Source organism: Amia ocellicauda, chromosome 14 (genome assembly GCF_036373705.1).
Source record: "Amia ocellicauda isolate fAmiCal2 chromosome 14, fAmiCal2.hap1, whole genome shotgun sequence".
In the NCBI taxonomy this organism is placed as follows: domain Eukaryota; kingdom Metazoa; phylum Chordata; class Actinopteri; order Amiiformes; family Amiidae; genus Amia; species Amia ocellicauda.
In genome coordinates this window covers 27,942,074-28,001,663 of record NC_089863.1, presented here as the reverse complement: position 1 = coordinate 28,001,663, position 59,590 = coordinate 27,942,074, and the positions used below count along the sequence as shown (strand labels likewise).

The 59,590-nt window shown below is 42.7% G+C and overlaps 3 protein-coding genes across 6 annotated transcripts; 1 reads left to right on the top strand and 2 right to left on the bottom strand.

Annotated features, from left to right (window-relative positions):
- Positions 1 to 9,017: 9,017 nt before the first annotated feature.
- On the bottom strand, positions 9,018 to 29,000 carry tlr18 (toll-like receptor 18). Of its 4 annotated transcripts, none has more exons than XM_066721473.1 (6): positions 27,214 to 29,000; positions 17,459 to 17,513; positions 15,273 to 16,272; positions 13,864 to 15,037; positions 12,025 to 12,542; positions 9,018 to 11,821 (listed from the first exon to the last, which is right to left on the bottom strand). In XM_066721473.1, the coding sequence occupies exons 3-5, from the start codon at positions 16,241 to 16,243 to the stop codon at positions 12,066 to 12,068; spliced, it is 2,622 nt and encodes an 873-aa protein (XP_066577570.1). In that variant the 5' UTR covers positions 16,244 to 16,272; positions 17,459 to 17,513; positions 27,214 to 29,000; the 3' UTR covers positions 9,018 to 11,821; positions 12,025 to 12,065. The 4 variants fall into 4 exon arrangements, with proteins under 4 accessions (XP_066577570.1, XP_066577571.1, XP_066577568.1 ...); XM_066721474.1 differs by having other exon boundaries at positions 12,261 to 12,542; XM_066721471.1 differs by having other exon boundaries at positions 9,018 to 12,542.
- A 144-nt stretch (positions 29,001 to 29,144) lies between these two features.
- On the bottom strand, positions 29,145 to 34,257 carry mrpl9 (mitochondrial ribosomal protein L9). Its single transcript, XM_066721475.1, has 7 exons — positions 34,004 to 34,257; positions 31,917 to 32,076; positions 31,230 to 31,354; positions 30,994 to 31,047; positions 30,797 to 30,898; positions 30,215 to 30,298; positions 29,145 to 29,517 (listed from the first exon to the last, which is right to left on the bottom strand). Exons 1-7 carry the CDS (start codon positions 34,100 to 34,102, stop codon positions 29,371 to 29,373), a joined length of 771 nt encoding a protein of 256 aa, XP_066577572.1. The 5' UTR covers positions 34,103 to 34,257; the 3' UTR covers positions 29,145 to 29,370.
- Positions 34,258 to 56,969: 22,712 nt separating this feature from the next.
- On the top strand, positions 56,970 to 59,086 carry LOC136767588 (zinc finger protein 436-like). Its single transcript, XM_066721470.1, has one exon. The coding sequence runs from the start codon at positions 57,204 to 57,206 to the stop codon at positions 58,248 to 58,250; it is 1,047 nt and encodes a 348-aa protein (XP_066577567.1). The 5' UTR covers positions 56,970 to 57,203; the 3' UTR covers positions 58,251 to 59,086.
- The last annotated feature ends 504 nt before the right edge of the window (positions 59,087 to 59,590 follow it).

Below are 59,590 nucleotides of genomic sequence, written 5' to 3'. Positions count from 1 at the left end.
CACATGGGGTAATTAAATGGACTCCAGTGGCAGGTACATCACATTTGAAGTTGCAAGGCAGTCTCTCAAGTTTCAGCACACACCAAATAAGCATAACTGCTACAAGACAACAAGCTACTCCTTGATATATCCTTAATATAGCATGCATTTGGTTTGGTTTGGTATTTACTCTCTTTCCAGTGTCTAAGTGGATGATACACAGCACGCTAGGTTTGTTTGGACAGGGATTGTGAGCAGAGCGCTTTTATTAATAAGCACTTCCCTGGGCAGGCATCCAAGTCGAGCTTAAATACAAAGTGCGTTTCCTATTAGCTTCAAACTGTGAGGCCTGTTTACACAGACTGCCCATCATGGGGCAACCAGATAGCCCTGGCACAGAGAGCCACAGTGTACTATGACAGCTCGCCCTGAAACCTTTGTCAAAGGGAAAATAGAAGAGATCATAACGTGAAGGAAAAAAGGCACTCAAGCTCACTTTCAGCTATCACTCACTGAGCCATGTGGTTCAGTTTTGAAGGGCAGCACAAGTAGGGCAGTGCTGTGTCTTGCCCACACCTACCACTCTAGGTGTACAGGAGAGATCTTTTACACCTGGGGCCCACTCAATTCCTGGACTTCGCTTACAGTTGGAAGGTGACAAAAGAAATTCTGATTATAATGGTCCCCTAAGCCTGTTTTAATAGAAGAAATAGACCCATCTTTGCAATAAAAGGAGTTGTTTTCCTGTTAAATTGTGCAAGTCATTCTGCAGTTACGCACGTACACGGTATTGATCGATTACAGGTGTTGTTTTGACTAGCCTTGACAGATATTCAAGTGTTTGAGGTTAACTGCCTCAAACAGAAACTCTCTCACAGGGGGGTATGATCTAGGGCAGACCTGGAGTAGCTAACAAACATCTAATCTTTTTCCTGAGTGTGTATATTAAAACCCTCTTCAACGCTGTGGGTGATGTTTTCAGCAGCTGATTTGTGTTGAAATGGTTTATGTGTCGTGGCTATGCAGGAATTCTGCTCATAAAAGAGACTGAAATTCCAGTTTATTTATTGCAGAGTACAGTCATATAAAGCACAGTATACAAGTACATGGGGTACAGCAAGTACCGCTCATTATCAATGGTGATTGTTATGCTACTGATGCGCTCAGAGACCCCTGCCTGTGTCAACTTTCCGGACTGGTCAGAAACTAGAATTGTGCAAGTACCAATCTCCCCAGATTTACAGACAGCAGAATCGCTACAACCAGGCAGTACATGATCTTTTTTAATCTGCTCTGTTCTACAAAACAAGGGACGAGATTAAAACTTATTTTATTTATATTATTTATTTATTGGCAGATTACCTTGTTCAGGGCAATTTACAGGTTACATGAGCAATACAGAAGTGCGTTAATACAATACAAAACTTGAATCAAGCATAATGCAATTACAGTTTACAAATTACAGAAGTATACAGATAATGTAAAATACAAGTCATGCATGCTAGTTCTAATAGGGAAGTGTGGACATGATGCGGTCCAGACCTTGCAGGTCATACAACACCGGTATGCGTCCCACTAGGACACAGCCATGATCTGGCACTATGTACTGGATTGTGAAGTCAAACTGAACAATTCGAAAGAGAATGCAGACCCTGGGAATTCAAACCCAGTCGGTTTTGGCTTTGTCTGCTTTCCCAGATACAGATATAAGCGGTCGGCTGACTTGTGCAAATGAATTTGGCTGACTGAAAAAGCTATGCAAATGGACAGCTGCAGAGGCCGCTTCCTTCTCACTGCTTCGCCCACTTTTCAGACAAGGTGTCAGGAGACGGCAGCATAAAGCCCGACAGATCCAGGCAAGGCGGGTTTGCATAATGTAAAACAACACACTCTCTGATGGGGAATCTACCAGCCCCTGAATTTCCCTGTCTCAAAACAAAATAAAAATAAAAAGGACTGCAACTGCCGGCCAATGCAGAAGTCTACAGCAGTATTTCTCAAACAGTTCTTGCCCCCACGAACTACTCGGCTAATGCTAACACTTCGGAGGACCACCCAGCCCCTCGCCCCTGGTAGAAAAACCATCAATAATTTTTTTTTTAAATTTAGTATAGTGCCCTTTGCAGGGTAGGTACAGATTTACAATAAACAGACAAATATACAAAGAAAACGAAACCATCAGGCATGGAGGAGAGAAAAACAGAAACAGATGGTTACAGGGGAAAATAAATATCTGGGGGTCCACGGCCCAGGACAAATGGTTGCCTCCCATCTAGGTAGTATGATTTTATGAGGCTGGTTAGCTGTGGTCTCCCTAGTGGGGGTGCCTCACCAGCCCTCTGGGGTGGGGAACGGGATACCTCGTCAGCCCCTCGCAGGGGGGCTATTACTTGAAGACGTAAAGAGACATGAATGAGATGACAGAATACATTATACATGGCATGTCCATGGCACACCGGCGGCACTGTATGTTATAAGAAAAACAAAGACTGAAAAGATGAGTCTTCTGCTTCAATCAGAGTTAAGTATAAGGAATTTACTTGTCATGCAGGATCGGATCTGAGTCCGGATCTGTTTGGCTCACACTTGGCAATACTGACATTAGGAACGATAGCAAAGAGCATCAAGGCGGGGAATGGGTTTGACCCATTTTGTATCCTACACAAGACACAGGTCTGATTTGCTTGGACAGGGCTGCAAGTGCGATGTGTTTTTAGTGCAAAAGAAACCACAAACAGAGCGCAATCTCTTTCACGGTCATTACGCACTAGGTGCCGTTTGCATTGCAAATCTGATACCGTGCCACAATGGTCCGGGAGGGCTATTCTTTATGCAAACAGCCGTGTGCTGATCGGAGCAAATGACCTCACCGCTGTGTGGGACACGATTACCTGGGCTCCTGCAGGAACAGGCTTGCTGGTGACCTGGTCTCAATATGCTACTAGTAGCTGCCAGGGACGATAAGACCAGAAAGGGCCTCTTGCCATTTGTTACCTTCCTTAAGTCGCATTCATACCACCCCCACGGGCTCACTTCAAGAGCTAAGGAAAGCTGAATATGGTTCGGTTGAGGACTGGAGGGATCACAGTAGCTAGGAGATTTAAGTTCAGATTCATACTGGATCCAGAGAAATCCCATATTAGCTCTAATTAACATCAATGTTTTAGCAGTTGCCTTTTGTAATCTACAGTTCTCAAAGCATTGCTGAAAATAGAGGCACTCATTATTATTATTATTATTATTATTATTATTATTATTATTAAACAGTAGAAGCAGGTGTAACCTTCACCTATTTTTTCCCAGCCCTGGTGACTCTCAATAAGAGTGTTATAATTCGTAAAGTTCTAAATATCAATTACTTCTCTTATTGTCAGTGCAAAACTGGAAGTGCTTATGTTAACTGCAGAAGTAATCTCCTGCTAAATCCTGTGTGTGTGTGTGTATTTGTTTCAGGCTTGTATCAGTTTGCCAATAATGTGAAGAAAGAGACACTAAAGAGCACAATTCGTGTTGAAAGCTATCAATCCCTGCGCCAGTGCGTCAGTATATTTCATTAATATTGATATTCAATCAAACCCCGGGCCTTCGGAAAAATCACTCATCCACTCTCCACCCCCTCCCCCGCAAGGGAAGACGGAAGATGGACTGGCTGAGCCGGGGGCAGTTCCGCAACATTTGTTTGGTTCGGGAAACCTGAAACCCCCGTGTCTAATTACTTGTACACAGCAGGAATCTGTATCACAAAATATGGTGAAGTATAGTGTTCCTTGGTAGAAAGATGGTAAAATTGATATGGTAAAGTGGACAAACACATTGGTTTTGAGATGCTGCTAAGAGGTTCTTTCCACTGAGCCCAAACGGTTCTTTACCCATATATGTAATCGGCCTTTGGAATATGAGTAGAAAAAAAAAAACACTGTAAAATTGTTCATATTAAACTTTAGTGGGATTTCTTTTTTGGGTAGTGGAATATGTTTTTGTTTTTTGTGTGTGTGCATATTTAATAATAGTTTTAACTTTACTAAAAATAAATACGGCACGCAAAACCAGAGCTGCCCTGTGCTGGACTGGTGTCCCACCCTGTGCCCTGCCTTGTGCCCTGTGCTGCTAGGTTGGGCTCACTGTACTGGAGGAAGCAGAGCTTTATAAACTGTATTTATTGTATTTATTTATTTATTGTTTTTCTCTTTATATAAATAACATTGATGATGCTCTAGACAGCTGTAAGATTAAGTGTACTGTATATGCAGATGACACTGTGTTGTACTCCATTGCTCCAACTGTTGTCCAAGTCTTGTTACAAATTTGACTTCTTGGCTCTGCAGAGAATACCTGTGCTTGTGCTAAATGCAAAACAAAACAACATTCATGCTTTGTTCAAGGTCACATAAGTTGGATTTAAATACTTACAGTATGAATTATTACTAGTTCAAACTGGTATGAAAATTGAATGAATTACTTCCTATAAATATCTTGGGATCTGGCTTGATGACAAGCTGTCTTTTAAAAACGCATGTAACTGAGTTGGTGAAGAAATTCATGATCAAGATTGGTTTCCTCTGTAGAAACAAAACCTGTTTAACTGGTGTAAACAGGAAGAAAAATTGTGAATGCTACCTTCATGCCCATTCGGGATTATGGTGATATTGTATGTATGCATGCCTCGTGTCCACACTAAAACCTTTGGATACTGTGTTCCATTGTGCACTTAGGTTTATCACTGGTCACAGGTACAAAACACACCATTGTATTCTGTATGAAGAGGTGGGATGGACCTCTTTGTATATTAGAAGGGAGCTGAACCCTCTAGCAATTATTTATAAAGCACTAATGCAAAAACTCCCATTATATTTGTCAATATTAATTCATTTTAGGTCTAATGGTTATAGAACTAGATCCCAGGTATTGTGTATTATGTATTGTGTTTATATTTTATCTGTTTTTAAATGTTTATATTTCTTATTTGCGATGCTTGTCTTGCAGGGCACACTTGAACATGAGACTTCGGCCTCAATATTCCTTTCCATATATATATATATATATATATATATACACACCGATCAGCCATAACATTATGACCAGTGACAGGTGAAGTGAATAACACTGATAATCTCGTTATCATGGCACCTGTCAGTGGGTGGGATATATTAGGCAGCAAGTGAACATTTTCTCCTCAAAGTTGATGTGTTAGAAGCATGAAAAACGGGCAAGCATAAGGATCTGTGCGACTTTGACAAGGGCCAAATTGTGATGGCTAGACGACTGGGTCAGAGCATCTCCAAAACTGCAGCTCTTGTGGGGTGTTCCCGGTCTGCAGTGGTCAGTACCTATCAAAAGTGGTCCAAGGAAGGAAAAGCGGTGAACCAGCGACAGGGTCATGGGCGGCCAAGGCTCATTGATGCACGTGGGGAGCGAAGGCTGGCTCGTGTGTCCGATCCAACAGACAAGCTACTGTAGCTCAAATTGCTGAAAAAGTGAATGCTGGTCCTGATAGAAAGGTGTCAGAACACACAGTGCATCGCAGTTTGTTGCGTATGGGGCTGCGTAGCCGCAGACCAGTCAGAGTACACATGCTGACCCCTGTCCACTGCCGAAAGTGCCTACAATGGGCACGTGAGCATGAGCAATGGACCACGGAGCAATGGAAGAAGGTGGCCTGGTCTGATGAATCACGTTTTCTTTTACATTACGTGGATGGCCGGGTGTGTGTGCATCGCTTACCTGGAGAACACATGGCACCAGGATGCACTATGGGAAGAAGGAGGCAGTATGATGCTTTGGGCAATGTTCTGCTGGGAAACCTTGGGTCCTGCCATTCATGTGGATGTTACTTTGACATGTACCACCTACCTAAGTATTGTTGTAGACCATGAACACCCTTTCATGGAAACGTTACTCCCTGATGGCATTGGCCTCTTTCAGCAGGATAATGCACCATGCCACAAAGCAAAAATGGTTCAGGAATGGTTTGAGGAACACAATAACGAGTTCAAGGTGTTGACTTGGCCTCCAAATTCCCCAGATCTCCATCAAATTGAGCATCTGTGGGATGTGCTGGACAAACAAGTCCGATCCATGGAGGCCCCACCTCGCAACTTACAGGACTTAAAGAATCTGCTGTTAATGTCTTGGTGCCAGATACCACAGCACACCTTCAGAGGTCTAGTGGAGTCCATGCCTCGACGGGTCAGGGCTGTTTTGGTGCCAAAAGGGGGACCTACACAATATTAGGCAGGTGGTTATAATGTTATGGCTGATCAGTGTACAGTAGGTACACATAACTATTTCTAAACTGTAGTGTCAATTGACATATCACAGATGCAAACCAACCAGCTGAGATAGTAACGCTACACTCTCACACAATCTCACTCTACTGCTGATCTAAATTATATTACTGTTTGAATAATACTGTCACATGCAGACAAAGTATCTTCTGAGACTTTTATTGTGTGTAGTACAATAATACAGTATCGTGCAGTCTACAGTATAGTACAGTACATTTCACAATCGTGTATTACAGTACAGCGGATCACGGTGCATTGCAGTGTCCGCTTTCTCTGGATGGATGACATTTTTCATTGCGTGTGACACTTTCCACCTGTCCTGTACCACACTTTGTCTGTCTTCACCTTATTGGGATCGAATTTGCATAATAAAGGGGTTATGGGGTCAAATTGGCTTCATTAGTTGAGCTTTTTATATAAGAGTGTAGTGTAATATGTGACAGTGCAGTGCAGTTCTGTAGTGTAATGTATTGCAGTGTAATACTGTATAGCCTAGTACAGTGTGGTATTATACACTCACCTAAAGGATTATTAGGAACACCTGTTCAATTTCTCATTAATGCAATTATCTAACCAACCAATCACATGGCAGTTGCTTCAATGCATTTAGGGGTGTGGTCCTGGTCAAGACAATCTCCTGAACTCCAAACTGAATGTCTGAATGGGAAAGAAAGGTGATTTAAGCAATTTTGAGCGTGGCATGGTTGTTGGTGCCAGACGGGCCGGTCTGAGTATTTCACAATCTGCTCAGTTACTGGGATTTTCACGCACAACCATTTCTAGGGTTTACAAAGAATGGTGTGAAAAGGGAAAAACATCCAGTATGCGGCAGTCCTGTGGGCGAAAATGCCTTGTTGATGCTAGAGGTCAGAGGAGAATGGGCCGACTGATTCAAGCTGATAGAAGAGCAACTTTGACTGAAATAACCACTCGTTACAACCGAGGTATGCAGCAAAGCATTTGTGAAGCCACAACACGTACAACCTTGAGGCGGATGGGCTACAACAGCAGAAGACCCCACCGGGTACCACTCATCTCCACTACAAATAGGAAAAAGAGGCTACAATTTGCACAAGCTCACCAAAATTGGACAGTTGAAGACTGGAAAAATGTTGCCTGGTCTGATGAGTCTCGATTTCTGTTGAGACATTCAGATGGTAGAGTCAGAATTTGGCGTAAACAGAATGAGAACATGGATCCATCATGCCTTGTTACCACTGTGCAGGCTGGTGGTGGTGGTGTAATGGTGTGGGGGATGTTTTCTTGGCACACTTTAGGCCCCTTAGTGCCAATTGGGCATCGTTTAAATGCCACGGCCTACCTGAGCATTGTTTCTGACCATGTCCATCCCTTTATGACCACCATGTACCCATCCTCTGATGGCTACTTCCAGCAGGATAATGCACCATGTCACAAAGGTCGAATCATTTCAAATTGGTTTCTTGAACATGACAATGAGTTCACTGTACTAAACTGGCCCCCACAGTCACCAGATCTCAACCCAATAGAGCATCTTTGGGATGTGGTGGAACGGGAGCTTCGTGCCCTGGATGTGCATCCCACGAATCTCCATCAACTGCAAGATGCTATCCTATCAATATGGGCCAACATTTCTAAAGAATGCTTTCAGCACCTTGTTGAATCAATGCCACGTAGAATTAAGGCAGTTCTGAAGGCGAAAGGGGGTCAAACACAGTATTAGTATGGTGTTCCTAATAATCCTTTAGGTGAGTGTACAATGTACTATACTATAGTGTAGTGTTGTTCTGTCTAAACATATTGTCGATGGGGTAGGGGTCAGGGATCAGGACTCTGGAGCAGAGCAGTGTGTGTTTAATACCCTCAAGATACCTAGATTGCTCCAGTACAAACACAGCTGTATAAATGGGTAACTGTATGCAATATATATAATATATATATATATATATATATATATATATATATAGTAACAATATATTGAAATTCTGCTAAATGTAAGGTTGTCTAGTTCTAAGTAAAAGTAAAAAAAAGTACACTCGCAAATGTTATATTTACAAAACCTGCTAAGATGGGAAAGGGTGACATCTACTGGTGAACAGTGTGAACTGCAGCCCCACTTTCTCCATACTTGAGGCATGGCGATTCAACAAGCTACCTGCTGGTAGAAATAGTAATATAGCATTTCAATGTCTAATACAGTAAATATGAGCAAATTAAAAATATACGCACTATTTTACTGTACAGAGAAAAAAAGTTTATATATTCATACTAATATTTACACTAATTGTGCATTTGATGTTGATTAAAGCACAATGTGGTCATCTACCACACTGACACAACTATGATGTAGTATGGTTGTAGCGCAGTATAGTACTGTTACATACATTATCATTGCTTCTGACCTTTGTTCAATCTGATAGGGTCTATTGGGAAAACTAAAAGGGATACACTGACGGACAGACCGGTGGGGAAAAAAGGAAACCGTTTAATCTGCCCGTTGTGATTAAATTAGCATCCTGAAAGATTTATGCGATGCTCTTACAACCTCATTGTGTTGTTTCCTAATTAGGAACAAAACAGCTGTAAACTTAGCACGCTGGTAAATATTTGATGATGGCACCCAATGACATCACAATACTTGGAGAGTGAAGAGGGATTCGCTGCATTACAAAATACACCTGTAATTCGACATTAAATACGCGATTGCTCTATACACAATACTAGAACAAATAGGGGAAATATTCAAAATTCAAAAAATGACAGCATCATACTGTCTTTTCTTCTTTTTTTTTTTTTTTTTTTTAAAGTGAAACAGTTCATACGAGGTATAAGTCAGGTGATCTGGCTGTGCTGTGCAGATCTGGGGTTGACTCAGGAATTTGGTCAATGCATGTCTTACACATACGTACTAGCTTTGTTAAACCAAGGGCTTAGATAAATACATACATACATACATGAATAAATGAAGCGTATAATGACATAAATATAAAAAGTTTAGGCATTTTTCCAATTTCATTGTATCATTCCAGCAATAGAGGCAAGAAAGTAATGAAGGAATAAAACCAGACACCCTGTACCAGACACTAGTACTAACATGAATCTCCCTCTCTCTCTCTCTCTTGTGATTCATTAAAATATCAACATGACGCCAATTTTGTGAAATGCATTTTTAGGGGCACTTTTGAAAATAAGAGTAGTCATACAATTAACAAACAAATAAGACGGGCAGAATTAATAAAATAACAGATCTAAAATCAATCATGGTCTACAGAAACTAAATTAAGTAGTAGGAACACAACACATACTTCAAACATTGAAAAACACTGCTAATTGGACCAGAAACTTAAATATCTAGAAACTAGTAAGTAAAAAGCCTAACTGAGCGCATGTAAGTGAGGCAAAGATCGTGACAGACAGTTACTGCAGTCTGTTTGAGAGTACTATAGGGTTGGAGTTGTACGTGTTCTGTGTCAACACCCCCCCAACACCGTGCCTTCTTGAAAATGTAAACATACATGTGTTTCTTCATGTAGTTTTATCTTTTGAGACATATACACACAGAAACACACTGAAATAGAGAACTGGCTTTGTTTGCAATTAGGCTCTGAAGCAATTGATTCATGAGCTAAAAACAGGTGAAGTGCATGACAAACCGCAAATTGCTAACCATTATTAAATTCACCACCACTTGTCCAGACTGTCTGATGTGTTGAGCTGGTGCTGTTAAAGTTTTTGCTGGCATTGGGGACTGAGCAATCCCACAGATAATGTGTGTGTAAGACAGCATCATCAACCTTAACCCACTGACTCTAAAACCAGGTCATTTAGCAGTACTGGGTAGATGGGTAGGGGTCCTTAAGAATTAAAGTGACAATGACACACATTGTAAAGGTGGTATATTAAAAATGAACACATATATGCAGTAACTTCAGGCTTCTGCAAGGAATACTGCCAAGGAATACTGTGGCACATGCGTTGGCAAAAGTATGTCTTCGCTGAGATTCACACTTAACACGGTCGCTGTAATGAATACAGAATCAAACTCCACACTTCCAGGAGCACCGAACTCCAGTCAATGGAAGGCACACAAGGACAACATTTTAAAATATGAGTCGGTACATCAGCAACAATGAAACACTTTCTAATATAAATACACAGGCTACTACACAGAGCTGCTTGGGATGTTGAAAGGGGTATCTGGGTTGGATTATCTCAGTGAGGGGTTGGAAAGATGGTGGAGGACAGCTGTCACCAGGGGTATCAGACTCCAGTCCTGGGGGACCACAGTGTCTGCTGGTTTTTGTTCCCCAATTACTTAATTAATGTAATTATTTACTCAGGTAGGCTTATCTAAATGTCCTTATTATTTGTATAGCAGATACCTTACAATTTGTTGATGCCTCAAAATATACCCAGAGAACATTTCAAAGTCTGAAGAGAAGTGTTCAATTAATCCAGGTAATTTCTCAATGAGACCAATTCAGGATCCAAGACCTGGGCAGGAAGAAAACCCAGCAGACCCTCCAGGACTGCAGTCTGACACCTCTGCTTTGGACCTTTACATTTTCAGCTCTGGCACAAGCCCACACACCATCTTTGAAATAAATGTTAAAAAGCACCACTCCTCCTTCATTTATGGGCTGCAGTCATTCCGCTTCTTCACAGGAGAATTGAGGCGTTTTCTCTCCTCGCCATGTCCGTCTGAATTCACGCAACCCTCCATCTGACTGGCAGAATAATCGCTTTGCTCGGCTGCGATTCCACAACACTGGATGTCTACGCAGTACATTCACAGTCTTGCTTTTGGGACGATACAAACAGAAATACAGATCTCTATACACACACAAACACACATATATAGATATATACTGTTGCATTTCCCTGGCCCTCACAGTTTGAGTTTTCAAGCTGCCGTTACTAGAATACTGTTTTTTTTTTCTCTAAGAGGAGGTGCAGGGGTGAAAATGAAACAAATAACATTTCTAAGATTAGATAATATGTTATCTTCTTGTACAAGTGCAATGCTGGGAGAGCTGGCACAATTCAAATCACACCCTCTCTTTTATGTCTTGTAAAAACCACATTGACAGGTTTGACGTCAGCCCCCTTGATTCCACACATTCCTCTGGATACGCACACACAGATCTGAAACACTGTTTCAGATCAATCTCCACAGAGGAAATCAGCTGTATTCGCGCTGCACAGAAACATCACCTAGCTGCTCCACAGGTCTGCCAGAGATAGGTAGCTTAAAACAGTCACAATAAATAAACCAATACAAAAAAAGTCCTCAATGAAAAACAGACAAAACAGTCTCTCCAAGAACAGGGCGAAACATCCCTCCTCCAAGGCAGCCCCTTCAGTTCTGTGGGTGGGTTAATTGCCTCCTTTTCAGTAGCCCCTTCTTTAATACATCGGCCGTTACCCGCCCACTCAGTGAGACATCCATCGGCCGTTTGCCCTTGGGATCCATGGCAACACCAAGCAGTTTTGCCGGGTTGTGATAACCAGTATTGACTTGGCCTTCAGATCGATGGGCTTGCCCAGGTTTACTGCGCAACTTGTAAGCAGAGGCCGATCTGCAGTGTATAGGAGGGGAAGAATAAGAAGAAACAAATTTTCACTCCATCACAGATGCCCAACCCTGCCTGACTTTTAGCGGTTTCAGCGGTTCTTGAAAATAAGAATAAATACAGTATTCTTCCTTCATCAGCGTCATCAACAATACAGCACAGGTCGGAACATGTCAAATGCTGGTTGAAAGTTTAAAATCCAGACCCACCTACTGGAAAACACAAATGCATCTTTGCAAAGCCTTCAACTCTATGCAACCTGCACGGGTGACTGTCCACATTCAATGTCTTCTACATTGCCGAGGGAGACTTGCTCGCCCTCCTGCTGGCATGCCGGCAGAGGCAGCACCCTCTCTGCTGAAGGAGGTTGTGTAGGAGTCCTCGTTTCCTCTAGGGGGAGCTCCACCACTGATGCCCTGCTCCTGCCACTTCCCCCGCAACTAACCTGCCTCTCGCCCCTGGCCATGGGTTTGCCCAGGACTCCCCGCAGCTGAGCCCAGAAGAAAGCTTGTCTGTTGGGCTCCTGGGGCCACTCCAGGTACGTCTTGGTGTTGAGCATCTTCTTCAGCTTGCAGAACTTGCTGGGCAGGGAGTCAGGGTCCAGAACCTCCTTGACCACCAGAACCACGTCTTGAAAGGTCTTGCCAATGGCTCTCTGGTGGGCGAAGTAGAGCTCGTAGTTACACCATTCGCTATTGACAAAGTGGCGCGACAGCACGAAGATGACCTAGGACAGAAACAAAGAACAGGATAGTTTCAAAACAACACTTTGAAACTAGGCCCAGAAAAGCCAGAGTCCTGCAGATAGGGTAGGTATCTTTCAATCAGCAATTGCTAAAAACCCAGAACAAACAGAAGTTCAGATTCCATTAAGCCAATCAATCAATTAAATGGTTAATTTATTAAAAAGTGTCAATGCTCCAAGCACCACGGTTGCCTGTCCATGGTTTAGAATGGGGTTGTCACAAGGCCAGGGCATTCTCCTTTGAGCCACAACAAGAGCCATGCTATGATCAAACAGGTTCAAAGGGCATCTGAACCAGCTCATTCTGGTTCTTTCTCCTCCAAAACATTATGATCTTGCATAATGTAACATGAAGGTAACAATCCAGTGTTTGCTACATAATACATCTAAAACACTTAAAACACAGTCTATCATGGCAGGTGGCCATCTGATCACATGACTTTTTAGTTTTGGTGTGAGTTGTGTGTTTTAGAGGACCCTGGAGGCCCTGAGGTGCAGGAACAGTGAAAGTTGTGTTTAGGCTTTCATGTGTAGCGGCTTTAGTTCAAGAGTGTTCAGAGTGTGATGATTGTGCTTTTAGAGAAAATTTATAATGTAATGTATTATAATTATTTTGGCAAATGTTTCTTCCAGGACACATACCTAGAACTTAAGTCACACAATATTTGTGGATTTTTATTTTGAATTTAGCAATATAGACCCATGTAACATCAAAGGAGATTGTGTGCATCGTGTTTTCATAATGAGTGCCATACAGGGTTAAAAAAAAACAAAAACAAAAACGATTGGATGCAAACCTCTAGGAATCATCCTCAAGGTATTGACTTTGGTCTTTGACTCTGTCTGCATGTCAGGACCTGTACAGCAGGTGTTGTTTGGCACTACGAAATTTCCCCGAAGGAGGTGATTTTCCAGGCTTCTTTGGTGCATGATTCACACAAACAGAACATCCATCTCTATAATTACCAGCTGAATAATTAGTCATTTAGCAGATGCCTCTTCCCAGAGACTGATAAAAATAGAAACTAGGGGCTGAAAAATACCTCAAAAGTTGAGGGAAAAACATGTTTTTTTAAGGCCAATTCCAAAAAAGGTAGAAGAAATTAGCTCAGGGAAGGGAACAAAAAGTGCAACACTGTAATCCTTCCCTATTTCATATTCTCTCACCTTGCTTTGGGAAGACTACTGAAACAAAATGCAATGGAGAAATGCAAACAATCTACCTTGGACCTGAAATTGTGGCACGTCTGCACGCACTGGCTGACTAGGGTTTATGGAGCGGGCCAAACCCAGAGAACCTCACCTTCTTGCTGTTCTCGATGTTTTCGATGATATTGTCTATGATCCACCTGCCTGGCATGAAGTCTCTCTCGTGGATACAGAGGCGATAGGGGGGCACGCTGCTCTCCAGGCAGGGCAGCAAATAGTCCCTGACCCACTCGGCATCTGAGTGGCTGTAGGAGATGAAAGCGTGGTAGATGTAGTCCCGCGAGAGGTCTCCCCCTTCTTGCCTGGCTCTGTACTTGGCCCTCAGGATCTGGTAGGTGGCCTTAGCATACCAAGTGACATTAAAGGCATAGCAGAGCAGCACTAGGACTATCACCACACAGGCAGTGGTGACCACCGAGATGGCCACCACAAGCCGGACATCGCAGGCCACCTTACCGGGGAGGAACTTGGCCACAAAGGTGTTGAGTAAAGCCTCTGGATGGTAGCAGACGTAGCCAGCTGGCCAGTCAGTGATGTTGACCTTGCCCTTGGAGGTGGTCTCCTCGATGAAGGCATGGAGGTCGCAGGTGCAGTGGTAGGGGTTGTTGCCCGCTTTTAGCCACAACAACTCAGGCATGTTTTGGAAAGAGCCTGTGCTAAGGAGCCCAAAGGCATTGCCGTCCACTGCCAGAGACTGAAGTCTGGGGCTCTTCCAGCCGGAGGGGATGAACTTGATCTTGTTGCCGCTAAGAAGGAGAACTTGGAGACGGCGGGCATTCTGGAAGTAGTCCATGTCCAGCTGCTCCAGGTTGGAGTAGGAGAGGTCCAGGTACTCCAGGGTGGTGGGCAGGCAGCCCAGGGAATGGTGCACGAAGTTGTTGTGGTGGAGGACCATCTTGGAGATGTTGTTCTTCCACTCGCAGCTCTCCTGCACTTCACCCAGCTGATTGTAGCTGAAGTCCAGCACCCGGAGCTGATGCCAGTGCTCCATGAGGGCGGCCATTTTTGCCAGGCTGGTGAGTTCGTTAGTGCTGGCGTTGAAGAGCTGGAGGACAGGCAAGGTGTCCCGGTAGATGCACTGAAGGTTGTAGATGAAGCTGTTTTGCAGGCGGTTGTTGGTGAGCATCATGACCTCCACCTTCTCCATCTCATTCCAGGCGTCGCATGGCACGAAGTTGAAGTTAACGTTCTTGATTGACAGCCGGCGGATGCCCCTGAACCAAGTGAAGCGCCAGTCAAAGCGCAGCACATCTGGATTGCTGATGTCCCTGCAAGAAACAAACAACAAAAGGCTTGTTGTTGTTGTTGTTGTTGTTGTTGTTGTTGTTTTGAGACCAATGGCAATTTCCTGCACTCAACAATCGTTGGACAGGGAGAGAGAGGGACAGGGATATGGAGAGGGAGAGAAAAAGGGAGAGAGGGGAGAGAGAGGGAGAGGGAGAGGGAAAGGGAGCATGAGAAAAGTAACTCTGAAAACACTTTAGAAACTTGAGAAGTACTGACCAGAGGGCCAGATCATCCAGGGAGAGGCTTGTCACACTGGAGCCCGCCCCGTCATCCATGAAATTGGGTGACCGGGCAAAATCGATGGACAGCAGCCCCAGGCCGCGGATGGAGGATTCCTGCATGTTGAGCAGCGCCATCCTCAGAAGGTTCTCATTGAACTTTCCCCGGTAGAAAATCAGCTGATAGATCCTGATGTCTCTGAGCCCCTGGAAGAGGTCTTGGGTGCCAGTGTAATATGTGAACTCAAAGACGTTCCTGAAACGGAGGAGGGCCAATCTCTTGCCAGCCAGATCGCACAGAATCTTGGGCAGGATGTCGGGCTGTTTATCCAAGGCCACGTCCAGCCACAGGTTTTTGGTATGGATGACAGTGAGAGTCCCCGGTTCGTAGCTGAGCAAGCTGGAGGCTGTCTTGATAGCAAACTTCTCCAGGGTGGTGTTGGCAAGAGCTTGGAAATCAACCCTGCTCAAGTTCAGGATGAGTGGACCTCCCATGGACAGCAGCTTGAGGCTGGTGAAGCTGGAGAAGATGGGCCCGAGGGTGGCGCGGTCGTAGAGGTTGTTGGACATCTCCAGGGATTCGAGTCTGGACAATGGGCGCAGGGCCTCATGGGGGATTGACCGCAGGGAGTTGTTGAAGATGTTCAGATTCTCCAGGAGTGGATTGTGCCAGAAGGCAGCATCCGCGATGTGAGAGATGTTGTTGAACTGCAGCTGGAGGACCCGCAGGTGTGAGAGCTTGGCAAAGTCCTCCTCCCGTATTGTGTCCAGCTTATTGTAGGACAAGTCCAGCACCTCCAGTGTGGGGGGCAGGTCGACAGGCACCTCGAGGAGGTTCATGCCTTTGCAGTTGGCAACCAAGCCATCGGAGGGGCAGGGAAAGTGGCTGGCAGAGAGAGCAGGGGCCAGGGTCACCAAAATACACAGTACCAGGTTCGCCAAGGATGTCACTTTTACTGGGCCCGACATCAGGTTCAGTGTTCATTGTTCTCCTGGATCTGCGAATTAAAAACAGAAAAGGGTTATTGAGAGGTGCCCAGAGGAGGGTTTTGTTTGGTTTATCATTCTGTATTCACATAACCCACAACCCTCCACTCCAGAGTCCAGAGTCCACTACTCCATACTGCTGCCCATTTAAGATGACCATATCTGTCTCTCCTCTTTCTATATGCTTTAGACTTAGACTTCTTACAATGTACAACGGTGTGCAGCATCCCCACATTTTAAACCAATGCAATCAGAGCAGACAGCAGTTGGACTAGTTTCAAGGAGGTAACTGCACCAAAAACTTTCTTTAAAATGTTCAACTGGACACCATGAACTTGATAACACTTGAACTCACCCCACTCACCCCTGATGTAATGAACTGGATTTCAAACCTTGATATGTGCCTTGACACAAGAAAGGTGAGCGGGGGAAGAGAAGGAGAGGGGGACGAGCAGACAGATGGCAAAAGAGAGAGAAAGCGAGAGAGAGTGATAGTGAAAAAGAATGAGGGAAAGTGGGAGAAAACAAAAAAATAGAGAGAAAGGGAGAAAGAAAGAGAGAAAAAGAGCATGAAAGTGAATGAAAAACAGTGAGAGAGAGAGAAAGATCTTCCACTGGTTACTGGCTCTGTATTTGCATACAAACACCTATCCAAGCCAGTGTTGCCAAATACCAGATTGTGAATGTCCAAGTTACAGTTATCATAACCAGAGTAAACAGAATCTTTAATGTTGATACTGCTGTAATTGAGGGCTGCATACAGAGTCCCTTTCACAGACAGGGTAGAGAAAAAACACATGCGTAGGTATACATGACATGCTGTAATGTTATCAGATCTTGGATGGTGGGGAGCCCAACAATACAATGTACAGTAATCACTTTGTAGTCATTTTTTTGTAGTTTATTCAGCTGTGCCTCTCTCTCTCTCTCTCTCTCTCTCTCTCTCTCTCTCTCTCTCTCTCTCTCTCGTGTGTGTGTGTGTGTGTGTGTGTGTGGTGCCATGAATTTGTTCAAGTTAAAGGTTTTAATAAGGCTAGTTATCTCATTATGTTGTGTTTTAATGTGTTTTATTATGCAATAAGGTTATAAGGTCCCTATCACCCCTATTTTCTCACTGTAACTCACTGTGTTTTCAGGAATTCAGGGTGCAACTGTATATAAATTCACACACAAATACACAAATTAACTTTGCCCTACCTGCCATCAAACTACAAACTCGAAGCCCTCCATAGTTTTCTTTTATCCTTGGAATCTGCGTATAACACAAAAACAGGAGGGGGCACAAGTTTGTATCAAGGGAAAGTCAAAGTTTCAATTCAGTTTTAAACTGGACAATGCACTAGTTAGAGCTAATCTGGATACTATGTATGTTCTGGGCTCCACATTTCAAGAAAGATATCACTGCTCTAGAGGCAGTTCAGAGGAGAGCAACCAGACTTATTCCAGGTCTGAAGGGAAAGTCCTACTGAGAGACTGAGGAACTGAACCTTTTCACCCTGGAACACAGGAGACTACGTGGGGACTTGATCCAAGTCTTCAAAATCATGAAAGGCATTGACCACATCAAACCAGAGGAGCTTTTCCAGATCAACAGGGACACACGGACCCAGGGACACAAATGGAAATTGGGCTTCAAGGCATTCAAGACAGAAAACAGGAGACACTTCTTCACACAGAGAGGCGTCACAATCTGAACAAACTCCCCAGCGATGTGGCTGAAGAGACAATTTGGGAACATTTAAAAATAGACTGGATAGGATCCTTGGATCACTTAGTTATTAGCGGACATCAAACGAGCAAGATGAGTCGAATGGCCTCCTCTCGATTGTAAACTTTCTTATGTTTCTTATGCAAAAGGACACAATTTCAGTTTCCTCCTTCAGTGGCTTCCCAGGTGTCTATGCGAGCAGTCTAATGAAATCAGTCTTAGAAAGTCCCTGGGGACAGGGAAGTAACTACACTCATTGGTACCAAGCTGGGGAGGGGGGCATAACTCATCAGCTTTCTTTAAACAGGTTTGTGTCTCTACTGTATAATTTCATAAGAATGGCAGCTTATAGGTACATAACATTGGGCTGGTGTGCCCAACCCCAACTTCAGTACAATGAGACCAAAAATGAAAATTTAAAATTGTGTGTAGCAGATGGAGAATTAAAATGGTAAAATTAGTAGAAATCCAAACTCACTTGCGCTGCTACAGATTGTATCATATTACATGGGTGCTTGTGTCATGGTTGTATTGTTCGTTGTAGTTTCCATGTCGCAATGACAGCTTATCTGCAAAACCATCAACGACACAACACACAATAATTCAAAAGTAAACCATGTCTTTGTGTTTGTCTTACACTTACAATCTCTAAATCTCTAAATGCATGCATAGCTCCCCTGAGTCATAGGCAGATTGGGCATCTGGCAATTCTGCCCTGGCAAAATATATACATTGTTTGCATACTTATTAGGCAAGTCGGCATTCTGACAGTTTTCTAACTCCAAACCATATCAACCTAAATAATGAGTTGGTTGAATAATTTTCAGGTGATATAATTGCTTCATGAAAGAGGGTGGGGCTTAAAGTGATAAATACCTCATATTCAGGTATGCATAATTATTAGGCAGTTTTTTCACCACAGGTAAAATGGGCAGAAAAAAGGATCTAACTGATACTGAAAAAAAAAAAAAAAAGTAAAATGTAAAATCAGAAGGATGCAAAACTCTTTTTTCTAAACTACTGAAGCGTGAACACCACACAATTAAATGCTTTTTAAGTAATAAATGTGCCAAATTAACAAACTTATTTTCAAAATGTTCTGGTTGTGCTGCTGCTGCTACAGAGAACAGCACAGTCAGTAGTAATCATGCAGGATGAGGTAGGGAGGGAGAAACCCCCATGCTGTTATAGTATTAATTGTTTCAGTTTTGTCTATGAAGCAATCATTTGTTTGTATTTACCCCTTCGTGGGACCTACTTTCATTGTTAGTTTTCATGCAAGAATGCTACAGAAATCTACCAAAGTAATTTCACCCTGCCTCCCCCTCAAGGTTACTTGTTTCTTGGATTGTATACAAAACAATTGTCTCCATGTTACTCTGCCTCTGCTTAAGGCTCACTGTTTCTTGAAGGTATAGGCCTACAGCTATTGTCTTTTGAATACCTGATCAACAACTGTATCAGTATTCATGGGGTGAATTGAACTCATACAGCTGGATTGAGCGGGATTTGCTGTAACCTATTGTCTACCAAAGATACAAAGCAGCTTCTTCCAGCTCACATCTCTAGTTCTGTTCCTCACTTCATGTATTTATGTTTTGTATAATAAACTTGTTACTTTTTCATTGGTGTTTCCTGGGATTTACTGAAACCACTATAGGATAATATGATTAAACTCAGTGTGGGACATAAATATCATGCAGGGTTCCTAGTTATTATTATTATTATATGCTGATCAGTAGACCTTAATGTGCACATCATACAACAGTTTTATTTGTTAAATGTTTAGGCACCGCAAAGTGAGACTATGAAACCAAATGTCCACCTTCCCCGGGATGCCACTCTCCAGACATTTGCTCCTGCACAAAACAAAAGGACTGAAAATATAACGGTCCCAATATAGGCCTACTATTTCCACACCGGACTGTCATATGGCCCTGGCCCAAGCAGCTGCCCTCACAAAGTAGAAGCAAGACTCTGCACTTGACCAACTCTAGTTATTTATGAGTTCAGGTCAGGAAAAAGTGTTCCGACGCTCCCTGCTGGGTTTACAAATGAATACACAAAGTCTTTCGCAACTCACGGCACGGTAGTGAGTGGGCAGTACTCATTCCCTTGCAGAATTGGTTTTGAGTGAGTGATATGTCATGCATCGTGAACACAGACCTCTCAGCTGACGAGGCAGGAGGAATGTGGCACTGACCCATGTAATGATTAGCTCTGTGGACTCAGGCGTTCCCAGAAGTGCAAGCTACACTTCATTGACCTTTTCTATTTTTTATTTTATGGGTGTCATTCAGTGCAACCATCCTGGAAAAACAAGTTCCTTTTAGTTTGTTGTATGTGTATCGGAGGACGCCCACGCAGCCCACTTCAGCTCTCTCAACAAGCCCCTCTGTGATCAATGGTCTTTCCATGAGGTCACACATCTAGAATAATACAAAAAAAGGAAGAAAACACTGCGTAGGGTTTGGAAATAACCCCTCCGATCCCTCTCTTCCCTATGACAAATATGCCTGGAAAGTCTGAATCTCTCCTCAAAGCTGGTCTGTGACCAGAGCAACAAAAAAGAGGGGGAGACGTAGAACTGTGTTCTTTGGATGAGGATACATAAACACACCAAAAGGTCAACAGATTGAGAAGGGGCAGACTCCAGGTTGGGTAAACGATGCATTATCTGCTGGTATAAACAAAATATACTTCCCTTATGGCACAATATACTTCCTTAGGACAATTTGAAGCGGCGGTGGTGGATCTGTGTGATTATACTCATGCGATTGTCACCAGGCAAAGGAACCCCCACCCCCTTTGAAGACTTGAATTTCAACCTTTTGTTAACAAAAGAAAAATAAATGAATAAATAGTTTGTCAATCAAATGCTATAAAAACAATCAAAGGAGACTCCCCAACACTAAAGACTGTCTATAATCAACCCAATCAGTCAGGCCAATCAATCAGACTTTCTGTGAACCGGGCTCTCTTCATTGGTTGACTTCCACTCTACTTATTAAACTAATCAGGCTTGCAGCCTATTAACACGATTATCAATCACATGAGAAACCAGCCAATCACAGAGCAGCATTTCCCCAAATTCCTATAACTCTTACCTTGTGTATATATGTATTCTCGTTCATGTCTTAATCAGTATTTAAAGATTCTTCTGTTATTTTGGGGCACTTCATGTGAATGGCGTGAGTTTCACAGGATGTACACTTGTTTTTAATAGTTACACTGTAGGTCAGTGACTGGACCAAAACATTTTTATATGGAGAGAGATTGTTACATTTTAACAAATAGTTTTTTCTACTGTAAAATGATTTGTGTGTCTACGCCATATATGTGTTTTTATAATAAGTTAATATGTTGTGTTTAGGGTGACTCTTATCGTATAAGTGATGTCTCAGCTTTGCCAAGAGATGACATCGCTTATACAATAAGAGACACTGTTTACACAACCTATTAACTTACAGGAAAGAAAAACTCTGTGTGTGTCTGTGTGTGTGTAAATGTGCACTGTGATATGCTGGATCCTCACACACTACTTGGTTTGTAATAGTGTTCATTTTCTTGGGAAGCAGATAGCATAGGTACCAAATAAACATATGACTTGACACACCCGAATGTTTGTACTGCTATAGTGTGTGACCCAAAAGACCAGCAGCTCCCCAAAATAAAACAAAACAAAACAAATAAGCAGTCTTTAGACTCTCTGCCAGTCTTTAAACAAAGGTACTATTGTTTCTGCTAATTTCCTTGTTTCTCTTGGGTCATAATGTCTCCTGTCAGGAACTCCATCTCCATTAGTTCCCTGGTGTGATGAAATATTCAGAAAATGTGGGGAATGTACATGCACACTGTTAGGAAAAATCCTTTTGCTTAGTTGCATGAAATCTGTATCTCAATGCATTTGTAGTTCAGACGCTTTATGTAAAGAGGTTTCACAGATTTCCCCTGACACAGTGTCCTGCTGTGCAATAACGTGGGAGCTCATATTTGAAGGACATGTTTGGGTTTGCTTCCAAAGCTCCAACAGAGACGTTGCCTTAATTGCCTTAATTAGATCTATGTTGTTTGTTTTCACTGCTTGGTTACCAGAATCCCCTGCTTTGGGAGGCCTAGGGGAGACTGGGGCTAGTTGTCCCACTTTTGACTTATTCTTATATTTCCTTGGCCCCATACATTGTATAAAATGGTTATCTATATAGAATGAAAGAATCCTGTCTAATGTACAAAATTGATATTGTCTAAATGTTCATTTCTCAATTCAAGATGGAGCCCCGTCCCAGGGAAAGATGTCACATGATATGGGGTTGGTTGTCATAATCCTATCTATTGCATTTGTATCGAACAATAACACAACAGATATATTATGAAAGCAATATTCATATACATTTCATCTGACATTTATAGAACATGCTTATTTCACAGCATTTAAAGGTACAATGTGTAATGCTGGTGGTCCACCCACTCCAGGAGTCTGACATAAACAGGCAACTTACACATTTGTGAGGTTTGATGAGGTAAGAAATCTATTATTAATAGCAAACTCTCTCTTTCTACAGAATCAAGGACTATTTCTTAAAGTTGACAATTTGAATCAGGAGAAATTGCAGGTGGCTCCTTCACATTGTTTTCAATCAAACTTGAATCAGAACATTACATTTAACAATCAAGAAATGGAAGTTTTCAAGTTTCATTTGGAGCCAGACCAAAGTAAATATCAGATGCCTTAAAAATGTATTCTAGCTGCCTCTCCAACTGATGCTGTTACAGGCTTACACTGGAGACAACTTACCCATGAGACAACTAGCCCTGGTCTTCCTTACCGTTTTTCCAAGACATTGAGCAAAGAGAACTCTATTCAGTGTCTCTCAGTTGATTCATAAACTGTTATTAGTCTGAAAGTTGTCTAAATCAGGGGTTCCCATCCCCAACCCAACCTTTTGTTCAATCACTTAATTAAACCCTTAATTTAACTAATATTTCCATTTCCTTCCAGATTTTCTAAGCGGTTTCGATCTAAGGCGAAATATCGTGTTGATTGAAATTGAGCCAACATTGGAAACTACAGAAAGCTGTGTACTTGAGTTTGAAGGACCAGGCCTCACTCGATCTAGGAAATATCCAAATCTCCCATAAAGGACTCTTTTTCTTTGGACATAAACTAGGTTTGCCTGGTTCCCAATCTTTGTCCTTTTTGCTTATTCCCACCTCACAGCATCAGTCCAAAAAAGGCACGAGCCGCACACACAGCCTTAACCTCTCCTATAAGATTCATTGCTATCTGTGGATTTGTCCGTGGGAGTCTGTTTAATCATGTGATGTATCTGTGTTTGTTTAACTTTTTTGGTCCCCAAACAAACCTCACTGTAGAGCAGCTGCAATATATTGCTTTTCTACAAGACCTAAGGTTTCACACAGGCCCCAATGGCCCAAGCTGAAAAGGGACAGGAATATACATATACATACATACAGTGAGGGAAAAAAGTATTTGATCCCCTGCTGATTTTGTACGTTTGCCCACTGACAAAGAAATGATCAGTCTATAATTTTAATGGTAGGTTTATTTTAACAGTGAGAGACAGAATATCAACAAAAAAGTTATACATTGATTTGCATGTTAATGAGGGAAATAAGTATTTGATCCCCTATCAATCAGCAAGATTTCTGGCTCCCAGGTGTCTTTTATACAGGTAACGAGCTGAGATTAGGAGCACTCCCTTTAAGGGAGTGCTCCTAATCTCAGCTCGTTACCTGTATAAAAGACACCTGTCCACAGAAGCAATCAATCAATCAGATTCCAAACTCTCCACCATGGCCAAAACCAAAGAGCTGTCCAAGGATGTCAGGGACAAGATTGTAGACCTACACAAGGCTGGAATGGGCTACAAGACCATCGCCAAGCAGCTTGGTGAGAAGGTGACAACAGTTGGTGCGATTATTCGCAAATGGAAGAAACACAAAATAACTGTCAGTCTCCCTCAGTCTGGGGCTCCATGCAAGATCTCACCTCGTGGAGTTTCAATGATCATGAGAACGGTGAGGAATCAGCCCAGAACTACAAAGGAGGATCTTGTTAATGATCTCAAGGCAGCTGGGACCATAGTCACCAAGAAAACAATTGAAAGCACATGTACAGGCCCGTCTGAAGTTTGCCAATGAACATCTGAATGATTCAGAGGAGAACTGGGTGAAAGTGTTGTGGTCAGATGAGACCAAAATCGAGCTCTTTGGCATCAACTCAACTCGCCGTGTTTGGAGGAGGAGGAATGACCCCAAGAACACCATCCCCACCGTCAAACATGGAGGTGGAAACATTATGCTTTGGGGGTGTTTTTCTGCTAAGGGGACAGTACAACTGCACCGCATCAAAGGGACGATGGACGGGGCCCATGTACCGACAAATCTTGGGTGAGAACCTCCTTCCCTCAGCCAGGGCATTGAAAATGGGTCGTGGATGGGTATTCCAGCATGACAATGACCCAAAACACACAGCCAAGGCAACAAAGGAGTGGCTCAAGAAGAAGCACATTAAGGTCCTGGAGTGGCCTAGCCAGTCTCCAGACCTTAATCCCATAGAAAATCTGTGGAGGGAGCTGAAGGTTCGAGTTGCCAAACGTCAGCATCGAAACCTTAATGACTTGGAGAGGATCTGCAAAGAGGAGTGGGACAAAATCCCTCCTGAGATGTGTGCAAACCTGGTGGCCAACTACAAGAAACGTCTGACCTCTGTGATTGCCAACAAGGGTTTTGCCACCAAGTACTAAGTCGAAGGGGTCAAATACTTATTTCCCTCATTAACATGCAAATCAATTTATAACTTTTTTGAAATGCGTTTTTCTGGATTTTGTTGTTGTTATTCTGTCTCTCACTGTTAAAATACACCTACCATTAAAATTATAGACTGATCATTTTTTTGTCAGTGGGCAAACGTATAAAATCAGCAGGGGATCAAATACTTTTTCCCCTCACTGTATATATATGCATGTGTATATATATATATATATATATATATATATATATATATATAGCCCTGAACTGCCCTACATCTTCCCGGAGAGGAAAATTACCGGGGGGACACCTGACCCACTGTTCCCTCCATGATTGGCTCCCCTCCTCGATAAAACTGGAAGTGACAGGCTTCCTGGTGTGGAGCATAGAGAGTTAGACAGTGACAGAGAGAGACAGTGAGTGAAACACTGGCAAAGAGAAGGAGACAGAGAGAGAGATCATGATGCAGAGAGAGAGCGAGGCGATTGCTTGACAGGAAAGGTCTATGAACTATGAACTTAGAATGTGCCTGGGGTCGTCAGTGGTATGCCTCGTTTTTATTCTTCTTGGTTACATGTATAGAGAGGGACCTGTTTGTGTAGTGTTATCTTAGGCTGGATATCTGTATAAGTGTTAGCTTAGGCCTCCACCTGTATATCTGTTTATTAGAGCACCTGAGCACTGTATTAAATAAAAGTATTTCTCTTGCACCGTTCCCCTACTTGATTACTGAGCTCCAGACGTCCAACTCCGCATGGTGTTACTATAGGTTTATTTATATATTTATATAAATCCTGCTGTAGATGACATTGGAATTAAATTAATACATAAATAATCAGTGTGGTTATTATGTGAAGCATCTGGGGGGCAAAGCATCATTTAAAAAAGTTGATAAAAATAAAATAAAGAGTACAAGGGTGAACTCCCAGTCGCTGCCAAGAGACTCTGGTTTGTGTTCCCCGACTGTGCTATGACTCAGGCCCACAGACCAGCATGTTATGTTTATGACATGTGCTCGCTGTGTACTGAGCTGAAATTGTTGATGGCCATCCAAAACCCCAATTTGTATTTTTTTTTTTTGGCACACTTCTCCAGATCGCTCCCCCAGGACCAGGGCTGGTCTCGACCGACCGCAACTACATCAGATGAGAAAATCAAATCAATGGACTCCATTCAAACAACCCTGAACAAGTCGGTTCTTCATTTGAGAAGTCATGGAAATTGCTCAGAGGTGGGGGGTGGTCAGTCAGTTTACAAGACTAGATCCACACCCCCCCACACACACAAACTCTTTTTCTAATTTTAAACGTCTCCTTCAACTCAATAACAATGCATCATTCAAAGTCATGATTGAGAGTGACACAATCACGCCTCACTGATGCATCAACACAGCCAGCACCAGCACACAACTGGGTGTCGACCTATACTCGAATGAAAAGGCTCCGTGTGAACCAGGGCACTGTCTTGTACTGCTGAGAGAAATTGGGGGAATTGAGATACCCTGCTAAAATGCCTCCCCTGATCATGCCACGAGGTTTTAACAACAACAGTCTTATGGCAACTTTTGGAATAACTTTTAAGGGTTCGTTCAGGATTCGTGTGTATTTTACTTCAATGACTGTAATAAATAAAGCTCCCACTTCTTATAGGAGGGACAGAACAAACCTCTAGATATGACTCATAATTTCTGTTAACTATAATAACACAACAAGGTTATATAGTAGTGGCACCAGAAAGTATTTCTGGAGGTAGCTTGGGTCGTACCAGTCGGAATTTATCCAGAATACTCCTGTGTTTATTGGTGGGCCTGTGTGTACTGAAGGATTTGATGATTGCAGAGTTGTGTTATATCAGAAGGAAAATCTTCATCTATCCACATGTTCTAAAATATTTTCCCTGCTGTCAGTTTTGTACTGTACCATGCTCCTCTTCAAAATAAATGAGGGTGCTCAATTATTATTATTAATAATAATAATAATAATAATAATAATAATAATAATAATAATATTATTATTAATAATATACCCTTCAGATAGACAATCACTGGACACAATTCAATCGTCAGTCTTTGCAAATACATTTGATGATCTCATTTGCTTGAAAGCGCACCGCTTCTATCCCCTTCGATCAATACTTGGTGTTTAATTAAGATTAGAAACAGTGGCTGTTAAAACAATGTGACCACAGTTAGATATTTACAGTCTGCATTGATACAGAACTAACATGTTTACCGCAAACCCGTAACCGCTCCCAAACATAAAAAAAAATAAAATAAAATTACTTTAAATAGACGGCGGTAATTAAGCTGTATTTCACGTCCATGCAATCGTTTTTCAATGCTTAAAAAAAACAAATCGTTAACAAACCTCGAGTCTGGATACACCAGATTACCGTGTCAAGTAATCCTCTTTTACTTGTCTTTACTTTATATTTTAACTCGCTGTGCACAATGCATGAGTTGAAGTTGACTTACCTGTAAACGACTTGCGCTCTGCAGGGAACAAACGCGTCCTTTTACGCGAAGATCAGCCGGGTTTCTGGGCGCATTTTTTAAAGTACTTTTGGAAACACTGTGGCAATCATCTTGGATCGTAGCAGAGGCTTTACCATCGTTAAACACGAGTTATTTGACGGGAGGGAGCTTTAATGCTCATGTGGTTCCTACGCGTCTAAGCGCAGCGAGGAATGTGAACCTGGTGCCGGTCGTTCGGAAAGACGTGCGCAATCTTTTTACTACTGTCGGAAGGAGACCCGCCTGCGCTGAAAATGGGGAGGCGGTGAAAGATAAGTCATTAAATGAACCGGAATCCAAATCGGTCAGGGAAACCTGGAAAATAAAACAGCAACAGTTGCCAAAGCGTGTTGGGATAGTTTATGAATCGTTGCGCACTTTTGAATTGCAGTGTCGGTACCAGACGTGAGCCAACACCGTTTTTTTTTTTTTTTTTAAATCAACACTATTTATTATGACGTTTTGACGTCATGTGAAGGTCCTAAAATAATCGCTCTCCCCTTCTACGTATGTACTTGTTTCCATTAATATATTCGTATTCTGCAAAGTACATACATGTATATTTAAAATAGTTGTACTTTGATGACTGATGTGTATCTTGTATTAGCAACATTAAGAACGAAATGCAGACTTCACCTTGAATTACTGTATTTATAAGCTGTCAAACTTACCACCACCAATTTTAAAAAGTAGTTTTAACACTTGCATTATTTGAAATACATCATTCACTGGCCTTGCGTGAATTATCTGAGTGATCTGATCAAATTTGTATTTTCTCATGAACAACAGTATTTTCTTTAGAGCAGCACACGGTGTGTCCAGTATTGAAATTGGCCCACATTCATTTCCTTGCCGAGCCCCTGTGAAGCAGACCCTGAATAGATCACAATCAAATGAAAAATGTCAATTTCCTGAAAGAGGGGAAAAGCAAACCACCAACTACTGCAAAAACAGTGGTAGGAAATTACATTTTACAAGGTTGTGGTTTTAAATCTGTGAAGTTCTACCTCAGTCAAGGCCGGGCAGAGCTGCACATGAACTGTACTTGACAAGCTACCAATTTCCTGTAGGCCTCTAGCATTCCTTTATTTTGTTTCTATTTAGTCCTCTTCTTAAAAGGTGTACTGGCGAATGACAAAGCCCAGACCTTGACCCAATGTGGAATTTGACCCCAACTTAATCAAAAGCAGATGGTGAGTTTGCCTTCAGCACAAAGTCTTGATTGACAAGTCCACAGCTATTACAACTGGAGTTTGCAGTGCTCAGAGCGGTCTACGTTTTCATTTAATTCCATGCTTGTAGCTTCTTTCAATTATGTGATAAAATGACAGAATATTTAGACAGCTTAGTGTGAGAGTATTAGTGCTCTGCCAATACTAATCTGAAAGAGCTGCATAAAAAACAAAAGTATGGTTTGTCCTTAAGCACCCCCTAGAGTTTTAAATACTTCCAACTCCTTGCTTTTCAACCCTAAGAGTTTCTGTTCCAACAGCGCTGCTCTCTACTTACTAACTCAAACTAAGAATTTGCTAAAATTTGACTTGTGAAAATGGGTTTGTTTTTGAGAATTCGATGGCCTTTAATTACATGTTCACCCAGCCGTCCGTTTCAAAACCTGATTACAAGGGTAATTTGATTTGCCGAGCTACCGCCCCATTTAAGGGTTCGATGAGTCCAAGAGCATAGGTGGAGCAAAAGACACAGAGGGTTGGGAGTCCCCTGGATGGTCCTCCTCACCACTGTACGTCTTCAAGGGAAACCGGACACTTTCTATACTTAAATGTATTCACCGCTAAAGGAATTGCAAGCCACTCGCCAGAGTAGTTAAGATAAGTCTGCGTTGCAGATCCAGGTCTTGACTAGTAAAGAGATTCAGTCAGAGGTGGTCTCTGTATTGTTGTTGTTGTCGATTTAATTGAGGTTCAGTAAATAGATAAACACTCTGTCAAACAGTGTCTGAGCTGAGCAGCCCCACTCCAAACACGAGCTCCTGTTCTGGTCGGGGACAGCTCTCCGTTAGAACAGGCTTTACATGACCTTGGACGGGATTGGACAGTTCTGCAGCTGCGGCCAAGGTGGAGAGGTGGGTTTTGGGGACGGGGAGGGGACAGTTCTCCATTAAGAGTCTTCTTTCACAGCCTCTCCCGCGCCTGTGCTTTGGGTTTCGGCTTCTTTCTTCGCGAGCCACCTGTTGTAGCGCTGTCTTCGGGGCTTCACAAAGTTGACCACGGGCATGGGGATGCGGACGGTGTCAATGCCATTCACCTGCAAGAGATGCACCAAGATTTAAAAAACAAAACAACTTTAGATCAATACAATACAAAATATAAAAAAGAACAGATGCTTCATAATACTTAGTTTAGAAGTGAGGTGATCTTGACAACATCGGCACAGCACGCCAGGCCCCCCCACCACTTCTGAAAAACCTCAACCCCGAATATTCATGAATCAGCTGCAATCTAAAGTATTCACACCCTAAATTGATAGAAATCATAGGAGTGGCAGTGGCACACATAACGCATCCCAGTGTCTAATTATTATTATGATTACAATTTCTTAGCAGATGTCCTTTTCCATGACTACTTACAATATGCAGGGGCTGTAGGAAGTATTCACCCCTCTTTTTCAGACTTTTTCAACTTTTTACTTGTGTCACAACCTGAAATTGTGAGGCATATAATAGGAAAACTGCTGGGTTTTTACTTGTGCATTCTGGGAACAGTACCTTGCTAAAGGCTACAACAGCAGTGTCCACTACCTGCATCTGCAAATGGCTTTTAAGTGAACAGAACATGTTCATTGCAGTCCACTGTACATTAAACAAACACGGACACAAGTCTGACCTGGGCACCCAACACGCACAGCCACCAGACTGTCATCATCAGACTGTTCTCTCCTTGCTGGGGCCTCTAAACTGCACCTCCAGCAGGGTCACGAGAAAGTGGAGCAGAGGTTGACCTACCGTGACCTCGCACCAGTATTCCCCCCATCTCCTGATTGGCTCGTCGGGTAAATTCAGGGCATGGGGTGGCACAAACACGCCAAGCTGAGATGGGAAGGGGGGGGACAGAAAATAAACATTTGAGTGAAATTGTTTGTGCATTAAAAGAGAAAGATTTAGCATTGCCTAATTCTAAGGGTCAAGTAAGAACATACTTGAGAATGTAATTCCTTAGCTGGGTTGTTGTTTTATTGTTTAGTTTTTTTACATAAATACACGTTCAAACTCAGAAGATTTGCTCTCAATAAGCCTGTTTTTTCCGGGTTTATTTTTATGGAAGAATAACTATTTCCTCACTGCAAACCGGAATGTTTGCACAAGTCGTTGGCAGATCTTGAATTTAATCGAGGAAAAGCGTCGTAGGAAAAGGATTTCCGGTACTCTTTACGGCAGTGGCGATGGCCGGGCAGGCACGGCAGGAATGACCACAGAAATCTATAGGGCCTACTTCAGAGAGATTTTTGCCACCCTTCTAACAAATCGTGCGAGAAACGATTCGGGAGGCCGATCGCTCTCTAATCAAACCGCCCCTCTGCCCCGTACCTTCTTGAGAAGCTGCCGACACACAATCTCCTTGGTCAGCACGTACTCCACATTGTTCTTCATCCCCACCTCAAGGCGGCACTGTTTCAGATACTCCACGGTCTGCGGACGACAGGAGAGTAACGTGATTTACAAACAGCAAGACGAAAACAATTAGATTCGGCTTTGAACTGGAGGGAATTTGGCCAGGCGCTCACCAGCTGTCCAGTGCGGGTCTGGACTCTGTTCTCCAAGGTCCCTTCTAGCATTTGCTGCACAAAAGAAAGACAAAGAGACATTAGACCTCCCCTGCAAAGAACAATATTCAAATGCCTTGAAATGCTTGCAAAGGACACCGGTTTAAGGAACGTAATCACAGGCCTGGAGACCCTGCTGCACTGTCTCTCTCCAGGACCAGGGTTGGCGACCTCGCTAACTCTGCTGCTCCACTCACCCGCCTCTCTTCTTCAAACATCTGCTTGTTCTCTGGAGAAGCGTAGACCGCCAGCCCCTCGGGGAGCAGCTTGTTGCGGCCCACAGACTTCTTCACGAACACCACATCCCCTCGGCCCCCCAGTTCTGCAAACAACCGAAAAGAACAAAGACAGCTTAAATGTGAGGCAAAGCCCACATCCTGTCCCAGCAGAGTGTATAGATCTTTAAAATCAACAACAATAGCCAAACAAGCAAGAGCTAGGTCTCATTTCCTCTTGTTCAATTCCAGTACCACTGCAATTCAATTCCAATCCAATCCTGTAACTCTCATACCCCATTTCCAGTGGCCACGTTTAAGTGCACCTCCAGGTTTAGGTTTCCACTGTTGCTCAGCTGCACCTCCACCTGTACCCCTTAAGCAAGGGGTCGAGTGTCGCTACCACCTGTGACACCATCCCACTTTTTGGATTCTTCATGTTTACAAACCAAAACGCTACTACCACCACCAATTCCCACAATGTCGAGTGTCCCAGAATGCTGTTTTTGGTGTCACACATTCACTTCCCGAGGCAGCTATACCTAACAAAAATGCAATGCAGCAGTGTTTAGGTGTACGGGTGTGGCATGGACAGGCTGAGGTGCCCCTAAGCGTGGACAGTGGAAACTGGGCATTAGAGGATGCTGTAATTGGATACCGGCAACTTACTGGCTACTGTCTGGGTCAGGATCAGCTGCAGCTTCTCCTTGGGGGCATGTTTGGTATCCTCCACCAATCGATACACCCGATGCCTGCGGGGGTGTAGCCTAGGGGGACTGCCCTCCTTGGACAAAGGTACCTGCCAGCAACGCTCCACGATCACCGTGCTCTGAAGAGAGAGAAAGGATTCACATTAGCATGAGGAAAGCTCAACATTTTTTAATTGTATAGCAACTCTGCAACACTGAGTAGCAATACTTAGGATTAGCACAGCAAGTTTTCTGTACTTGTATCACTTTCCTGTATATGCAAATGTAATCAACTAACTAATCAGTACAGAAACTAAAATGTCCCCAAGCATGTTTCACACCTCACACCCTAGTCCGTATAAACCTCTTAATCCGAATAGTAATCAACTGAACACCACAGATACAGAACAAGGGCGACAACAGCCGGAACTGTTAGCCGTTAACCGTTACTCGACAGCAATGCAATCCCAAGCTTATGAAAAATCTACATTTATTAAAATCTAAAACGTAAACCCAGGTTCATCATGGTGCAAATGTTAGCAAAAGTACTCAATACAATACTCCAATGCAACCATTAAACCATTTCTAACTTCATCTGCACGCTTAACTAAATCTTACCACATTTTCTCATTTTTAATGGTTATTTTTTCACATAATTTAACAAGAAAAATAAAAAAAAAATCTATTCTCACAGAGATCACTTTTCAGCCCGGGCCTACATCACACTCAGATGGTTTATCCTGAACTGTGAAATATGGTATGCAGGCCTATACACATTTCTGAATCAGTCACTCATACAGTCGCAGTGCTTGTCAGTCATCTTTAGAGCTGTAGTTTCACCACCATATCAATTCCATTCCATTCCATTGAATTGGAATCAAAAAAATCTACAGGATACAGGGAATTGAATTGAATTTAATTCAAAAAAAGTTGACAACATTTATATTAGAGATTTTAAAAGAATTCTGGGACAAGAGTTTGAATTCTTTAGATTTATTGCGACCTATCATAAAGTTATCAGGAGCTGCTTGTTTTTCACACAGGATCCCAAAGCTGCTGAGCACCAGCTTTCTAGGTCCTTTGTGGAGTCCTGGGTAAGTTTAGGGTTGCAGGTACAAGCAGAATGATAAGGGAGTATGAGCTCATGTAAAATGACAAAAGTAGAGTATGCTTCTGCAGATAAATACTGAAATAGAACAAAATAGAAACAATATATAATCCAGATTAACACTTCATGAATGCAATATCATCATAAGCATGGCTCAAAGATTTCAAAACCAATTTTTGGGCATTTTCATCATGTTGTCCTTGCAGTTGTCGTTATTTATTTGTATCAATTATTTAATCCCCTTTAGTTCAGATGTAAGAGTTTTGAATACAAAATGCTGGATTAAAATACAATACTCATTACAAAAATAAAGAGAATTGTTTTGTGTTTTTTTTTTTTATATTTTGAGGTTATAATAAAATTAATAGAACCCCATAAATCTCATTAAAAATGCAAAAAATGTATTATTTGAGCCATGCTTAAAATACATAATCTGAAATTCTGTATCAATGCTACTACAATCAGTAGCGTTTATAATGTGTAACGTGTGAAATGTAATAGAATTAAATTCCGTTTCCTTTCATTCCAATTCTATATCCTTCCTTTTATATCAATACAAATTCCAATTCTCGAATTAAACTGGAGTTCACCAAAACATCTGGAATTGACCCCAACCATGTTCACTGGCCATTCAGTCCACCCTGGCCATATTCTGTTTTAATAATATTATTCAAACAAAACGATCTTAATGCAAGTCGCGTTTGTTGAACAGCCACGGACAGCAATACTTACTGTCATGTTTACTGTGGAGGAACCAAGGAACTGACTGGATCGCTGTGCATATACATATGTTTCATCTGTCACTTAGGTAGAGTTAAAATGCAATGCACGGTGCCGCTGTATAGTGTAAATGGTTTATTTACTTTCCCTCTAAAGCAGGGGGTGACGCGAGTGAAAGGTATCCTGCGTCTCATACACTGGCATCAGTTTTGGCGTTGGACACTGTACAATACACTCACCCTGCGCGCTGAATGAGAGAAGCCTTGAGCTGAGGACAGTGTCACTTTACTGAACTCCCGGATCACGCCGGCAAGGGCGCCCCGACTCCAGCCCCACATGGCGAAAGAAGATCTCCGCTCCCCGTCGCTGCTTCTCTAGGCCTCTGGGCCTGGCGGTTCGCTGTCCGGTACCGGTTCCGTCCACCCGGCGTTAGAGGTGAAAGAAAAGCGTGAACTCCCTGCCTGTGCGTCACACGGCGAGACGCCAACGCGGAAGGACCCCGTCGCTCATATATGATATTTAGCTGACCAAGAAGGTGCCTGTTCGTTTCTACGCTCACCCATACAAAGAACAGGCAATGGTTAATATTCCGTTCTGTGATTATGATCATCATAATTTAATCTGAATATACAGTGTCTGCATGTGACAGTAATTTAAGCATATCTTTATAATTGAATATGGTTGTATGGTACTATGCAACTGATAGTTTTTTTTTTGTTATTATTATTTTTGTTTTGTTTGTTTTTTAATGCAGACATTTTCAATATACAACAGTAAGGCACACATTATGACATACATTCCCAACTCTCGTTTTAACAAACTGAGTAGTTACAAAATAAAATACAATTGCGATTGTAAGCAGATTTTCTGCACCTTTTCTCTTTTTCATAAGTAATAAAGAGTCAAAAAAAGATACATATGTTATTTCCTAATTGCTTAGGGCTCAAAGGTATAGAAAATGGCTGTTATTCCCCACAACCTTTGCTTTTGTGACCAGGACAGTGATATTTAGAAATGTACCTATTTCCAATGAGAAAATAGGCGAATTGGTGTATTTTCGTTCACATAAAGTCAGAAAAAAACAACAACATACGAATCCAAATTAACATTTATTTATACTAAAGTAATACAAACATGACTACAAAAGATTTAGAAGTGAGTAGTTTATAATCGTAAATCTCAAAAATCGTCTGTAGTCATTTTTCACCCAAGTTTGTGGGGAATAATAATAATACTTTTGAGCCATAAGCAATTAGGAAATAACACTTACTACCAAGGAACAAAATAAATAAATACATTTGTTACACGGTGTAATTCACGTTGAAACAATTAAGAGGGGTATCGTCTTTATAAATGTTGATTTATGACTAAAATATTTCCCATATGAGGATAATATTCTGTGGGCTTGTCCTGCATAAGTCAGAGCTGTTTTAGGAGAGGGATAGTAGCAGACCCTGAGACCATGGCATGCGGCAGGGGTAACTGTCAATCATATTTTTTTATGCAGCCAATCACAGAAGACACTTTCTTCATTTATAAAAGTAAGAAGAGAAGGAGAAAAAACGAAGAGGATGATACAAGTGTGTCTCGTGGCGTGTTACTATCGAATAATTGGCCTTGATGTTCAGACGTATGTGGACACCTGTTTGTAGAACAATAAAGTTAATCTATCTATCACTCCAGAAAATTAATGGAGTCCAATGGCGGGGAGGTAACACCTTGGCATTGCGCATGGTGATTGTAGGCTAGTGTGCAGCTGCTTGGCCATGGAAACCCATTTAATGCACTGACGTTATTTCCAGAAGCAGTTTGGAACTTGGTAGTGATTGTTGCAACCAAGGACACACGCTACGTGCTTCAGCACTCAACAGACCCATTCTGTGAGCTTGAGTGGGTGACCACTTCGCGGCTCCTAGACGTTTCCACTTCACAATAACAGCACTTACACTTGACCAGGGCAGCTATAACAGGGCAGAAATTTGATGAACTGACTGGTTGGAAAGGTGGCATCCTATGATGGTGCCATGTTGAAAATCACTGTTTTCTTCAGTACTGCCAATGCTTTTCTATGGAGATAAGGCTAGCTTAGCTTTAAACCTTTGTGTTACAACTTGCTACCAGACATACAGTATACAATGAAAACTCCTTACCGTGGGCACAGTACAATATCGGTGCAATTAATGTGAGTCAAGCTTTCTGCTTGCAAAGTGTTTATTTTTTATGTCAAAAGTGATTTGGCATAAAGAGTGAAACTTTTGTGCTCTATATTAGTGTTTGTCAATCCTGATCCTGGCAGAACACCTTCCCTGCTGGTTCTTGTTCCAACTGAGCCTTTTCATTATTTTTAAAAATACAGGTTTTAAGTTAAGTAAATAATTGTATAAGGAAATTATCATCTTATTAAGGAACCAACTTTTTATCAGTTACACTATTTAAAGATTAAAATGTAATCAAATTACTTAAATAAAACTTTATTTAAATATTTAGAAATTACTGGTGTGAACTATACAAACCTCTAAACAAGTAACGAAACCAGAAACCAATACATTATTATTATTATTATTATTATTATTATTATTATTATTATTATTATTATTATTATTATTATTTATTAGCAGACATGCCACACATGCTAGAAATTTTAACAACAGTTGCTTTAAATCAAGTTTGGAAGGCCCACATTGAAAGAGCTGCAGGGATCTGAAAACAACACTTTGCTTGTCTCTCATTTAGTCTGCGTAGCAGTGCTGTAAAAGCCAGCAGCATTATTGTGCCCCCAGGTCCTACTACACAAAATATCATTTAGCTCACATGCTAGCCAATAATGTGTCCTTCCTTCATTATTAGATGTTAACAGTATTGTACTGATAATTGTTTTCTTTTACTATTACACCATACAAACAATGATCAGATCTTCAATTCTTCAAATCAACAGCTTCAAACAGTGACGACATATGTATGTGTGTGTATATTTTATGCACAATTATTATTTCAGCACAAATTAACTGCCAGTACATTCTGGGGCTTTCACACATCTTCCACTATTCCACTTAGTGCGGTGCTATCCATAGTTAGTCTGTAGCTGGAGCAGGACTATTTCAGGACTATGTCTCCTCTAGAGGCAGCAGCAGTGATTTTGGGGTTCGTTGCCATGGAGACCTTTTAGGGGAGACCAGCTGGGGACGAACTTCAGCCGCCAAGCTAGTTGCAATGCGTATTTAACTTGTATACTAGTTCAGTACGGAGCTGCATAGTAACCACGGGATCAGCCCCAGTTGATACGCTACTGTCAGTTCTTTGCAATTGACCCAATAATACCAAAATAATCATATAAATATTATTAGTAATTATAATTTATCTTTCCATCTGCCTTTATATAGAAATGATTCCCCTTTCTGACCTTTGTACTGGCATTTCCCAGATTGGCTCCCGGTTTACTTCTAAAAACCATAGAAAGGGCATTGCTCTCTCCATTTATTCCCATATAAATTATGTAAGCATCTAACAGCGCCCGTCTGTGAATTGATACAGAATGAGCCCAGTGAGGGACTCTCAGCACAAGCAGATGTGACCTTCACAACAGGTCAAGCCTGTAACGTGCCAGACACTGACACCTAGAGGACACAGATAAAAACTGCATGTAAAGTGTCTGCAGGGAAGTGAGACAGGACTCTAGGTAATATATTCACATGTGTAATTGTCATCGTAACTTGTGGGCTGGTGTCAGTGCTAGTTTGTAGGTTAGTAGAAGCAGTAGTGTTTCGGTTGGGAGTAGTAGGCATCTGCAGCAGACAGTTGAAATATAACTGTACTAAAGTACAGTGCATCTGGAAAGTATTCACAGCGCTTAACTTTTTCCACATTGTTATGTTACAGCCTTATTCCAAAATAGATTAAAATTTAATTTCTCAATTCTACAAACAATACCCCATAATGACAACATAAAAGAAGTTTGTTTGAAATCTTTGCAAATGTATTAAAAATAAGAGACAAAAAAAAAAAGCACATGTACAGAAGTATTCACAGACTTTGCTCAATAATTTGTTGAAGCACCTTTGGCACCAATTACATCCTCAAGTCTTTTTGAGTATGATGCTACAAGCTTGGCACACCTATTTTTGGGCAGTTTCTCTCATTCTTCTTTGCAGGACCTCTCAAGCTCCATCAGGTTGGATGGGGAGCGTCGGTGCACAGCCATTTTCAGATCTCTCCAGAGATGTTCAATCAAGTCTGGGCTCTGGCTGGGCCACTCAAGGACATTCACAGAGTTGTCCTGTAGCCACTCCTTTGTCATCTTGGCTGTGTGCTTAGGGTCATTGTCCGGTTGGAAGATGAACCTTTGCCCCAGTCTGAGGTCCAGAGTGCTATGGAGCAGGTTTTCATCAAGGATGTCTCTGTACATTGCTGCATTCATCTTTCCTTCAATCCGGACTAGTCTCCCAGTTTCTGCCGCTGAAAAACATCCCCACAGCATGATGCTGCCACCACCATGCTTCACTGTAGGGATGGTATTGGCCAGGTGATGAGCGGTGCCTAGTTTCCTCCAGACATGAGTTCAATCTTGGTTTCATCAGACCAGACAATTTTGTTTCTCATGGTCCGAGAGTCCTTCAGGTGCCTTTTGGCAAACTCCAGGCGAGCGGTCATGTGCCTTTTACCGAGGAGTGGCTTCCGTCTGGCCACTCTACCATACAGGTCTGATTGGTGGAGGGCTGCAGAGATGGTTGTTCTTCTGGAAGGTTCTCCTCTCTCCACAGAGACACGCTGGAGCTCTGTCAGAGTGACCATCGGGTTCTTGGTCACCTCCCTGACTAAGGCCCTTCCCCTCCGATCGCTCAGTTTGGCCGGGCGGCCAGCTCTAGGAAGAGTCCTGGTGGTTCCAAACTTCTTCCATTTACGGATGATGGAGGCCACTGTGCTCATCGGGACCTTCAATGCTGCAGAAATATTTCTGTACCCTTCCCCAGATCTGTGCCTTGATACAATCCTGTCTCGGCGGTCTACAGACAATTCCTTGGACTTCATGGCTTGGTTTGTGCTCTGACATGCACTGTTAACTGTGGGACCTTATACAGACAGGTGTGTGCCTTTCCAAATCATGTCCAATCAACTGAATTTACCACAGGTGGACTCCAATCAAGTTGTAGAAAAATCTCAAGCATGATCAGTGGAAACAGGATGCACCTGAGCTCAATTTTGAGTGTCATGGCAAAGGCTGTGAATACTTATGTACATGTGCTTTTTTTGTTTATTTATTTTTAATACATTTGCAAAGATTTCAAACAAACTTCTTTCACGTTGTCATTATGGGTTATTGTTTGTAGAATTTTGAGGAAAATAATGATTTTAATCCATTTTGGAATAAGGCTGTAACATAACAAAATGTGGAAAAAGTGGAGCGCTGTGAATACTTTCCGGATGCACTGTATATTGGTTCTGCAGAAGACATACAGAATTAGTAAGAAGACACACACTCCAGTCAAATTCATGCAATTTTGTCAATACAATGATCTTTTTTTTAATGTACAATTACCCTTTCTACATATCCACTATATAACTAACTGTGATATTGTGTTCTAGGAAGCACAAAGGAGAGAGGAATGCAGCACCAGTGTCCTCTATTGCCCCCTGAATCCTCTCACTCACTCTTCTCCCCCACTCAAACTAACATGCCTTTCAGGAAGAGATTGCATATATAGGATGATACCATTCTACAGCCACATATCTGCAACACAGGATCTCAACACACACCGCATACTGTAGCCTCATCCACGGTTTCCAGCATTGACCACATTTTACATGCAGCAAAAACCAACACTTCACTGCAACAGACAGGACGTTCTCCTCCTTCACAGCCACCAGATGCAATAAAGACAAAAGGCGCATTTACACGGCCATTTCTGATCCGGATCAAATGCATCGGAACGTGATCACGATCAGTGGTGTTATATTTACACTGCCATTTGATCAGGATCGACTTTCAGCCGCCACAGGGGTCCTTGCGTGTGCACTAGCACGCAAGTCCAAATTTCATTATAAATATCTTGTTGCAAATTAATCTAACAAGTAAAACCAACGTACTTGCATAGTTTTCACAACAGAAGCATCGAAATCTATATGTTATATATCCTGAGGCGGAGAATGTTGCAAGCATCTCAAACACAGGGAGAGCAGGGCCAGCAGCACAGCAGCACGACCAAGTGGGGCCCTACGCCAGTGAGCTCTTCCTGAATTTGACAAGAGGATGTTAGACCTTTCTGAGAGGGAATTGTAAAAGACAGTGATAACTAGACCACGAGGCAAGAGTGAAGCGTTTATTTGAAGAAAATATTAAAGTACAAAAGAGTAAGCAAAAGGCACACAAATACAAATAATTATATTATAAAAGAAAATGGCAGATGCTTACAATACAATGCAATGAATGAGGGACAAGGTTCAACTGATTCAGAAGACCCTCCTGAAACATTTACTTTTCATCTGATAAATGAGTATTTATTTTATATAAATTAAGTGCCCTCCCATAATAATACTGTCATTATTATATCCTTACTTATTGAAGGAATTAATTAACAGTGCTTCCTATCTGTAGAGTGACTTACAATGTTGTACAACCCTAAAATAAAACATCGGCTAGTGATAATAATGGTATCTTCCAGGGTCAGTATTTCCAAACTGGTTGTCTTCCTGTGAACCAGTAGAGGGCGCCAGTGTGAGACAAATAAAAGATAAAGGAGTGTATTATTATTATTAAAAACATTATAGTGTAGTCAGTATGATTTTAAAAGGATGTACTGTAATATAATTGGAAGAGTCTTGTTTAAATATAAATAATAACTCCATGACACAAGTCTGTGAGTGTAGTATGAGGTTTAAGAAGAAACAAGTTGAAAAAAAAAGAATAATGGTCTGGGCAGATTCCTGACAACTTCTACAGAATACCTCTGGGAAGAGCTGGACTGATGAATTGGGGGGTGGAAATGCAGAGATCAACCCTGTCACTGCACTAGAAACTGCAACACGGGGAAACGGAAAGTAAAAAAAGGTAAAAAAAAAAAAAGTGGTAAGCGACTGAACTTCGCCTTGAAAGTCAGTCTCTCAGTCTTTTCTTTTCTTTTTTTCATCTACTCGCTCACTTGTTGCAGCACTAAGGATGTACTCTTTCATACAAAATGGGAAGCAAAACAAATGCAAACGCAAACAAACAGGTGCGTGGAGGAAAAAAACGTGATTGTGAGAGGAGAGATCCTGTCTGCACACCGCATGTAAAAGAGAGACCAAAGTCATCAAAAATTATCTTTGTAATTACATTTATTTCTTTTCAAAAGTCATCAGGTCTTGAGGTGCAAAAAGTGCTCATGTGAATAAAAAATGTTTCAGCTCATGCTTTCATCAGTGCTTGGTGTACACTCACCTAAAGGATTATTAGGAACACCTGTTCAAGTTCTCATTAATGCAATTATCTAACCAACCAATCACATGGCAGTTACTTCAATGCATTTAGGGGTGTGGTCCTGGTGAAGACAATCTCCTGAACTCCAAACTGAATGTCTGAATGGGAAAGAAAGGTGATTTAAGCAATTTTGAGCGTGGCATGGTTGTTGGTGCCAGATGGGCCGGTCTGAGTATTTCACAATCTGCTCAGTTACTGGGATTTTCACGCACAACCATTTCTAGGGTTTACAAAGAATGGTGTGAAAAGGGAAAAACATCCAGTATGCGGCAGTCCTGTGGGCGAAAATGCCTTGTTGATGCTAGAGGTCAGAGGAGAATGGGCCGACTGATTCAAGCTGATAGAAGAGCAACTTTGACTGAAATAACCACTCGTTACAACCGAGGTATGCAGCAAAGCATTTGTGAAGCCACAACACGTACAACCTTGAGGCGGATGGGCTACAACAGCAGAAGACCCCACCGGGTACCACTCATCTCCACTACAAATAGGAAAAAGAGGCTACAATTTGCACAAGCTCACCAAAATTGGACAGTTGAAGACTGGAAAAATGTTGCCTGGTCTGATGAGTCTCGATTTCTGTTGAGACATTCAGATGGTAGAGTCAGAGTTTGGCGTAAACAGAATGAGAACATGGATCCATCATGCCTTGTTACCACTGTGCAGGCTGGTGGTGGTGGTGTAATGGTGTGGGGGATGTTTTCTTGGCACACTTTAGGCCCCTTAGTGCCAATTGGGCATCGTTTAAATGCCACGGCCTACCTGAGCATTGTTTCTGACCATGTCCATCCCTTTATGACCACCATGTACCCATCCTCTGATGGCTACTTCCAGCAGGATAATGCACCATGTCACAAAGGTCGAATCATTTCAAATTGGTTTCTTGAACATGACAATGAGTTCACTGTACTAAACTGGCCCCCACAGTCACCAGATCTCAACCCAATAGATCATCTTTGGGATGTGGTGGAACGGGAGCTTCGTGCCCTGGATGTGCATCCCACAAATCTCCATCAACTGCAAGATGCTATCCTATCAATATGGGCCAACATTTCTAAAGAATGCTTTCAGCACCTTGTTGAATCAATGCCACGTAGAATTAAAGCAGTTCTGAAGGCGAAAGGGGGTCAAACACAGTATTAGTATGGTGTTCCTAATAATCCTTTAGGTGAGTGTATATCCGCAAAACATTTAATACATTAGTAGACGTATACTGCTCATTTAAAAATATACCACAGCACATCAGAATATATTGCAATATATTTACCCCCGGCATTGTTTAATAAAGTATATTTTTAATGTTCAGATGTTTATATTTCCACACAGTCAGACACACGCAGACATTATTGAACCACACGTCACAGGCAGGAGTGAGCCAGGTAGAGGCATAACTACTACAGAGGTAGAGTAGTAGTGTAGAATAAAAACCAGCAGAGAAATTAAATACTCCCTCCCAACCCTGCCCTGCAGTTGCCCGGCTTTCTCTCTCTGTGTACTCCGGATCTGGATACAAGCAGACTGGTCGGTAGGCTTGCAGCTAGGGGGGCACTGGGTTGTGTTCCTAGCTAGAGAGAGACAGAGAGAGAGAGAGAGATACTTCACACAAATCTCAAGCCAAAACCAGAGTAAACTCAGTTCACACCAGAACCTAACTTTATAATTTCTCTGAACAATCTTTCAAACGTAAATGTGCACAGATAATACTTCTGTCATTTTGGTCATGTTCAACGTCTTCTGATTCACAAGCAAATTAATTCATTTCAAATATTTTGCCAGTAAATCAGAAAACCGCTTCTGCCTTGATGTCCCCGGCAGCTGGCCTTTACCAGGATCTAAAGCACAAGAAGAAGCAGCGTCCTTGAGTTCTTCAATGCCACTCACACATCGCATGACTTGATAACAACGTAAAAAAGTTGGACCCTGAAAACTCACCTGGGACAAAAGACACAGAAAGTGTCTCCAGGACCTGGGGAATCACACGTGGTGGTGGCCGGAAACCAGGAGAAGAAGAGGCGGACCCTCATGGCTGGACCCCCATGGCTGGAGCCTGCGCAGCCCCTGAAATGCAGAGCGAAACCCCCATCACTGTTTCTGTCCCCCTCCAGCACCTCCGCCCTGACTGTCCTGCTACCCTGGTTTCTGTATTGAGTTCAAAGCTCCAGTGTTGCAGGACACGACAGGAACAACCATTTCTAAACCCGCAAGATACATTTTCAAGCGGCCCTGATGAAAACAATATCACAATAAAACAATATAATATAGACTCATGTCATCAGACCGTACCTGCTGAGAGATGCTCAGGTTCTGCCCCTCTGGCCTGGCCTGCTGCTGCTGCTGGCTGTGTGGGACGCTCCTGTGTGCAGAAATACTGTTTTATTGGTAGAAGTATTTTAAATATCAAAATAAAAACATTCATTCAAATTTTAATACTTGTGATTAAAATTGTTTTTAAAAATCAATTCTTAAAATCACTTAAAAACATTTAAAATCTTAGTGATTAATATCAACAAATAAACTCAAATAAACATGTGCTTAAACAAAACAAACGTGTTTAAAGCAAACTGCTACCAACAAAAAGAGTCAAATACATTGAAAATGCACCAGACAAATAAAAAAAACAATTAAAATGATAAAATAAAAAACAAACCAAAACGGTCCGATGCATTTAAAATTAAATCCAGACGGTCAATGTATTTGACAAAAAAAATTACAACACTAAACGAAAAAAAAAAAAAAACTAGTGCTTTAAAAACAACTACATCTTTAAAAACAGTTAAAATTCATTTTTAAAAGTCATTTTAAAAAGCAATCATTCATAAAAGGGTTAAAAGATCTTATACTCGGGCTCCAGCAGGGGGAGATGGCCGTCCCCGGAGGTGGGTCCCATCATGGGATCCTGAGCTCCCCCAGATCTTGTATCTGCCAGTTCCTAAAGGCTTCCTCCTTGCCCCTCTGATGGACCTCCAGATTGACATAGTCCCTTATAAGTACCATGCCCCTCCGCGCGATGACAATTGGGTCCAGCTCCTGCTTATTGAATAGACAGATGTTCCGTCCCTACCACAGGGCCTGTTTCACTGCGCAGACGACACGCCACCAGCACCTCAGGGTGGAAAATGTTAATCCCCTGGCTGGACCATATAAGATCTGCTGGGCGGTCTCCCGCACAGGAACGGAAAACCTGTGGAGGAACGGAGAAAACAGGAGCCAGACCCTGTAGGCGGAGGGGCAATCCCTAAAGATGTGAGCCTCCGTCTCCTTCCCCAGGCAACCCTTGTAGGGGCAGATGTCATAAGGGGCTAGGCACCGACTCACAGCCATCCAGGAGACATCTTTCTGCATATTTGTGAGGCAAACGTGCATAGCGTTAGCCCAGATAAACCGGCAGGTTTCGGGAGGGAAATCTTCTATCCGGCTGGTCTCCTGGGTAGGTCTCATCTGGCTACAGATGGTCTTATAATCCCAGGAGTCCAGCACGACTTTATGGAGGCCTACTTCGAGCACAAAGGCTCGGAGCGCCCTGTAGAATGGCTGGGGATCCCACGAGTGCGGCCTGGTGTTATCCATGGCGCAGAGGCCAAATGGTCTCAGGCTGCTGGCAAAATAAAAGCGGTTCATAAAACTCACTTTCTTGCCAGCAGCCTGGATGTTCTTGACCACGTAGGCAGCCCCTGCGCCTTTATCAGCCACACAACGTCCGGGACCCCCCTGCCTCCATCCAGGGTACCCTTCACCATTTGCACTCTTTTCAGCCTCTGCATTTTGCTCCCCAGCCCCCGTCGCCCTGCAGAAGCCGTCCAGCAGTTCCTCAACCCTGGCCGCGGACGGCGCGTCCGTGCAGACCACGGCCATGTCGTCCATATAGGCCAGGGCTTTCAGTTGCTCTCTGCCGGAACCCGGGAGATGGAAACCTGTCACCCAGATGTCCCGGCGGATCTCCTGCATGAACGGCTCCAGGCAGAAGACGTACAGCAGGGCCGACAGGGGACAACCCTGTCGGACCCCCGACCTGACCGGAAATGGTTCGGTCAGGTGGCGGTTCACAAGGACCCTGCTGCTTAGGCCACTGTAGATGATCTTAACCCACTTCCTCAGGCCAAGAGCAAGACCCATCCTCTCCATAACGAGCTGCAGGTATTCGTGGCCCACTCTGTCGAAGGCTTTCTCCTGGTCCAGGCTGATTAGGACCAGGGGAAGCCCTCTCTCGTTCGAGTAGGCCACGACATCCCTGAGCAGCATGGCGTTGTCGGCCGCCGATCTCCCCCGGGCACCGCAGACCTGGTCGGGACCCACGACTTGAGGGAGTGGCCGCTGCAGACGGAGCGTCAATGCTTTGGCCAGTATCTTGTAGTCGGTGCACAGGAGGCTGACAGTTCCTCAGATCCTTTGGATCTCCCTTCTTATGAAGAAGAGAGAGGATACTCCTCTTCATAGAAGGGGCCAGTCTACCCTCTCTGTACATCGACCCCAAGACCTGAGCCAGATCTTCCTTAAGCACCTCCCAAAAGATCTTATAGAATTCAGTAGGGATCCCATCGGGACCCGGTGTCCTTCCAGAGTTAAGACTCTTTATCACCTGGGAGAGTTCAGTGGTGGTGATCTCTGGATCCTCCTCCGCCTCCTCGTCCCCCTCGTTGCGGGACTCCAACAGGGACAGAAAGTGATGGATCAGATTTTGATCCACCACCTTCTGATCGTACAACTCCCTGTAGAAGTCCCGCACCAATGTCTCAACAGCCTCTCTGCCCTCCACCTCTTGCCCCGAGGAGTCGATCATGGAGGACATTGCAGGCCGCCTCTCCTTCGTTTTCTTGAAGAAGAAGTGGCTGCACTTCTCGTCGTCCTCCATGATGCGGACCCTGGAAAGGACCTTGATCTTTTCTTGCTGCTCCCGATAGAGGGCGGAGAGACTCAGTTTGACCCGGGCCACCTCCTCAGCTAGGTCGAAGCCTCTGAGCTGTAAAAGACTCAGGCGCTGGAGGCGGGCGTTTAGATGGGAATATCTCGCCCGCCTCTCACGAGCTTTCTGTTTCCCCAGCTGAATGAAGTAGCCCTTGGTTCTTTTCTTCACCATCTCCCACCACTCTATGGGAGAATCAAAAAGGTCCTTCAGGGTCCTCCACTCCTCGAGGCGTCTGCTAAAGGTCTTAATAACACGAGGGTCATCGAGCAGAGAGGTGTTGAGCTTCCATACCCCAGGACCCGACTCCCGTGTGCTCGGAATGAGCACCTCTGTCATCAGGAGCCTGTGGTCTGAAAAGAAGACCGTCTCTGAAGACATGGTGGTCCTCTCCAGTGGCTTACTGAGGAGGACGAGATCTATCCTGGAGAAGGAGGAGCCAGAAGAACTCACCCAGGTGAATAAGGAGACCAGGTCCCGACCTGTGTCGCAGAGTTCAAAGTCCTCCACGAACGCAGCCAGGTCCCTGCTGGATCTATCGTTGCGGGGCTTACTCCGGTCTACATCCCTCAGAGCACAGTTGAAATCACCTGAAATGATAACTGGTAAGGTGCCGATCAGGAGCGGGCGTAGCTGAGGGAGAAAGAGGACTCTCTCTCTCTGGCTGGTGGGGGCATAGACATTGACCAGCCTCAATACAGCCCCCTTGTATTTAAGGTCGAGGCTGGCCAACCTGCCTGTATCTATCACCCTAAATTTCTTAACCTCTATAAATGGGTTCTTCAGGAGTATGGCAATCCCGTCCGCTTGGGACACATTGGACCCTGACCAGAAGGATTCACCTAGGGTCCAAGTGTCCCGGAGATCTTTATATTCTTTTTGGAAGGGATGCCGCACTCCTGTAAACAGATAATATCTGCTTTCATTCCAGCCAGAGAGTTTAAAACATCGGCCCTCTTTTTCACCTCAGCAATGCTCCTCACATTTATAGATATAATAGTTAAAGCCATAAAGGCAGTAAGGGCAATTACCCGCTCCGTAACAATCATGTAAAGAAACCCTCCTCTTCCCCACTTCTCTCTTCTCCCTCACCTAGCTTAGCGCTCGCGCCCATCATTTCAACCAGAGTCTCGGTCGTGGGGCTGGAGGGATGTTACTATTTTGGGGCCTGTCCTCCACCAGGCTGCCCACTGGGGGGAGTGGAGAAGGCCCACAACTCTCCGCTCCGGACTCGGAGTGGGGCGTGTAAAACTGAGAGGGAGAGGTCTCTGCAGCGGGGGGGGAGCTGGCGGGGGGGGGAGAGCCAGCAGAATTAAACCTCTTGCTCTTCGCACCCCCCCCACCTATGCTCCTCCTCTCTGTCCTTCTCCTCTTCCCCGCCACAACTGTCCTGTGTGCAGAAAGGGCAGAGTCTCAGTACAAACACTACAGACAGACAGACAGAGTGCTACTGAGGAGGTCAACGTGCATCATGTGGGACTATATGACACTCAGGGGGAGGTGCTAAAACCCAATAATAACAACAATAACAATATCTGGCTGCTGTTTTCCAATGGGATATTCAAGTTGACTTCAACACACCATACATACTTCAGTGGGCATCACAGCCAGGTCCTCCTCCGTGTTGCTCGGCTCCTGGGCCTCGGCAGGCGGGAGGGAGGGCAGACTGGCGCTCAGCAGCTCTGGCACCATTGGCAGAGACGCCCTCCTGTCCCCGACATCGCTAAGCGTTGTCTGGGCTCCGGCCTGTCGCTCCCCAACCCCTGGGGGTCCGCAGTCTCCTCCCGACCCGGACCGGACCCTCTGCTGTCTGCAGTGAAGTCGTCTCCCAGGGTGTCAGGCTGGCAAGTCAATTAACACACACATAACATATCAATACACACACAAGGCAAATGAACACAAACGCTGGCACTGCAGCAGCGGCGCCACCACCAAGCCAGAGCACACAGGAGAGGGCAAGGGCGGCCGCATCACTACACTGATTGGGTCAGGAAGAACCGTCACTCAAACCTGCTAGACCAATGGAGACCCAGGATCCACGGCTCCCTGTAAATCCCGCCCTCACGGCAAAACAGCGCCAAAACTCGTAAACGAAAAAAACCCAAATCGAAAGCAAGGAAACTGGCGGCGAAAGCAACGATCGCAGCATCGCAACCAAACACAGGGGCTGCAGGCGAGTTTTGCTATCGATACATTTTGCATTCGATTTTTTAATTTTTGATCTCAGCAAATATTCACTCCTGCAGCACCAACGCCAGATATGCGCCAGGGTGCCCGTTTCTCCTGCCCGCCTCCTCTCTGCTCACTGCGCTACTGTCTGCTGCAGCAACAAGATCTTCTTCAAAACAACTTCGTTCATTTGGCGCATTTAGCAGCTTTTTTTAATCTCTCTCGCTCTTTTTCGTTACCACCTTTCCATTTCTTCCGATCCGTCTCTAATGAATGAAAGCGGGTCTCGGGCGCATTTGAAGTTGAACGAGAATGTACATAATCATGAGCGCAGCCTCCTCCTCAGCCAATCAGAAAGCCGGGCTGCCCACTGATCTTAGTAACGGGTCTGGCTCCGCACATATCAGCCAAATACTCGTTATGAGAAAACCATACATATTTTTTCAATTACTACAAAATGGTCCGGCTATGCATGCACACACAGAAGCTACATACTATTCTTTTTCTGAAGGTGATAATGATGTGTGCATTGCATATTAACAAATTAGGTAAACATTAAATAAACTTCCAAAGTTGAGTCTGTTTTTCTCTCACACTGACGGTGTGAGATTCATGGCTTCCCTGAGTGGAGCACTATACTAAATAAAAATGGATTGATTACAATGTTTCATACTGGACAGAAGGCGTCCCGTACGGGGCAGACAACTTTATATTAAATAGGGCACGTCCTGGTTAATACTGGGCGGTTGGCAACCCTGCACTATCTGTAATCTTTAGCAGTTCCATATGGAGGGGATACCTGTAGGGATACCTGTAGGAGCTTCAAATAAAGAACTGGCTTCATAAGTTCCTTCCTTTAGTTAGAGAGAATAGACAGAGACTAAATTCACAGCTAGATGAGAACAGAGTACAGAAGGCTCAGAACAGCAGTTTGTTCCCTGAGATAATGAAATGGATTTTTCCAATCATAATCATATTGTCTTGGATTAGGATGTGTGTCACAGACGTGACAGAGGCTCACTTATATATATTATTATGAGTTTAAATTATCACGAATTGTTTTAATTTGTCACTATATTTTTATGTTGGTTTGTCTTATTATGGTTTTCTTTGTTTGCTGTATTTTCTTCATATTTCATTTATGTAATATGGTTGTTTTGAGCACGTTCTTTTGATTATTATGAGCTTCTAAGCCGAAGGACATTCACGCGGACAATGAGGCATGTCACCTGCGCTGGGCTACCAAATCACTTGTGTCCAGCTGCTCCCTGGTGCTAATTGGTTTCCCTTGAGCGTTTTAAATGGGGCGTGTGGCTCAGAGAAGCAGAGCCTCATTACCATTGAGACGTAGACGAGAGGGCGGGGAGAGCCGCTGGGAGCCGCTGGGAGCCGCTGGGAGCCGCTGGGAGCCGCTGGGAGCCGCTGGGAGCCGCTGGGAGCCGCTGGGAGCCGGGTTTGTGTTGCCTTGCAATATAGCCACAGACCGTGATGCGAGAGTCACTACTGCAGAAGTGTGATAGAAAAACCCTCCCTGTGCCCGCTGAGGAAATCTAAGTTGTCTGAAGATATTACAGAGAAGAAAGACTAGCTACTATATCTCCTCTTTTGCCCAGTATGATTATTATTATTTTTTTATTTCTTGGCAGACGCCAAACAAACAAAGTGCAAAAATACAGCAGTACAAGGCATCAATTAATACAAATTAAACTAGATAAAACATGGCAATTCAAGATAATACATTTTACAAATTCCAATTTACAATTTACACAAGTAAAGTAAGAGACTCCCTACATCCTGGACGGTGAAAGCTAAGTGCTGTCAAGATGTAGGGTAGTGCGATTTCGCGACTGGATGCCTTTCCATCCGTTGATCCGGTTTCTGCGTCACCATTGAAGAGAATAGAGACGAGACCGCAGAGTCCGGAGTGAATGGATTGAGACTGTAAAGACGGGGGACATTACAGACGGCCTGCGGCACCTGAGGACTGCGTTTGGAGTCGGACCCTGGAGAGTTTGGACTAGTTTTCCCTCTGGTATAGGCACAGATCGTTAAATATTTTTAGGATAGTTTTTTAGCCCTGGTTATTAAAGGCATTTTACTTAGTTTATACCTGTATTTTTAGTAATTTACTGTGCCGGCTATTCTAGTTTCTACCTTGGTTGAGCTTGTACTTCTATTGTTGTACAAATAAAGTGTATAACGTATCTGCTTCCTTCGGATACTGTGCTATAATTACGTGTCTGCCTGTGCGGATTGGTGGTCGAGGTCCCCCCGCCTCGCTAAACCTGGGGGTGGCGTGGTCGAATTAGTTTAATTTTGTAGTGGACTACCACCCGTGACATGTCTCATAGCTGTATCCGAGAAGGCGATGTTGTGAAGTCCCAATGCATGATCTTCTCTATGAGGAGCTCAGCTCTGCCCTCGAAGCCTCGGCCTGGAAACACGGATCCATTTTGACACTCTCACACTGTTTTATTTGCCGTCTACAGGAACCCCCATTACAACGCAGCATGACAGAGTCCCCCACTCTCACTGGCATAGCACCATGAACTGGGGAGACTGGGAAAGAGCGAGGCAGAGTGAAATAGAAACTAAGACAGAGCAATCCAACTACAAGAAGTTAGCCAAATCCAGATCTCTTTGATTATTGTACATGAACAAATCCATCTTAAATGTTCTTGAGCCTCTACCTGCTACACTATAAGAAGTAAAGATTATAATAACCTTTTAGGGTTCCAGGGTTGATACTGTGGAGGAACGCTTAAGGTTCCTTGCAAACAATGATCCTTAAAGAACCTTAAATGTATATTGAATCAACCGCGATCATGATGAACCTACTAAATGATCCTTTGTGTTGACGACGGACCTCGCGGTTCTTAAACCATAATGAAAATAAACTCACAAAGAACCCAAAGGTTCTAAATAGAACTGCTTAAGAACCTTCAATTTTTACAGTGTAAAATTACCATCTCATCGCCATAATGAGGACTCTGTAAAAGGAATGGCATTATTATTATTATTATTATTATTATTATTATTATTATTATTATTATTATTAGGAACGATTTCCATGGTTATCTTCTGAAACTTCTGTTCCATGCAGCGCTGGCTTATCCCACCACTCACACCATATGTGGTCGGCCATGAGGCAAGGTGTTTTGAAGGTAGGAACAGATCTTATGAAGTCGGCAAACTGTCCATATAAAAAATGTAATTTATTGGTTGGTTGTAGCGAAAACAAATCAAACCAAACCCAGAAAATCTATAAAATTAAGATTAAATAAAAATGTATAATAAATCCTAAAGCAGGACTAATGTTGGGGCACCAGCACTCAACAGCACTCTCTCTTACTGGACCCATTCAGACTGCTTTAATATCCTTGTTTCAAGGATTCCCCAGACCAAGAATAAACGAAAAACAAATCCCCCTCCTCATAAGACTGTAGGTGTGCTGATATAACAGCTATACCATCCTGGACCTGTCAAAGTCCCCCTTTTTTACGCTAATTGCCTGCCTGTCTGTGTTTCATATTGCCTGTTTCTGAAGCTGAATCCTGTAGCACAGCACAATACAATACAATACTTTACTCTACTGCACTTTTTATTTTATTACACACTGAACTGTACTGCAGGGCCGACTCTGGCACTTTTTCCGCCCTAGGCGAGACTTGGGGATGGTGCCCCCCTCGACAAAAATATTAGAATATTACATTAATTTCTTATATTTACAGCAATTTGCTTTGTTTATTGCTAGTAAATGTTGCTTTTGTGCTTCGTATATTACTACGAAGAACAATACATAATAGCAATACTAATACAAAATTATTTATTTACTAACAAAAACAATTGGCAAGCACACATTAGCACTGATGATAAAAACTATGGCGAAATTATTAGCTAGCTGTGTGTAGCATGTGTGTGTACAGAAGGCATTATTTTAAATATAGATTATCAAAAGAATGCATTGGAAATCACTTTGTGAAAGATTGTACTAACATTGATTTTCAAATGATTTATTATTCATATTTCATCATCACCTTTAAATAAGACCCTTCCGTTTAAAAGCAGAGCGCTTGACATGCAAAGACTCAAAACCAGTTAATGAAATAATCACTCAATTGGTCAATACCGTTAGAAACGTGAACACACGTTCATAAATGCAGTACACAATTAAGGAAGTTATCGACAATAAACAGATAATTATACTATTTTCTTCCATTGATTTACAATTGAAGTTGAACAAAAACTGTGATACAAAACACTTTTAAAAAGTTAATATCTCCATTAAAATTAAAGGTAATTCAATTAAACTTTCCATAAAACCAGGTTAAAGCATCTTAAAAAGAATAATATTATGAGTAACCCCTTTGACAGACAGTGGAATTAATTAAAATAACTACTTTCTAATAATTTAATCATCATGAAACTACGTCAGTATTTAGATAAAAACATAATAGTAAACGTACATTTACGTTTTTATAGTACAACTTATTTGTGACAGAGGAAGGTGGAAGTGGACCGATATTTTTAAAGGAAGCGCAAACTATGACAAAGTTAACAGAATAAAAGATCCCCTTTACTGCCTGGCTTTATGATGATTGATCTGCGCTGGAGACAGGGCTGCTGGCCGCTGATCGCATAGATGTTGTCAATCCTGGATTGACTAATCTGTCCTAAACGATTATGATGACATCCCATTGTTTTGTGTTTTTTTCCTGCTCCTCTCTTATTATCGCCCCTGTGCATCTGACAGTTTTGATAATCTTTTCATTGTTACTCTCTGTGTTAACGTGTGTGAAGTGCACTGACTGCTCAGTCATTCCACGATTTACGTCCGCTTGACTTCCGTCATTCCGCACTTACGTAAACATTGCACTGAGCATGCGTGGAAGCCATTTTTCACAAGTAATTGTAGTATGTTCTAAATTCAGTTTTTTAATACTCCATTTATACAACTATCCTCCACTACAACTATGCTTACAAAATGGCTTCACATATTGTTAGATAAATGATGCAGTAGATTGATTACCGGTCTGCGTCCATGTATCAGAGCTATCTGACAGGTTCTCGCGAGAGACGTGAGCAGAGACCACTGCCCAATGGCAGCGCGGGGGGCGGAGCACCGAGAGGAGACGAGCCGCTGAGGTGGAGGCTGATAAGCCGAGATAGAGGAGAGAGACAGAGCGACCCTTGGTGACGTGTTTATTTTATTAATGTTTACCTTTTTAAAGATACGCGATATATACATAAAATATGATTATAAATTAAATGGCAAGATGCAATGGCGCGTCTCTCCTCTGCATTTCGTCAGAAACGCCTGTCCGCTCAGCGCAACGTCCAAACCCGCATACTAAATACTGCGGCACTAAAGTTACACTGAAGTATGTACTGCGGAAATAATTACTTTGAGTGTAGATTAACAGAACACACGAATTTACGACGCAGTAATTATGTAATCAGATCGCGCTGTGTTGAACTTTTGCAGCGTTCACGACACTTCTGTATGGCAGGTGTTGGATACAATAGTTCCCGGCCATACAAAACTTCCCAGCCCCCTTTCCGGTTCCGTGCTTTAGATTTCTACACAATGCTAGGCATGCGTATTGTTAAACACAAAAACTCATATGAGCAAACTTCATTTCCCAGCGGCCACTGCGTATTGACTTCGAAACTCCTGGAAAAACTTATTTAATAATCAGCATCCATCATACCGCTGCGAATTAATTATTCTACTTTAAAACGTAAGCGCAGTTTCCTACCATGAATGTTATAAAATTAATACAGATTTATGTTAGGTCGTTTATTTAAAGTTTTTTTTAATATATAAAAATACAAATAAGTTACAATTAAATTAAGATCTAAAATTAAAGCTTATACTTGATGTGTATATGTGTATATAATGTGTAAAAGAGCTGAGGTTTTGTCAATGCAAATGTACGCATACAATGTGGCCTTTAATATTAATAAATTACAGAATCTACCCATACTTTCCACATGCCTGTAGCCATAATATTGAATTGTACATCTAAAAATAACGCACCCCACCCTGCCTCCCTTTTATTGAATACAGTACTGCATGCAATGACATACAACATCTTATTGCATTTAATACATGTAACTAATGGTTTGAACGTGTTTAATTCAAATCATCCAAATTATTTTCCTGATTTAAATGTATCACTATCGTTAATTTAATAGAATGTATAGGAATGTGGCCCAATGTAAAACAACCTTTAATCTGATGCTGTATTATACGACATGATCCTTTTAAAAAAGCTATGTACAAATAAATATGATCGATTTTTGTAATTTCTGTGTCTACATATCACTGCATGGAATTGTACAGCGTTTTTACAGTATTGTGACAGAATATTCTCTTTATTCATCTTAATATGAATTACTTATTAATTAAATGCATCATCCGTGAGCCGCTGTAAATTTACATAATTGTTTGCTATGTTATTCGGAAAATTACTTTTCACACAAAAGTACGAAAAGTCCGGCTGGGAAACGAACGTGTCTTCTGTTTCGCTGTGCAGACATGAGTTTAACACAGACTATATTATACGTTTGCTTCCAGTACTCCACAGTATTGCCGGAGTTTCGAGGTCAATACGCAGTCGCCGCTGGGAAACGAGGTTTGCTCATATGAGTTGGCGTGTTTAAAAATACGCATACGTAGCATTGCGTAGAAATGTAAGAGACGGAACCAGAAAGGGGGTGGGAAGGTATGTATGTCCGGGAACTATTGTATCCTACACCGGCCAGATTGCAGACGGGAGTCTGCGTGTGACGTCACGGTCTGCGCAGACGGAGCGTGGACAGCTTTGGCCCTGGAGCTGCAGACTCTCAGTCGGTGCTGAGAGAAATCAGTCCTATTCACAGAAGTTAATGCGATCGAAGTTCCCTTCGTGCTCCACCAGCTTCATACTTTAGTGTAATCAGAAAATGGGCCATTTAATCAGTTCATATCAGATTAAATAGCTTTACCACACTTTCATACATTTTACATTTGTAGAATGTTTTATTCCTGCTCATTGTTGGGACGCTTAAGGTTTTTTTTTTTGTACAATATTATATTTGCACGGGTTTCGAATCTACATTAAATGTATGATTTGAAAGAAATACACGTGAAACATTTTTGATGTATTACGGATTTCCTTGCCAGGTGTGCAACTTACAAATGCACATAATACGTGACAATTAGGTTAACCACTAAAACATGCATATTCTTTTATTGTTGAACTGTCAATTTTTAAAATATTATTTATGTTGTGCTTTGCAGTATCTAGCATGAAATTCATAAGATCCTTCATGACATGACTCAAGGGCGATTCACACCCCCTGACCTGGTGGCGCTGCCCGTGCAGGGAGCTCTGTCTCTGACTGACTCGCACGTCTTTGTCACACTGAGCTCCAGTGCTGTGCAGTCGTGGCTGTTGAGCGCAGTTCCTGTGGAGCGGCTGCGCGCTGTGTATACTTTTGTATAGTGTGTGGATGCGTGACGTGGTGACGTGAGTTCACGCAGGCAGCTCACTTGGACAGGTTTGTTGCAGAGTCTGTGCAGATTCTGCGCAAAGTATGCATGTCGTGAACGCTGCCTTTCCCTTCACAGTTTAATGAAAACTTCCTGTAAATAAAAAACACCACGGTAAATTAAACCATTCTGAAGACTATATATTTACACTCCTATAAATCACTCTCAACATATCTAACCTATCTGTACAGTTTTTGTTCATTAACCTCAATTCAACTCAATTCCTCCAACTACCCCATCCTTGCTGTTTTTGCAAAAATGATTTTTTGCATTTCACCATCCAGTTGCTATTCTGAATTGTGCACATCTGTATTTATTTGCAGTCCTAGATGAAACCGTCTCACTCACGAGCTCATTAACATGCTTGTACGTCTGGTATTTTTGGTTTCTTGTGAATCTTGTGAACTATCCATATATATTTCACATTTTAATAAAAAAAAAATTATAACTTAAAAGCTTGATTCATAAGTGTGATACCATAAGTCGGTGTAACACCTTTTTAAACAAATAAAGTAAGTTACGTAAAAGTCTATTTCGCTGGTCCCGGTTAAACAAAGAATTAGAACTTTATTTACCAAACCATGGAGGGAAGGTGACTTGCTTTAAAATTACTGAATGCATTCAAACAATCTACAGTTTGCAAGTGTTGTATGGCCTTGCTAAACTATGCAGCTTGGGGTATGTCTTGTTCATACAATTGATCAGTTGCACTTATGAGTGTGTATGTCTGCTTATATAGACTGATTATATTTTGTCATTGTTGTATATGATGTTAATGATGTATGATTTGGTTTAGTCTTAGATGGAATGTTGAACTTTTAATGGAATCAAAATGTAGGTCTTAAATTCGAATCTATGTCTAACAGAACATTTGCTGAATTTGAATTTGCATACACCCTATTTATGTATCTTTGGTTTCTGTCACTCTCATGTCTGTAGATGTTTGAAAGAGTTATGAGTGCATTCACATCACAGCCCTGTTGTTGCTGCACATTTGTACTACGAATGGCCCGCATCGCTTTTACACATGGGACTGTTTGCTTGTGGTGTTAATTTTGTAACTAGGTTGTTTTTAGTATGGATACATTATACACACTGCCTGGATGCTATTCTGATCTATTCTCCCGTCGTGTCCTCCTCTAGGAGATGTAGAGGCCAGCTCTCTCCAAGACTCTGGGAAAGAGTGAGGAGGAGCTCAGTGGAGTGGAATTCAGCCCCATTACAGAGCCACAGACTGTGGATTTAACACAGGCACTCGGGACACAGGGATCTGAGTGTGGACACAGTGCAGCAGGTGCTGAGCCGGACTCTACCAGTACACAGTGTGAGCCCAGTGTGGCGTCTGTCCACATTAAGACAGAGGACAGTGAGCTGGAGTGGGAAATGCATACGGCTGTGAAAGAGGAACCCTGTGATCTTAGAATAGAGACTATTACTGGAGGCCTCTGTAAACTGGAGCCGCAGCTTCCGGTAGATGGACGATGTGACACTGACTCTGGTGCCTTGAGGACTGGGCTCAGTGGAGGCTGTGACAGTGCAGTGAGGGGTGAGAGCCCATCACAGGGCAGACAGCTGTGTCCTAGACCCTCCAGCTCTGACTCTCCCTCCTCAAACACAACTAGGAAACATCAGGGCTGCCATCACTGCCCCCAGTGTGAGAAAACGTATAGTAACTTTGCAAGCTTAAAAAAACACCAATGCAGTTTTGCAAGGAAAAGCGTGCACTGCTGCATCCTGTGTAGGAAGTGCTTTGCTCGGTCAACACACCTAAAAATTCACCAGCGCGTTCACACGGGGGAGAAACCGTACAGCTGCCCCCAGTGTGAGAAGAGCTTCACTCGGGCAGTACACCTTAAAAACCACCAGTACATTCACACAGGGGAGAAACCGTACAACTGCCCCCAGTGTGGGAAGTGCTTCACTCGGTCAACACACCTTAAAACTCACCAACGCATTCACATGGGGGAAAAACCGTACAGCTGCCCCCAGTGTGGGAAGAGCTTCACTCGGGCAGCACACCTGAAAACCCACCAGCACACTCACACAGGGGAGAAACCGTACAGCTGCCCCGAGTGTGGGAAGAGCTTCATTCGGGCAGCATACCTTAAAACTCACCAGCACATTCACACAGGGGAGAAACAGTACAGCTGCTCTCAGTGTGGGAAGGACTTCCGTCATTTATACAGCCTTCAAACACACAAGCACATTCACACGGGGGAGAAACCGTACTACTGCTTCCAGTGTGGGAAGAGTTTCCGTCATGCAAGCAGCTTTCAATTACACCAGCGCATTCACACAGGGGAGAAACCGTACAGTTGCTCCCACTGTGGGAAGAGTTTCACTCGGGCAGGAAACCTTAAACGTCACTACCTCAGTCACACAGAGGATAAACCGTACGGCTGCTCCCAGACTGGGGAGAGTTTCAGTTAGGCAAGCAGCCTTATATCTCAACAGTGTATTTGTACTAGAGAGTCTATACTGGATTGGATTTTTAAATTCAAATTAGGCTACAAAACATTTATGTTAATAGTTCTATGCATCAGTTCTCTGTGTATTATAGCAGTTTGCCAGCACCTACTTTTTTTCCTTAAGGTCATTTATGGATGACTACTATTTATGGATCTCCACATCAAAACAAAACCCAAAGTAGTCACTCCCACAGTAGTCCGTACTAATTTTCCTTAGCTCTCATTATAAGTAATTTTGAGCACTACCAGAAGACAGCTGCTGATTTTGACACACCTGTTATTGTAAGAATGTTAGACAATGAAAAGTGAAATGCTTTTGGTCATATGTTTGTCACAGTTTTTCTGGTGCAGATTAGAAGAAATGGTTTCATTTTGTCCTGTGAGCACATCAGAAATAATGATCAGCTGCCCATTCAGTTTGCTGAGTGACAGGAGTCTGAAGCAGCTGATCAGAGCAGATCTTTGTCCGGCACAGCAGTTAGACATCAGTGTTTGTCTGGGAAATTCACTCAGTTCTGTCTGACTCCATTCTCCAGCAGTGAACGTCACTAATCTGTACCACACATTAACTACACTACTCCAGTGAAATACTGGTGCAGTTCTTCATACTTTATTATTATTAGTACAATCCTTACTCAGGATGACTTAGTTGACAGTTTACTGTGTGCTGGTGTTTTGTTAAATAATTATTTGCTGTTAGTTTCAGTTTTGTACAGTTCTGTTAATGTGACTGATAACTGTCATTGTGTTTATAGTTGATTCATGTTTGTATTCTAATATGAATTGTTACCATGTTTTGTAGATTTCACATCTATGGCATTAATCACTTTCCTAAAATCTAAAATAAACATGTTCCTACACTCTGCCACAGTTCTTTCTGTTGGGTGTGTGAATAAGCTCTTGTATGTCAAGGTTATTGCTTGTTTGTGAGGATGGCAAAGCAGCATCAAATATGTGAAGAACAAACGCATGCTTTTAAAACCACAACCAGGAATCAATCTTGTTTTAATGTGACTAGAAAACATAGCAACTTTTCTCTGTGAAATCAGCTCCAAAACAGACACGTGATTGACATTTAATTTTAAATCAATATTAGGTTTACAATTCTTGCCTTACTAAGCATTTACATTTAACTCAACGTATATTAAAATAATAAAAACTTGTTAACTTGTTAATCTGGAGAACCTATCCAACTAAAGTTCCCCATCTTCTAACTCCCCTTCCTATTCAGTTCTGTCGGTGCTAAGCCCTCTGGGAAGTGCAGTTTATTACCCTGTCAGACTTTTTTTTTTTTTTAAGTCC

Coding starts and splice junctions, on each gene's coding strand:
- tlr18 (XM_066721471.1), bottom strand. CDS start 16,243: ATGTCGGGCCCAGTAAAAGTGACATCCTTGGCGAACCTGGTACTGTGT. Junction 15,038..15,272: donor CTGGATGATCTGGCCCTCTG/GTCAGTACTTCT, acceptor TGTTTCTTGCAG/GGACATCAGCAATCCAGATG. Junction 12,543..13,863: donor ACATCGAGAACAGCAAGAAG/GTGAGGTTCTCT, acceptor TTTCTGTCCTAG/GTCATCTTCGTGCTGTCGCG.
- mrpl9 (XM_066721475.1), bottom strand. CDS start 34,102: ATGTGGGGCTGGAGTCGGGGCGCCCTTGCCGGCGTGATCCGGGAGTTC. Junction 30,299..30,796: donor GTCGGCAGCTTCTCAAGAAG/GTACGGGGCAGA, acceptor TTCCCATCTCAG/CTTGGCGTGTTTGTGCCACC. Junction 29,518..30,214: donor AATACTGGTGCGAGGTCACG/GTAGGTCAACCT, acceptor CATCTCTTGCAG/GTGAATGGCATTGACACCGT.
- LOC136767588 (XM_066721470.1), top strand. CDS start 57,204: ATGCATACGGCTGTGAAAGAGGAACCCTGTGATCTTAGAATAGAGACT.